Consider the following 65,197-nt stretch of genomic DNA (forward strand, 5'->3'; position numbering starts at 1 on the left):
TAATATTGTGTTGGGAGCTGTCCAGAGTGGCTGGGACAACCTAGTCAGATGGGCGTTGTATAAATAAAATTATTATTATTATTATTATTATTATTATTATTATTATTATTAAAGGCTTTCTTTTTTAAACAACAACCCTCTCAAGTAAACTTTGCATAAAACTTGCCCTCGAGAACGACTGGATGCTTTTTTAAAATATTGTTTTATTAAATAAAGAATAAGAAAACACCTCTGTTTTATAGAAGATAATTTCAAAATTTCTACCTAGAATCGCTTGTCTCTGCCAGTCTATTGTTCATTATAGCTAGAGCGCCTACTCCTCCCGAGAAGCCATTTTGCCTCGTGTTTATGCAGACGTTCCGAGGGTAGCCATTGGCCGTCTCGGACAGCTGCTTTTGCAGGAGGGCCAGTGAGACTTTGTTGGAGGCGGTGAGATCCCTCATGGAGATCATCTCACCCGAAAGCCGCCTCCCCTCTGTGTCGCTGTCGTACTGTCCGTCCGTCTCCATAGAGATGTTGTGCCGGCGGAAACGGGACCCCGGCGTGATGGCATTGCGGCGCCCGAGGCGAGCGGTCGGTTTATGGCAATCCGGACAGCACCGGCACCGGAACTTTCTGAGCATCCAATTTAAAACCTGCTTGATTACAATCGAGATGACGTTAAAAAGGGAGTAGATACAGCAGACCCCCATCAATATAAACATGAAGTTCCCAAATCTGTATAATCCCTGATTTCGGTACACGGCGTTCTGGCTGCTCACCAGGTCGCCAAACCCAATGGTGCTGAAGGTGACGAAACAGTAGTACAATGAGTCGATGTAATTCCACCCTTCCACGGCGGTGTACATGGCCGAGGCACAGCAAGCGATAGTAATGGCAAGGATTCCCAGGATCAGCATCACGTGGTAGACTGATGGCTTCCACCCAATCAGGCTGTCGACGTCGGACATGGATGAGCCCCTTCGGCAGGTTGGAGGTAGAAGGCCGCTCCTCCTCAGCTGCCTCTCGTGGCAAGCCTTCATCACCAAAGCCAGCAGGGAGATGATGCGCTCCAGGAAGAGATTGAAGAAGAGGATTGTTGCGGCACACCCAAAGAGACCATAAACGATGAGGAAGGCTTTGCCAGCGACCGTTGCCGGTGTGGACATCCCGAAACCTGCAGCAGCAAAGAGAGAATGAAGTGTTTATATAAAAAGATACAGCCCGATATTGTTTTGGTGCTAGAGGCTGGAAATTTCCTCTCTTCTCCTCTGGTGGTAAGATTAGAAGAATTAACAAAATAACTGGCACCTGGTGGAGTGTTGTTGGTTTTTTTAAATGGTAACTCAAAATGTCGCATGTGAGGCAGGCCAAAGGCAAAAAAAAAAAAAAAAAAAAAGGAAACCACCAAAAGGAATTTGAAGCAGAAGCTAAAAGCAACGGAGGGAGACTAAATAGATGTTTACTAATCCAATGTGTTTTGGAACCTACTGGGAAAGCTAAAACCAATTTGCAAAAAATATTGCCTTGTGGGAAGTTGGCTCAAGTTATAAGAACATAAGAAAGCCTTTTAGATCAGGTCAGTGGCCTGTCAGATCCAGAACCCTGTTTTCACCCTGGTGAACCAGATGCTGGTGGGAAACCAGAAAGCACTCTGTCCACTTGCAATTCCCAATAAGCAAAAGTGGCTCAAAATACGGTGTATACACAAACAAAATACCTGATACCAAGCCTGAGACAAAAATATCATGAGTGGATAAAATAGTTGGCGACAATGCCGTGCCATATGTTCTCTAGACTTGCGTTTTTCCTTGAAAGTAGCAGTGGCAGGTTGAATCCAACTGCAACCAAATAAAGAAAAGAAAAAGAAGAGGGGGAGGTCTATAATCTCTGCTTTCCTCTGTTTCTTACTGTTGTTCTTTGCTGCTGTTACTCCAGGGGCCATTTATTTTGCTGGTTCATTATTCTGCCTTAAGTGATGCCAGCCAATCAGGAATCATGTACCAGTCGTGATGATGTCATGATGATTAACATGTAGTTGATTAGATTTAGTTATGTACTGACATCATTAAAGGCAAAGCACATCCATCAGAGGGATAGCAATGCTTCTTGTGTGACTGGCAGTCCTAACCAATCAGGGATCACACCAGGAATCAAGCAGCCCATTTGTCCGAAGGACCCTTCGTTCAAATTTGCATGAAGCTGATCATGAAAGTGCCGCACCCATTTACGCTCTGCACCAGTTAGTAGCCCCATGTCTAGTTCATTGGCTGGTTCCATCTAGCTTGCTCAAGAGACAGAACTTCCAAGCCCAAAACTATGTGTGATGTAACCACATCGGAAGTAGTTCATAGAGCCTCAGAGGTTTAAGCAGCAGAATGCAGAGACATTCCAGAAGTAATTGCTTCATCCAAGTCTCCAAAGAGTTATCAGCTATTCTCCATTTGGGGAGATGTCATTTACAGTGAAGAATACTCCTTCATTCCCAAACTCTATGGTGCCACTTAAAACTGCATGGAACAGACAACCCAGTTCTGCAGCATCTCTTTGAACTAAGGAATATGTGTATCTGGCAACTCTGCACGTACTTTATTCAGTGACAATCCAAGGGTTTAATTTGAGGGCTTGTTTGCTAGTGTGTGGTTGTTGTGAGGAGGAGCGGGAAGTCTTTAATAACACACTGGTGATAGATGCATCAAAACGTACAGCAAACCCCCCATACTGAGGAGGGTATGATAACACACTACCAGGGTCTCAGACAGCTGTAGAGATTCAGAGCTCTTGCAGAGGGAAAAATTACACCCTTGTGTGACCTCCACACCAATCAACTTCTTTTTTTGTGGTGTCTAAACAACTCAAGGACATTTCAGAAAATAGGACGTTGCCAATTATGTTCTCAGTTCCTTTACTAGTAAATTGTAGAGCGAGTCTTCAAAAGCAGCCTAATACACAAAGCTGGAACTCAAGGAATTGAAACATAAAACTGCAAACTACACAGGAGTAATAATTGGGTAGTCAATGACCATGTCTTACTCCTCATATCAGGTACTTGTTAATCTGGGGGTGTGATGACAGCAGCAACATGGTTGTACCATTACAAATTATTGCATCCTTCGACACCACATGATAGGCATTTAGTGACTGCTATATATTTCCAGACACCCAGGTCATATGTTAGCTTAGTGGCAAAGGAACAATTTCAATATGGTTTGGTCCCATCATGGTCCTGTAATATATGAAGAGAAACACAGAGGTGGAAGGTATTTCATAGGCCACCTAGTCCAACCCTTGGCTGATGCAGGAAATCCACGGCTATAGGATCCCTCAAAGATTGTCATCTAGCTTCTGCTTTAAAATCTCTAATGAGGGAGAGCCCACCACCTTTTGAGACAGCCTGCCCTGCCCTCAAGAAACTTGGACGCCAAGCTACTGATGTTTAGTTGAAATCACATTTTGTACTTCAAATTGATTGGGTTGGGTCCAAAACAAGGTTAACCAATATGGTGGCCTCCAGATGCTGTTGGACTACAATTCACATCAGTCCCAGCAAACATGACCAATGGCCAGGGATGCAGGGAGCTGGTAGACACCATAGAACCTGGTAGACACCATAGAATCATAGAATTGTAGAGTTGGAAGGGACCCTGACGATCATCACATCCAACCCCCTGCAACGCAGGAATATGCAGCTGTCCCATACAGGGATCGGACATGCAACCTTGGCATTATTAGCACCACATTCTAACCAACTGAGCTATCCAGGCATGTTGGCTACCTTTTCTCTAGAGCATCAGAAAACAAGCCACACCACATTTCACATATTTGAAGATGTCTATCGTATTATCTTCTACTTCTCCCTTCTCCAGACCAACTCTTGGGGTGGATGTAATAACAGGGTTTCCCCCCACAACTTTATTGCCTGGCCCCAAATATACACAGTGCTGATATGGACTGACCAACTAGTTAAGTAGTCATAGAAACCTATGAGAGAAACGAAGGACTCTCTTGAGATGTAATGCTGGGATTCTCCTCCACCTAGGCTCAGGTTATGTGTAAATAAACCATATATCATAAAGACACCACAGTCTCTACTGTGCCTTGGTGCCCAAAGGAAAAACAGGCCCTGGTAAGCACGCTTAGTAGCTCTTGGATCTCATATAGCTTGGAGATAGGAGTGGCATCTAACAATATATTTCTTTACTGTCCCAATGGGGTTTCCAAGTTATTTTTAGCACCCTGAAAACATGTCCCCACCCACAGCAGTGTGAAGGTACCATCACAGGCCTCTGGGAGTAATGATCAACCTGACCCAACGTAGAATTAGGCAGGAGTCATTGATTGATTTTAGAAACAGCAACTTTGTTGTGGCAACACAAGCGATTCATAATCACGGACCTGTTGGCAATCCCATTGTTAAAAGAATAGCACAGTAGATTAACAATAATTGGTATGCAGCCTCAAGGAATCAGAGAAATAATGAGAGAATTTGGAGGCATAGAGCAAACTAATTGGAGCTAGAGGAGGAGCATGTTGTAATCATTTGCAAATAAGATAGCGGGAACCTGTAGCAACAGGGGAAGGCTGCTTGGGGACAGATTTGAAGTGAAGACTTTGCGGGTGGCCAAGCACTCTCCCCTATCCCAAATCTCAATTTCATCCACCTCAAACAGCTTTTCTTTGTTGTAATTAAATAGTTAATCACAGGGGTGGTGTCATGGACTGGCTGGACACAGAGGAATGGTGGGAGGCATCAGCTGGGGAACCCCCAAGGGATGAAGGCTCAGAGCCTGGGGGTTGGTGGTGGGACAGTGATGAGTGGTCAGAGGGAGAAAAGGGAGAAGCCTGGGGGAGAGTAAGTGTTGGTAGCTGAAGAGGTAACAGGGTTTAGTGACCAGGGATAGAAGGTTGGAAGCAGAAGCAGAAGCAGGAGCTGGAGAGGAGGGAGCCCAAGAGGCAGATATGAGCCAGGCTGATGAAGAAGCCAGGGTGTCTCCCCATCCTGCTGCAACCAGCTCCTCTCCCCGCTGATCCCCAGGACTGGGAGAAGTATGAAGCGGGAGGAGCAAAGACAGGTGTGCTGGCATATTCTCAAATTGCTGGGGAAAGACCCGGCAGAGGCAGAGATTTAGGCAGCTGTGGGTAGGCCCTTCAGCCTCCTCAATTGCCTCATAGGGGCAAGACCTATTGAGAAGAGTTGCTGTGCTCATTACGGCCTGGGTCCCCTGAGCTGAGCTGGTTTCTGCTAATAAAGAGTTAACTTCACATACTCTGTGTGATTTATTGCTGGCTGACTCTCTAACATGTGGAGAATCTCAGGTCTGGGAGTCAAATGTGCCCGTCTTGGCCTCTCTGCCCAGCCATTAGGACTCTCTCTAGACCACACCTTCTCTTCATAAGTCCCTGTTCTTACTGGGCTCTGCTTTGCACCTGATCTCACTCACCTTTTATCTAAACTAAAAAGTCCCAAACTCTGCAACCTTTCCTCACAGAGAAATTACTCCATCCCTGGGATCATCACATGCTAGGCAGCTAAAAATGGTACCTACCTCCCCAACTTTGTTGATAAAATGTTGAGATTTTGTTTGGGTGCAGGGCATTTTCCCCATGGCTGCAGATGCAACATAATTCTTTCTTTCTTTCTTTCTTTCTTTCTTTCTTTCTTTCTTTCTTTCTTTCTTTCTTGTTAGCAGAGCTGATGTTGGGGCTTGTATGCTGAGCTCCAGGGATTTTCCAAAGAAGTGTGTCCTTGCCGAAGCTTCCTAACTGAATCATTATCTCCCCTTCTTGGCAGGGGGACTGAAGAGAAGCAGAAAATGGGCAAAAGTGGGGCATGATTTTGCCCGGTCCACTGTCAGCTGGGAAGATTTGTGCTCCATAAAACTGGCAGCAGAATTACAGGGAGATACTGCAGCTGAAAGCCCCCTCCTTAAGATTATGCAGAAATGCATAGCATGCAAATCCATGTGGATTGTGCAAGTGATCAATAAGCCCCTTCGATGCAACAACTCACTAGCAAAGTTTATGGATCGGGTTGTTTAAAGCAAGAGGGCAACTAGGAATCTGAATATTTGTTAAAAGGTTCGCAGCCATAAATGGCATTTATGGACAAAATATCTCTGTGATCAGGCAATCACACCACGCGGGTAGGATCTTTTAGAAAGAAATATTGGGCTGACGTTGTGTAAACTCCTCCAATTATTAAATTACAACTGCCCCCAGTTAACAGATGGATCTCAACAGTAAATATGCTGTTTGCCTTCGATTTCCATCTGCAGGACTTCACCCAGTGTCTAGTTCCCGATTTATCGAGAAACAAGTGTTCTCTTTTCAATGCTCTTTCCACAATAACAGCGGAGTAAACATAATATCTCCATAACAACCAAACACACCAACATTGCCTCTTTGGAGATTAGACCAGCACTACTCGAATGGCCTGCCTTATAACAACTCTGAGAGAGCGGAGCCACTTCTCCCTTCATTTCCTTTCGTTCTGATTGGTTTTTCTCACTTTCCCAAACAACGTTACTGACTCTCGGGGGATGCGAGGGAAGGTTTGCAGTACTGCAAGATCAAAGCAGAAGGGAATCGCACTCGGAAAGCAGAAATGGTAGCGAATGAGACAAATAGCCCATGAAAACCCAAGAGAAAAAACAAAAACAAAACAGTGGCCAAGCTACAGTTAACACATAAATAAATGCAGCAGGCCTGGCCCTTCTGTGGCTCACTAAACTGAACAGCTTGGACTTAGAGGGGATTAGACAAATAAATGGAGGATGGCTTTCAAGAACTATTAGCCATGAGAGCTGAATGGAACCTCCATGAGCAGAGGCACTGTACCCCTGAATACCACATCTTGCGGTGGTCAACAGTTGGAGAGGGCTATTGCCTTCATGTCCTGTCGGGCAGCTTCCTGGATGTATCTGGCTTCCCCCATCTGTGAAACAGTGTGTTGGGTTTGATGGGTGCTTGATCTACTTGGTAAATCACCAATGGAGTGCATTGGAAACTGACACATTCCAGGAATAATCCGTCCTTGGTGGCTTCACTATCTCAGCATCACCTGAGCCTCTACATGGCTTAGAACTTCAGTATCTAAAGGAACTTCCAATGCCTCATGGTCACCAACTGAAGGTCTTCCATGAATGCTCCTTCCATCTGAAGTGTGAGAAACAAGAGAGAGGGCCTTCTTGGTGGTAGGCCCTGGGCTCTTCCTAAAGAACCTTCCTAGAAAGACCAGCATAGTGCCTGAAGTGATATATTTTGGGCAGCAAGGAAATATCTTTTTGTTCACCCAGGCCTTTTAACAGATTGTAATGTTAAGTTTCCCCTTCATGGATCACTGCCTTGCCGTGACGAAGGGGCTTGAATAACTCAGAGAAGCTATGAACTACGCCGAGCAGGGCACCCAAGATGGACAGGTCATAGTGGAGAGCATCTTAAACCTAACCTAGACAGCATCTTAAAAAGTAGAGACATCACCTTGCCAACAAAGGTCTGTATAGTTAAAGCTATGGTTTTCCCAGTAGTGATGTATGGAAGTGAGAGCTGGACCATAAAGAAGGCTGATCGCTGAAGAATTGATGCTTTTGAATTATGGTGCTGGAGGAGACTCTTGAGAGTCCCATGGACGGCAAGAAGATCAAACCTATCCATTCTGAAGGAAATCAGCCCTGAGTGCTTACTGGAAGGACAGATCCTGAAGCTGAGGCTCCAATACTTTGGCCACCTCATGAGAAGAGAAGACTCCCTGGAAAAGACCCTGATGTTGGGAAAGATGGAGGGCATAAGGAGAAGGGGACGACGGAGGACGAGATGGTTGAACAGTGTTCTCGAAGCTACCAGCATGAGTTTGACCAAACTGTGGGAGGCAGTGGAAGACAGGAGTGCCTGGCGTGCTCTGGTCCATGGGGTCACGAAGAGTCGGACACAACTAAACGACTAAACAACAACAACAACAATGTTAACTTTTATTTTTAGGCTGGTACTATTAACTTAGTTCTCTTCTGATAGCATTTGAGTCCGTTATTTTTCACTCCATGTGATAATTGTAGCCCTTTTTGATGTATTTGTATTTTGGGTGCTGATATATTTCCTGTTTTCTTATATCATTTGTGTTGTAATGTTTTGATTAAGTTGATGTACATCACCTAGAGCAGGCATGGCCAAACTTGGCCCTCCAGCTGTTTTGAGACTACAATTCCCATCATCCCTGACCACTGGTCCTGTTAGCTAGGGATGATGGAAGTTGTAGTCCCAAAACAGCTGGCGGGCCAAGTTTGGCCATGCCTGACCTAGAGGACTAGATGAATGGGTGACTAATGAATGTTGACCACCCAAGGTTCTGCTACACAAAAAACTATAGGCATTATTTAAAAAAATGGGTAAGAGCTGGAATATCTACATTCTAACCAACTGAGCTATCCAGGTTCATCTGGCTATGAGATGTTCTCTCATAGGACACCCAATTGCTGAGGAAAATTCAAAGAAACAACTTGGGAATATTTCAACAAATTTGTTCCAAATATGACAAATTTGTTTTTTTGCTCATTCACTTATAAAAATAAAGAGCTTTGATCCCTAACAATGTTTGAAGCTTTAGGAATTAATACAGAGCTTAAAGGTGAAGCTTATCTATTTTATAAAACACTATTGGACCTAACAATGAGCAAAGGGCAGAATCTTAGAGAGGTGTTAGAAGCAGACTTAGACCAACAAATCGATGAACACAAATTGAACTCTATGTGGTCTAAACACCCGTTGCATACCGTCTTGGCTAAACTACAGGAAGCCTCTTTAAAGGTCATTTATAAGATGGCACTGGACACCATCTAGATTGAAGTATACATTGTGGATTTGAGCTATATGTGTAATGTAAATTATTTTCGAGGGTTTTTTATGCCATGTAGATGGCTGTATACAAGAGTCAACATCTATATATTTATTTGTCTTGGAAGACAACATTTTGTGTTTGGTAATTGTTTTTTAATTTTTCAATAAAGTTTGCCAAAAAAAGCGCAAATAAATATATTTCCACAGTTTAGAGTCAGGCCATTGGTTGCTAAACCAATATTAAGTGACTTCCTAAAATAAAGGATGGTGATGTCCTATCTCCCACACAAAACCAGTGACAGGGGCTCTTATTTGCAAGTAAAGATGAAGCAGGACCACATGGGTGAATTTTACCTTTATGCTTTTCATATAATCAGTTATCCATATATCCATATATAACCATATATCTTTATGATGATTTTATTTAATCCGTGTTTGAATCATGAAGGCTTCTGCAAAGCTTAAAGCAAAGTGCTTCAATTTGAAAAATCCAAAATGAACTCTGCCCCAGTTCTCTTCCCTTGTTCTTCTTATGTCCTCGGTGTCTCGCTAACGTAAGGGGGGAAGCAATAAATCTGATGTGCTGGCACTTTCCTCCTGTCCAGACAGGGTCCTTAGTAGCTAAAAACAGGAAAATGCTAAGCGCAAAGTGTCCCTGTGTGGCAGATGTTGAGCGTAACAGCCGAATAAGTTCCTTTTGCCTTAAGTTTCCTTTCTCCTTCTTACCATAAATTGAGGGAAAGGTTACACTGATGTTTAGACTGGAGAAAGCAGAAGTTGGGAGGGAACTCTTTACATGATCAGGGGGGCGAGGCTTGAATGCGCTCATTAGCTTTATTTTTGCTGCTGTGTGCGATTGTATTCGATTATGTCATGATCTATGATGTATGTACTCAGGTATAAAGCCCCAGGGCGCTAGAGCTGGGGTGCCCAGTCTCTGGAAACGATTCCACTGGGTCAATTATTGCTCAGCAATAAATATCACTTTCTTTTTTTTCACTGCTGCGCCTGTCAATTCTTGGACACCATTTGAGTGGGTCACAGGTACTCTAAAAATCCGTGCAACAAAGATCTAAAAAAAGTGAACCTTTTATTATAGCAGTCTAATGGTACAAGCTCAGTAGCAAGGAGAAAAGCAGAATGTGGTCCAGGTGATGTTACAAGGCAAAGGAGTAGCTACAATTAATTTGGGCCCAGGAGCAAAGACCAAGGATCAGGAGTCTGAAATTAGTAACAAGAGTGTACAGGAGCTACACCCAATGAGTTTACTACCTACCCACCAAGCTTTTAATTCAAGGCAGAAAATGCCCAGCAATTTGCAAGAATCCCAGTCCATGTAGAGTTCCTGACCTGCAGACAGGTGCTCTGCTCACAGAGTTAAGCCTTCCCTTTCTTCTTGATATGCCACCTCTTCTTGGGAGACAGTGGCAAACACATCTTCCCCTCTGAAGCCTCTCGCTTTGTCAGAGCAGGCAACACCTCTAAGCCCGCTTTATCCTCCACAGGTGGGGAAAAAGCAGATTCTGGGTCTCCCACTTCATCAATAGATCTGGGCACATCTGTCAAGAGGGCTCTGTTCTGTAGTTTCATCTTGTCCTCCCACTCCTGTTCTGAATTGGAGTATGCAGAGGGGAGCATGACAGGTGAGGTCAGAGAACAATAAAAGCCATCCTGTATCTCCATTTCTCATTAATTTTCTCCAAAGCTGAAAAAGGGTGACACAGGTGTGAGACCCATTCTATAAGTGGACTTAAAATGCTATGCCACATATATCTTTTTTTCCCTTATAACTGTTTGGCTACTGAATGGATCTTCACAAATGCATCATTGCAAATCTGAGCACTAAATCTATTCTCCAGGGTGAAAATTACAATCCTTAGTAATATGAGGAGCTACCTGTGGATTTAATTTCAGGCATGGAGTGGAGAAGCAGACAGGCAGTGGAAAATTTATCTTGTGCCAATGTGCACCTTATTAGCATATCATGTTTGAATTTCATATTATACTGCTATTAGCATTCCAGATCCCCGTCCTATTTTGTAACTACTGGAGAAGATAACTGCTTGGTTAATAATCTCAAGGATTTCAGGGCTTCCAGGCCCAAATGAAAACTAATTAAGGAGGATGGGGCCAGAACTAACATTCATCTAGAAGCAGAAACTGAAGTTGCTAATGATCCTGAGTTTTCTTGTGAACAAGACACCTTTTGCTGATTAATCTAAAGCCTTTTCCACTGCATGCAAAGACAGGTTCCAGCAGATTGTGCAAATGAGACCAATAATGGGTCCAACTATCAGGAAAGCAGCTTCTACACATGATGTAGAGGGAAATGAGGAGTAGATGGAGCTCCTCAACCTGGGAAGGTAGTCCATCTAGGAGAAGGAAACCTCTGATCTAAACGTCCTGCTTCCTTGCACCCATTCTCATTGAGGAAAAGGTTTCGGGAGTAAATCCCGAGGAAAAACCCATTCCTGTTGACTTGCGGGACATCTTCAGGAGGCTAAGGAGTAAACCCTACACAAATGGAGTCCCTAAGGTGGTTGGATGGTGTCTTTTACACCTCCTTCCAGCAAGGAGCAAAGTGCAAGATTTCTTGATTTTTAAAAAAATGCCTTGTGCATCCACCTCTAATCTTGCCCCTTTCTAAAAATTATTTATTGGTGTGTGCTTGCAGATTCTGCCACCACCAGCAGTAGCATTGGCATTACAGTCCTATGTTGACCTCACAAACACCAGCTAGGAATGCCACAGTCAGGCCAGTAAAATACTGGTTGGTTGGAAACTTTCAATTAATGCTCTTTGGTGGCAGGTTATTCTGTTTGTTGGTGGGTGTCTTGCTTGAATCTTTATAGGATAAGGCCTAGCTCTCTGTTGTGGCTCGTCGTAGGCCAAACCTGACCTAGCCCGATGGCTGGAGATTTGTTTGAGTGCCAGAACAGGTCCTGAGGAGGCTTTAATGCTGATGCTTGACAAAATTCTGCTAAGTAAAATGGATGCTTGCAGCTTAGTGTGAGAAACGGGAGGACCCTGTGGGCGATGCTAAGGACAGGAGAGCCACCTCGCAGGAAGAAACAGAGACATGCTGTGAAATTTATAGAGGCCTTCATGAGGGAGTGAGGAAATAGGAAGAAAGATTCATAGCAGCGTTTGCAGCGGACACAAGCAGAACGTGAAGATTTATGGGCACATTTTCAGAGGGCTCCGCATACCAGGTGTACAACACTTCAATTCTGAGCTGTCCCCATTGATAAGAAATGGGTGAGGGAGCAAATAGGTTTTAGGTACAGTATGCCCTAAATCAGAGTTTACTCTAATCTGCAACTGGGCATGGGAGCTTGATAAGGAAGGAGGTTGTTTCTTTAAAAAAAAAAGAGGTAAGGGGAGGGGAGAGGGAAATAAATAGGAATCCTCAGGACAATATGCTTTTTGAGCACTTATATCATACCCTTCAACATTTCTCTGATGAAAATAGGGGAAATAATAATAATAATAATAATAATAATAATAATAATAATAATAATTATACCCCATACATCTGAATGGGTTGCCCCAGCCACTCTGGGCAGCTTCCAACATATGTAAAACATAATTAAACATTATATATGAAACAAAACTTCCTTATACAGAGCTGCCTTCAGGTGTCTTCTAAAGGCTGTATGCCCTTGGCTCAGGGGTTGCACAACTCCATACCTTCCAACATTTCTCTGATGAAAATAAGGAAATCCTAAGAAAAAGCAAGACATCCCAGGATCAAATTTGAAACTGGAATGGCTTCTGAAAATAGGGCTACTTGGAGGGTCTGTCATACCGATTTGCTTTCACAAATCTTGTGCGGAGGTTAGACTAGGTCTAGTTTTTATTTAAACAATCTATATATCTCTAAGCATTATATAAGAAATACATTACAGACAAGGTAAAATTGGTTTAAAAGTAAAAACAAACAAAGCAGACTTCAATTAAAATGCCTGCTGGAAGGGGGGGGAGTGGACATTGCAGGGAGGAGGCCTGTCTGGGGGCGTTTCCTAAAATTGGGCTTGTGCAATACCGAACACATGGCTTCTGGTAGTTTACAAGCCATCTAAGTCAAGGGGAACCACTAACAGTGACTCAGCCTACGAATCCCAGTGATCAGGCAAGGCTATAAGGGATTAGGTGGTCTATGAAATATCTTGGACCCAAGTTGTTGTAAAGTCATGCAAGACTCTTGAACCTGGCACACTGGTGAATGGGCAGCCAGCACAGGCTTTTGAGGACTTGGGTTATGTGCTGGTGATAGTCTGTCTCCATCAACAGTCTGACATCAGTACTTTGCACCAGCTGGGGCTTGCTAACCAGGCTCAAGGTTAGTCCAACATATAGTGCATTGCAATAAACAAATCTTATGGTCACCAATCCTATGGCCAGACTATTGGGTATTCATTCTGATTTGCTTACTGGGCAGTTACACTTGCATTCATCCTGATCTGCTTGCAGGGTGTTTAAGCACCTTCTCGTTAATCACTAGTTTGTTTCATACTTTTCAGTACATTTCCCAGTCATTTCCTAACTGCAAAAAACAAACAAACAGTTTTTAAAAATGTGGGTTTGTTGTGACAGAGAGCATTGATTCACTTTAATTGTGTAAAGCTAACTTTCCCAGCACGTGAATCCCTTCCACAAAACAGTGACGGTCTGGAGGCGCCCATAGAAGATGATAATGAGCAGGAAAACCTCATTGTTCTTCATTGTCAACCTTCTTTCTCCGCTGTCTTCCTCTTTCTATCTGTTCATCTTCATTCCCCCCCCCATCCCTGTACATTTCATTATTAGCAGGGGGTGGGGGTGGCGGGAGACCATATGGAAATGGTTATTGAAATATTTGGAGTTGGGAGAGACTGACAAACTGGCTGAAGTTTGCAGAAGAAATGACTGTTTACAGAACGCTAAGTTTGCAGAGAGAAGGACATGTTTGGTGAATGACTGGAATGTAAATGATAGAAATGCAAGACCTGAGAAACGTAATGAATTATTGTGTTTTCACTTTGTATCTTGCATTAAAAAAAAAAAAAATATTGTCACATGGCACTCCTGATCTCCACAGCCGTGTGAGATTCCAGGAAGTTCCAGGTGCTTACCCAGGATTTGTGTATCCTTTGGAAATGAGGCACAGTGCAGACTGGGCTGCCTTTATGATATATGGTTTGCTTACACATATATACAACCTGAGCATGCAATGCAGGGGCTCCCCACTTTACACTCCAAATTGTCTTGCCTCTCCCATAGTCACAGTTCTGGGTCCAAGCAGACATCCTGGCTGTTGCCCTGCAGCTTGCCTTGTTTCTTCCACTCACATAGCTAGGCGGCTGCAAAGTTATGTCACAGCTTACCCCACTGAAAAACCTTTCCCCCTAGAGCACACCAGGGCAAACTGCAAATCCTGAAACTCTGCTCCTGGCCTTTTGAAATATACTCAGAGTTGAGTGTGAATTTCATGCTCTTTATTCAGCTCATAGTAGCAATGAATGAAACTTTCCCCAAAACGTCTAGGTATATATACATTATTTACACAATGGGTCCCGTGTGATTGGCTAATTTTGGGCTGTCCTGTAGGCCAATCAGGTTGTGGATTCACCTCCTCCAGAAGCCTGACTGGCTGCTCCTGCAGGCCAATCAGGTCACTGATTCACTTCTACCTGGAGCTGGATGGGTGGCTCCTGCGGACCAATGAGACTGCTGCATTCTGGATCCTATTGTTCTAGGATTCAGCTCAGTACACAACTCCTTTGTTCTTCGACCCAACTCTGAACTCAGGGAGAGGCTTCACCTATTTGTCGGCTGGCATAGAACCTCTGCTTTGTTGACCACCCACCTCTCTGACCCTTTTGTTTGCTTAACAACCCGGCCATTTGCAGGCCGGACTGGACACAGGAAGCTGAGCCCTGCTATTAGGAGGCTGACTTGCTGACAAAGATCCTGCCACCATAAATGGGGTAGATTACATATGCGATTTCAAGCATTTTTGTAATAATAATAATAATCGCCATGCTCTTCTTTGTCATAAATTATCCCAGGGCAGTTCATGCCAAAACTATGAAACAGAAGCAGGTGGTGTGGTAGGAAATGGGCGGCACTTTCATGACCTCCTGGCAGTGTGTTCCTAACTTCCTGACCTTCTGACAGGTGGCTGCTTACTGGGAGGGGAAAAGGTGGCACGGGGCAAAATTATTTATTAATTTACTAAATGTCTATACTGCCCGTCATCCAAGGATCACACAAATATAGACCATCTGAGTCTGAGTAGAACCCAGTTAAAAACAAAAGAGGAATGTAAATGGGTAAAAGTGATGGTAACTGCAGCCAGACAGGTTATAGTGAGTAACTGGAAAAATGTAGAAGAGCTAGGGGTGAACCAATGGAGGAAAACCCCAAATAATATTATAATTTTAGAATATCTGTGAAGCTACACAGAATGAAAGGGTTTAAGGTCAGTGAGAAAGAGGAGGATTGGTTTGAGAAGATATTGAATTATCTGAGTAGGTTTGAACAATTTGGGGCAAATAAAATGTTAACAGTTAAATAAACCTTGTAGATGGTGGAGCATTAATGTATATAAAATTGTACATATGGTTGATTTGAATATGTCATTATTGATTATGTATACCCAACGTATCAGCTGCCTGGGGGGTTTCACTGTTTGTGTTTGGTTGCTGATAAATAATTTTTAAAAAAAAACACAAAACACAAATATAGACCATTGTCACAAATAAAAACACCCTCCATACAATTTAAAAAGCCATAGATTGCTTAACTAGCCCAGTGTACCAGCCAAAGCAGTTCATGTGCCATTCTCCCTGCTGCCTCACTCCTCTATCTCCATCTCCTGCTAAGCAGCAGCAACAACTCACCTGTTGACAGGTCAGGTGAGTGCTTCCACCCTGCCATGCCATCTGCTACTGCTATAAAATGTGGTACAATAGATTATATTGATTTGCATCACGTCATGTTTGTTTGTCCCTGGCCGGAAAACCATTAGCTCCGAATGTTTGTATTAATTAATACAAACGGCGCTTTCTCAAAGGAGCCGGGCAGGTGTATTCCAGCCTGTCTCCATGGAGGGAAAAGATGAAACTTTCCTGCAGTTAGAATTTGCCATCGCAGGAGAGAGAGAGAAAAAATATCACATCTCCCAGTCTCTCTTCTCAACAGGAGCGCACTAAGCAAAACATAAAATTTCATAAGGGGGAGAAAAAAAATCGAGCGCTTCAAATGTCAAGAGTACTTTTTAAATATCACATCAACATTTTTCCTGCCATTGAGCTGTTCTAATGTCTTTTGCGATGAGTGAGCTCTTGTCTTGTTTGAGACTGTCATTTCCTGCAGGACGTGGGACCATTCCAAACACAGAGATGTCTGGGAGAAGATGGGCGAAGCAAACCCACCCCAGTCTGCAGCTTCCCTGGCAATGCCTTGCAAATTGCTTTAAAAAAAAATAAAATCAACCAAGAACACCACCCTCCCACATTTAAAAAACGTATATCTAATACAGCAGAGGATAGGTCGGTGTTTGGAAATGAGAGGAAGATTGTGTGGGCTTTATAGAGCACTAAAATTGACAATAATAGGGGATCTTTAGGGTTGTTTTTTTTGGGTGGGTGTCGTTTTGTTATTTTGTGGATTAAAGGGAATTGCAGGAGAGGAAATGCTTCTCCTTTGGAGGTTTTTAAGCAGAGGTTGGGTGGCCACCTGCCATGGGTGATTGAGTTGAGATTCTTGCATTGCAAGGGGTTAGACTAGATGGCCCTTGAACCCCTCCCAACTTTGATTCTATGATTCTTGCTAGGAAGGATGTGGCTCCTTAAGATATGAGGAGGACTGCCATCTTGCCTCTTAAACTGGACTGGCTTTTTGGGGTGTATGTGTGTCTCTGGATCACCCCTTCCCCTCCTCAAGGCCAAATTCACCCCTCTTTCAATAAGGAGAAAGTCTCCTGTACAGATTACCTGCTCCTGCTACCTCTATGCAAGGCTGGATCCTGGCTAGGCAGCCTGAAAGCATTACTGTGAAAATCATCTTAGTGACAACTTTTGTTCCTTGGCAAAGCAGCCTTGCGCTCCCCCCATGTCTCTGCCTCCTCCAAAACGTGTTAGCAAACTTTTAATTCCTAATGATGCTTAATATAGATTCTAAGCAGGGTATAACATCCCTATGCTATGAGTATGTATTTGTAGCATGCAAAAGTGATTAATGGATAATCCATAGTTAAGATAGTTTGAGTAACAGGATTGCAGCCAGTTTGTTCCCATTACAGTATAGTTCTAAGTCCTTAGCTGGTGGTGAAAAGGACCCATTGCAAGCAGTCCATTTAGCAAGGAAATGACGGTGACCCATTGAATGCCAGTCCCCAAGGGAAGAGGGGCTGCATCAGGAGAACAAGGATACAACAAAATAAACGTATATGATTTCTCGATGCCCTTCTCCTCCCATGTCCTCCTGCTAAGTTTTACTATTTGACTTGGACTGAAGAACAATCTCTTTTTGAACCATGGGGCTATAATTCTTTCATCAAATTCTGATAACAAGACAAACTGTTCCCCATCATCCTTCATGATGGATTTATAATCCTGTAATTCATAACTTCCTAACACTTGTTCGATGTCATCCGTTTCCTCCACAGAGTATTGTTGGGAAGAAGGGAGACGCCTGCCAGATCTTTATTGCTGCATTTATTTTAGCAATGGTGGTTGGAATAAGTTCACTGGTCGAAAACCTAATGGACCACCAGCCTCCTCTTAGAGTACCTATTTCATTTAGGAGCACAAGAAGCAGCCTTATTCCAAGTAAGGCTTTATAGTTACCTCCTTCAACCCACAGTTTACCGGCTTCCTCGCGAGAATATCATGGAGGACTTCGTCAAAAGCCTTACTAAAATCAAGATACACTATGTCCACTGCATTTCCTGCATTTAGCATTAGAAGTGGAAGACCAGGCGGGGAATGGGTAGCTCCAGCCTTTATGTCAGTAAGAATATGTGTAGGCGGGGAGGTGACTGTCCTAGAACGCAGAGCCACGGAAAACGTAACAGCTTCTCAGAATTAATCGCTGGAAGGATGCTGTCAAGCTCTCATAATGAGCTAAGGAGACCTCGCTCAGATTTTCTTTTAATTGAATGAAGGCATGTTTGCAGTCATTTCAGTGGGAGTGCCTTTCACTTACAACAAGAAGGGTTTCAGGCTTTGAAAGCGATGCAAAGGTTTTATTAGGGTTGGCAGAGCTCATTCCAAGGGGCCAAATCAGACATGATGGAAGAGTCACGTGGATTTTGCTGCAATGCGCTATTCGTGGGGCTTGGCTTGTGCTCGAAGCTGTCAGTGAAGAATAAAAAGGTAAAGGTAAAGGTACCCCTGCCCGTACGGGCCAGTCTTGACAGACTCTGGGGTTGTGCGCCCATCTCACTTAAGAGGCCAGGGGCCAGCGCTGTCCAGAGACACTTCCGGGTCACGTGGCCAGCGTGACAAAGCTGCATCTGGCGAGCCAGAGCCGCACACGGAAACGCCGTTTACCTTCCCGCTGGTAAGTGGTCCCTATTTATCTACTTGCACCCGGAGGTGCTTTCGAACTGCTAGGTTGGCAGGCGCTGGGACCGAGCAGCGGGAGCGCACCCCGCCGCAGGGATTCGAACCGCCGACCTTTCGATTGGCAGGTCCTAGGCGCTGAGGCTTTAACCCACAGCGCCACCTGCGTCCCTGTCAGTGAAGAATACTGCAGCACAATTGCTGACCCTGTTGGTATATAACACCTGTGCCCATTGTTGATTTTCTGCCAGGCCAAATTCAAGCTGTTACTATGAGTATATAAAGCCTGCGAAGTTGCCACGTCCCACTTGACCACGTCAGTCTTTGGAACTGGCATGGTTACAAGTTCCACATACTACACCTTTGCAAGCAAATTGATATTTTAGTATGGCAGCTGTCAAACTTCAGAACTCCCTGCCTACTGATTCAGTTGCTTTAAACTGGTTTTACTATTAATTTCATTGTTTTATTCTTTTTCTACACCACTTTTAGGGTTGTTGCTATTGTTTTTCAAACCATCAAGTGGTATACACATTTTATGAAATAAAGCAAATATTTCATGTGGATGCCCAACTCATATACGGGGCAGGAGGTAGGGGAGTATTTATTATTATTATTATTATTATTATTATTATTATTATTATTATTTACATGAAATGGAGCATCCAGGTGAAGGAAGCTAAACTTAGCCTCTTCACTTGCTTCGTGGTGCTCCATTGCTTCATCATCACATTATTATTATTATTATTATTATTATTATTATTATTATTATTATTAGAGACATCACCTTGCCGACAAAGGTCTGTATAGTTAAAGCTATGGTTTCCCCAGTAGTGATGTATGGAAGTGAGAGCTGGACCATAAAGAAGGCTGATCGCCGAAGAATTGATGCTTTTGAATTCTGGTGCTGGAGGAGACTCTTGAGAGTCCCATGGACTGCAAAGAAGATCAAACCTATCCATTCTGAAGGAAATCAGCCCTGAGTGCTCACTGAAAGGACAGATCCTGAAGCTGAGGTTCCAATACTTTGGCCACCTCTTGAGAAGAGAAGACTCTCTGCAAAAGACCCTGATGTTGGGAAAGATGGAGGGCACAAGGAGAAGGGGACAACAGAGGACGAGATGGTTCTCAATGCTACGAACATAAGTTTGACCAAACTGTGGTAAGCAGTGGAAGACAGGAGTGCCTGGCTTGCTGTGGTCCATGGGGACACGAAGAGTCGTACACGACTAAATGGCTAAACAACAACAACAACAATCCACCCTTCCCCAGAAGATTACAGATAAAGCAGCATATAAAAACACAATTTAAACACTAAAAACAAGCCCACCCAGAACCCTCCAAACCATAATCCAAACCATAATCCATACAATCCCTGCAGACTCTGTGTTATAAAGATGTCTCCAGATATGACATGAAGACTGGCACCATCAACTCTGCCATGCCTTGAAGACAAGCACAGTGCCGGGACACAGGCAGTTAAGTTGTGTATCCATAGCAGTGACCAGAGGAGAAATGACTGCTGGGAACAACGCAGAAAGAAGAAACGCCATGGGGCATCTGCAGTGGCACAACTGGATGCCTTCATCTGCCCCAGCTGCAACAAAACATGTCTCTCCCATATCACTCTCTACAGCAGCAGCAGGTGCTTGCAACTGTCCAACAGCCTGACCTCACCTGCCCAAGGCGCACTCCTCCATTGTCTCCCGAGACAGATGGATGCCAACAAAATCCATGCAATACATTACAGGGAGGACACCCAAATCCATTTTCAAAGGCCAGGGCAAAGAGCTGCATTTTCAGTAACCAAGCAAGCAGGTACACCCTGGCAGAAATGGTTCAGCTTATTTGGTTCGACTCCTAATTTGAAGTATGAGGAGAAATTTGATTCAGTTAAAAGCAAATTTACCTAATCTGCACCTCCTGAAAATGTATGCAAAACCAAACAAAATTCACACTTCTCTGAAATTTGCAATGCAGATCTCTATCCAAGTAATGCATACAAAAATACATATACTAGGATAAAGTGCGCATATAAATACATTTATTAGTGAAGATAACATACAAAAGTGCATTATATTAGGGGAAATGGCTTTTCAAGAAATGTGTGTATTAGAGAAAATTGCATATGAAAAGGAGAAAATTCACACAAAAATGCTGACCAATTTTCAGGAGAGCTTTTTTTAAAAAAACTACAGAAGTGAATTTGAGATGGGGAAAAGTGCCAAACCGAGAGAAGGTGACACATTCGCCAATCCCTACGCTTGAGAGAAATACAGTAGCCCATCCCACCCCCAAGCTTTATAGGTGAACAGTGTAGGCATTTGATTACTTGTGGCTGTCCCAGTACATCTTGCTTGGCCTCAAGGCCAGGGGAGAATTGGAGATTGCTGTCCTGATACTGTCACCTTTTCCTGGCTCTGAAAGTGAGGAACACGAACTATGGACCTGTAAACTTGAGTAATAGCTGCGTCTGACTTTGAAACTAACCTAGTGGCTTTCACAACCCATTTATCATCCTGCCCTGCAATTTTTATTTTCTCTAAAATCAAGCTGACAACGGTGATGTAGCCTAGCTACCAGTGAATGCTGTGGATTGATGGCAACCCTGTTTTTCTTAGAGCTGCCTTCCGCATTCAGCTGCAGCCAAGGATAGATATGCTGGAAGATTTCGTTCAGTCGACCCATAAGCAACATCTCCATCATCACTTTCATCCAGCTACAGCAGAGCTTCCCAAACTTTTCATGTTGCTGACACACTTTTTAGAGGTGCCTCATTTCACAACACAGCAAATGTCAGGGGCTGGACTGAGGAGAAGAGTTTGGATCTGGATTTGATATCCCGCTTTATCACTACCCGAAGGAGTCTCAAAGCGGCTAACATTCTCTTTTCCCTTCCTCCCCCACAAAAAACACTGTGGGAGGTGAGTGGGGCTGAGAGACTCCATAGAAATGTGTCTGGCCCAAGGTCACCCAGCAGCTGCGTGTGGAGGAGCGGAGATGCGAACCCGGCTCACCAGATTACGAGTCCACCGCTCTTAACCACTACACCACACTGGCGGGTGTAGGAGGGATAATGGGAACCCCCCCCCCGTTCCTGCACCTTCCAGAGAATAAGAGGACAGTATAGAGTTAGAACAGTGGTTTGCAGGAGGTCATAGTTCAGAGGCTGCAGAGGGGAGGAGCTGGTAAATATTGGGAGAGCAGCAGGAAGAAGAAGCACAGTGGAGAGACAGCTAACAGACTCAGTGCCTCTTGAAAGCATTCCTGCCCCCCCCCAGAACAAGGTGTGCCTTGAGAGTAATAGAACAGAAAACTCAGAGGCAGAAAGCACAGATCAGCCGGCGCAGGGGTGATGTAGAATAGGAGGGACTGAGGGGGTGGGACTTTACTTGGAGCAACGCCATTAACTAAGAGACGCTGCATTCCTTCATCTCTCTCTCTGTGTGTGAATATTGAATAAACTACCTGGGACGCGGATGGCGCTGTGGGTTAAACCACAGAGCCTAGGACTTGCTGATCAGAAGGTCGGTGGTTTGAATCCCTGTGACGGGGTGAGCTCCTGTTGCTCGGTTCCTGCTCCTGCCAACCTAGCAGTTCGAAAGCACATCAAAGTGCAAGTAGATAAATAGGTACCGCTCCGCCGGGAAGGTAAACGGCTTTTCCGTGCGCTGCTCTGGTTCGCTAGAAGTGGCTTAGTCATGCTGGCCACATGACCCGGAAGCTGTACGCCGGCTCCCTCAGCTAATAAAGTGAGATGAGCGCCGCAATCCCAGAGTCGGCCACGACTGGACCTAATGGTCAGGGGTTCCTTTACCTTTACCTGATAAGAACACTTCTTGTTTTTCTGCTTCTTGGCATCCCACTGTGAGAGGGATAGGATTCCCTGAAGCCTTGACAGTAATTGAGTTTTATTAGCAAACCGGAGGTTAAACTCACCCCTTCTTTCCAGCCCTAGGAGGAGCACAGGAAACGTTCACACAACACACCTGCACACTGCAGCCGACACACTAACGTGTTGCGACACACAGCTTGGAAAGCTCTGAGCTAGAGTAATGTTATTTGGATTACTATATTTTGCAATGAATTGGCAGGAGGCTGTGGTTGTAATGAAGCCTCGAGAGCATCTGCTTTGAATGCAGAAGGTCCCAGTTTCAATCCACAGCATCTCTAGGTAGGGTTGAAATGTCCCCATTGTCTGAAACACTAGAGAGCTGCTGCCAGCCAGTGCAGACAAAACTGAGCTAAATGGACTATTTTTGTGTTAGAGCCACTTAGGGCACATTTGTATGGGAAAGTGGCATACAGATGAAAGCAGCCATCTTCATAGTACAGGATCAGGCATCTGCATGGCTAACCTACCTGAATCTAATAATAATATTGTGCAGGCCCCATTGCACTTCCTAGATGTGTCTTTTGGATGTGGATGGGTTGCAAAGTTGCATTTCCATTCTGGGCTCCCAGTTACTCGCTGCTGGCACCAAACCATGTCCATATTTACCGCACCAGCAGAATTTAAACTCCTCCTTTGTTTTGACACCTTCCCCCTGCCCCCCCACAAAGTAGCCATGACTAATAGCATCCAGCAGACCGATCCTTTGATCACAGAATGACAAGAATAGTAGCCGGCATGCCAAGAACCTCGTATGGATGAACAGCAAACAAAATTGAATTTTGGTTTGGTTATTGCTCTTTTTGGTCTGTATCTGATTTCCGTCAGAGCCCTTGTGAACATATACCATGATGTGAGGGCAAATGAATGGCTTCTTCTCATCCTGCTACTGCTGTAAATAATTGTCAAGAATGCTCAACAGCACCTGCTTGTCCAAGATCCCTGTCACTCTGCAGAGGTGGATTTAGGAGAGTGTGACTGGTCCTGCCCCCCACATGTGGAGGGGGCACCTTACCGCCTCTTTCCCAAAGCCTAGTTTCCCAATGCCTAGTTAGTGCAGGCATAGGCAACTTTGGCCCTCCAGATGTTTTTGGACTACAACTCCCATCATCCCTGACCGCTGGTCCCGATAGCTAGGGATGATGGGAGTTGTGGTCCCAAAACATCTGGAGGGCCAAGTTTGCCTATGCCTGAGTTAGCTCTTGTCCAGCTTTGGGAAGGAAACAGGAGGGCTCTAGGATCCTGCCTGAGCCCATTGTCCTCTTTCCCAAAGCCCATCATTTTGAACTCCAAGGCCAAACTTGCCAGTTGTTCCTTTTATCTCTTGACTCCCTACTTTAGCATTCCAATCCCCTATAATGAGAAGAACATCCTTCTTTGGTGTCATTTCTATAAGGTGTTGTAAGTCTTCATAGAATTGGTCAGTTTCAGTTTCTTCAGCACCAGTGGTTGGTGCATAAACTTGGATTACTGTGATGTTAAAAGGTCTGCCTTGGATTCGTATCGAGATCATTCTATCATTTTTGAGATTGCATCCCAGTACAGCTTTCGCCACTCTTTTGTTGACTATGAAGGCCACGCCATTTCTTTTACGGGATTCTTGCCCACAGTAGTAGATATGATGGTCATCCGAACTGAATTCGCCCATTCCCGTCCATTTTAGTTCACTGATGCCCAGGATGTCAATATTTATTCTTGCCATCTCATTTTTGACCACATCCAACTTACCAAGGTTCATAGGTCTTACATTCTAGGTTCCTATGGAATATTTTTGTTTACAGCATTGGACTTTCCTTTCGCTTCCAGGCATATCCGCAACTGAGCGTCCTTTCGGCTTTGGCCCAGCCGCTTCATCAGCTCTGAATCTACTTGTACTTGTCCTCCGCTCTTCCCCAGTAGCATGTTGGATGCCTTCCGACCTGAGGGGCTAATCTTCCAGCGTCATAACTTTTATATGCCTGTTGCCTTTGTCCATGGAGTTTTCTTGGCAGGGATACTGGAGTGGCTTGCCGGTTCCTGCTCCAGGTGGATCACGTTTGGTCCAAACTCTCCACTATGACCTGTCCATCTTGGGTGGCCCTGCATGGCATAGCTCATAGCTTCTCTGAGTTATTCAAGCCCCTTCGCCATGGCAAGGCAGTGATCCATCAAGGGGGATGCCATATTACCAAGGTCCATTCCTGCACTCTGTTCTTTCGGCAAGGAAGTGGCATAACAGTGGAGCCTCCCGTCACTTAATCATTATGAAGGACTTCCAGTAATGATTTTGTAGCACCACACAATACATATTCAGGACTATTTCCTTTCGGAGGTAACTACATGACGAGCTGCAATTCAGAAGGCCAAAGAGCAGCCTTGAATGTTGCAACTGCATACTCACATTTTCAGCATTGCAAATAAAAACTTAAGTTGACTGCAAATAAATCAGTTTACTTAGGCTGCAGTGTTACACACACTCACTAGTGAGTAAACCCCATGGGACTCAGCAGGGCTCCTTTCTGAGGAGACAATCATAAGATTGTGCTGTTCGTTTGCAACTCGGGACACAGTTCCATGAGACTTACTGCCTGGTAAATGGGGATAGGATTGCAGCCTTCGTTCTATGTTTGAACTGTGATTATAGTCCGTACCTGAACTGTCCCTTCCAGGTTCTGGTGACATGGGGGTAGGGGAGGCAGAGTGGGTGCCAGCAGATAGGAATGGGGGGGGGGGTCTGTCAATTTCATTTGTCTTAGTTTCTCATTTTTCCAAACTTAAATTCAGGCTATTATTACACATAATGAGAACACCTTCTGAGGAGTGAATTTGCATCTTGGTACACAGGGTTACAGGTATGCTGGATTTTCCAATTTAAAAAGAAAGAGGAAGGGAGGAATCCTATATTAGGGATGGAAGGATCTGTCAATTTCAGTTTTCTCACTCTTTCCAGCCTTCAATTCAGCTCTCTGAATTTTGTAGAAAGCTGATTTACAAGGAAAAAAGCCTTGTGAAAAATTTTCTGCATTTTTGTGCAATCTTAAAAATCACATATTTGTCCATACCTTTTTTGCAATCCGTTTCTCCTAATATAATGCATATTTGTGTGTTAATGTGATTTTTTTCTGAGTAGGAATGCACATGATTGTTCTTGTAATTGAAACAACTGAAGGCTGGCCAACACTCCAAGAGTCTCCTGCCTGGCAAATACACAAACAGTTGCACACACTTACATGACGGTGTCTGAAGCCAGTGAGGATAACTCCCTTTCTGCCTCACTCTGCACTGTACAAATATATGAAATATATGTGAAAAATAACAAGTCGATAGAATTGAGCAACACTGGGGAGAGCAGCTGCTATTGCTGTCAGAACCACAAAGCACCTGTGAGAGGGGCAAAAATGAGGGGCCTTTAATGAAACATTCACTCTCCCAAGTTCTTTCTCTTTAAAACTGAAAATGTTTGATGTAGAACATTCAGCTCAGCTCAGCCTCCCGAAAATACCAAACCATTAAGGTTTGTAGTCTTAGCTGAAGGCTAAGACAGTCACGGACCTATAACTATTACCACTGCACAGAGATATTGAAATGCTACAACTAGATATTAGTGATGTATGGAAGTGAGAGCTAGACCATAGAGAAGGCTGATCGCTGAAGAATTGATGCTTTTGAATTATGGTGCTGGAGGAGACTCTTGAGAGTCCCATGGACCGCAAAAAGATCAAACGTATCCATTCTTCAGGAAATCAGCCCTGAGTGCTCACTGGAAGGACAGATCCTGAAGCTGAGGCTCCAATACTTTGGCCACCTCATGAGAAGAGAAGACTCCCTGGAAAAGATCCTGATGTTGGGAAAGATGGAGGGCACAAGGAGAAGAAGACGACAGAGGACGCAATGGTTGGATAGTGTTCTCAAAGCTACCAGCATGAGTTTGACCAAACTGCGGGAGGCAGTGGAAGACAGGAGTGCCTGGCGTGCTCTGGTCCATGGGGTCACAAAGAGTTGGACATGACTAAATGACTAAACAACAACAACAAGAAGAAGAAGATATAAGAATCAGCAGTAGAATCCAAATATTGCCTTAATTCCCCCCATTCTGTTATGCTTTGTCTTATCTACACTAAGCAAGGCAGCTCATTGAGTAACTTCCCTCTTTTTCACCCTTAGCTAAAGTTTTTGATTAAGTCGACTCGTAAACGATTTTAGTGCAAGCAAAACCTTCTACGATCATCCTATAGAGCAGATGTGGGGAACATTTGGCCCTTCAGATGTTCCCGAAGTACAGCACCAAAAGAAAGTAGGAAGAGCTATTGACCTGAGATAGCTCAGTTGGTAGAGCATGAGACTCTTAATCTCAGGGTTGTGGGTTCAAGCCCCATGTTGGGCAAAAGATTCCTGCATCACAGGCAGTTGGACTAGACAGCCCATGTGGTCCCTTCCAACTCTACAATTCTATGAATCTATGATTCGAAGAGAGAGCGCCTGCTGCATCAAGCCCGTGGCCCATGTAGTCCAGGATCCTGTTCTCACAGTGGCCAACCAGAGGCCTGTGGGAAACCCCCATATGGAAGCTGAACACAAGAGCACTCTCCTCTCCTGGCCAACAGTTAGGGATGATGGGAGTTGTAGTTCAGCAACATTTAAGCACTATGCATGATATAGAGCATGGGTAGGGAACCTGTGACCCTGGAGCATGGATCAAGGAGAAATCCAGCCCTTGAACCAATTAAAAACAATTAGCTACCCAGTGTCCAAAGTAAATACAGTGCTACTTTGTCCTTGCAAGTGCACCGTCAAGCACTAAGCTCCCCTGCATGCCGCTTTTTCATCAGTTCGAGGTGGGAGAGTGGGGGGGATATTTGGTGCAAAACTGGCTGCGACTGCTGCCGCAGTGTTGGCAACCGAACTGGGTTCATGCCCTAGTGCTGGCATGTCGAGCCCTGTCATTGTGATCCTTTACTTTAGCCGTGACAAGGCTGCCAGGGTGTAATCTGCACTATAAATGTGTCTAGCTTGAAGCGCAAATAAATTATTCAGTGTTTAAAAATATGGCAATATTAATCAACACAGTTATATTCATCATTTTCTTTTGCTCCCTGGTGATTAACTGCGTGATTGATTAAAAACACTTCCAGAAGCCCTCATGTGCAGCAGAAAGCTATCATTTATTATTATTTTGTTTTTCATTGAATTTGTCAAAACACGATCTTGAGACTCTGCGTCATGAGCTGAATTGGATAACAATGCTTCTAGCTGAAGACAATCTGGTGGGATTCCATAAAGAGCGTTCCAATTACTTAATTGCAACTCTTCTCTTTGGACATGCTGAACTTCCTTACCGGAAGAGACCACTTAATGGGCCTTGACAGCAGGTGGCTACTCTGTACGGAAGGATTAAAAGTGAGTTCCCAATTCCCTCTCTATTAATTTGCTCCAGAAAGCATTTGGGTAGTGACCAAAGAACAGGAGCCACGCCAAAAGGAATGAAATAAAATACAGCGGTACCTCGGGTTAAGAACTTAATTCGTTCCAGAGGTCTGTTCTTAACCTGAAACTGTTCTTAACCTGAAGCACCACTTTAGCTAATGGGGCCTACCGCTGCCACCGCTGCGCGATTTCTGTTCTCATCCTGAAGCAAAGTTCTTAACCCGAGGTAATATTTCTGGGTAAGCGGAGTCTGTAACCTGAAGCGTCTGTAACCTGAAGTGTCTGTAACCCGAGGTACCACTGTACTTGTTAAGATAGCAGGCAAATGGTGAAAACGTATAAATATTCATTAAAAACAATGAAGGTGTGATACAAAATAAACGATGCATTGCATTAAAACAAAATTAAAGAAGCAATTATAATATGGAGATGGCAAATGAAATGTATCTAATAACAACAACTCTCCATGCAGTATCTCTTTTAATACTACCCCTGCAGTCCAGCTATCCTAGGATCAAAAATATTCCACTGTATTATGAAGGAATAAATGCCACAAAGCAGAACAATGCAGGGAAAGTTGCTAAGATCTTAAGAGAGTAAATGAGAGATTATGAAGGGGAAGGGAATAGCAAGAACAAAACAACAGCCACAGGAACCAAACTAAACTCCTCATCATATCTACCAAATTTACTGCAGTGAGATTTACTCTTTTCAGCTGGGAAAATCCCTGAACAAAAGTAATGACCTGCACAGATTAAGAAAGCCAAAACTAAAATTTAGTGAAGTTAACCTCAATCAGCCCTTGGCTTTGCAGGAATATAAGCCTCCTCTTGGTAAAACCAGGAAAAAAAAAAATTATCTTCAAAGTGGCTTAAGGAAGAATCTATAAGTAAATTACAAAACCTCCTCCTTAGCTCCCAAGAAAACCAGGCCAGTATGCTTTCAAGATCCAAGAATGATGCTAGGAGTGGTAGATGGAACTGCGGACGAAAACCAGCAGAAGCTCAAAGCTGAAAATGAGACCAAGAAAAATCAAGGGAGCCAATGTCCTTGGAGTCTTTCCCTAATATTAAACTCCTCTCATTTCAAATCTCCTGCCACAGCCTAACTGGTTCTCTCTTGTTTTATCCCCTGAATACTTAGGTAAAGGTAAAGGGACCCCTGACCATTAGGTCCAGTTGTGGCCGACTCTGGGGTTGCGGTACTCATCTCGCTTTATTGGCCGAGGGAGCCGGAGTACAGCTTCCGGGTCATGTGGCCAACATGACTAAGCCACTTCTGGCGAACCAGAGCAGCGCACGGAAACGCCGTTTATCTTCCTGCCAGAGTGGTACCTATTTATCTACTTGAACTTTGACCTGCTTTCAAACTGCTAGGTTGGCAGGAGCTGGGACCGAGCAACAGGAGCTCACCCTGTCGCGGGGATTTGAGCCGCCGACCTTCTGATTGGCAAGTCTTAGGCTCTGTGGTTTAACCCACAGTGCCACCCGCGTCCCCCTGAATACTTAGTCCTTCGTTAATATATGGCTTACACCAGGAATGGAGAACTTCCAGCTCATTTCCCCCCAAGCCATACCCACCACCCATACCTGACACCCAGAAGTGGTTCACCAAATGGGGTGGATCCACAACACTAGCTTCCTGGCAGGTGGATCACTGTTGATTACCAGGAAGGGGGGGGGGAAGAAGGTTGGTGTGGTGCGAATGCACTGGCAGGACTGCCAAATTGGTCCCTGTATCAGGACATTTCCCCCTGTTTTCTTGTAATGTCCTAAATTCAAATACGTGAATTGATACCATGAAAAAGCTGAGTGATACTACAGTTTTTGATTCCTGCTTGTTAAAATCTCTGCTGGCTCATCACAGGAGCCTCCTCTCTGCTGATATGTATATAAACAGGGTGATGTAGAAATTTCTAGAGGAGGAGGAAGGCTTCTATTTTAAAGATATTCATAGGTTCCTTTGGCACAGAAGGAAAATTGAGTTTTTGTCCTCTTCGTATTTGCTGCTGCTGTTTGAATTTAATGTCTTCTTATTTGTAATTGTTTTTATACTTTTGTGGGAGATGCCACAGGGTCCCCACCCACACTGTGTGGTACAGAAATGTGGGATATAACATTTTAATGAATACATAAATGCACATAAGTTGCCACTAGGGGTGGACAGCTTAGTCTGTAACCACTTCATGTCAATTTCGCATTATCGCTTTAAAAACCATACCAATAATTAAATAAGTATCTTAACTCCACTTAGAAATTTTGGGACTTTTTATGAGACAAGACTTGTACTATAAAATTAGGAGAGGTGCAAAAATCCAAAGGATAATTACATTCCAATCTGCAATTAGTCTGTGAAATTTGTTCTGGACAAATTCATTTTGGATTGAAACTGAGTTCTTCGACATCCCTGATGCTGTGTTTATGAAGTGATGAACATATCTGAACCATCCTCCAGTAACTTTCCTGTAAAAAAGTGGGGATCTGAACAAGGTGCAGACATTTGTTCTCAGGCTGGACTTCAGTGATACACATTTGTGCTTTTAAAGCAGCATTATACCACTTTAAACAGTCATGGCTTCCCCCAAAGAATCATGGGAACTATAGTTTGCTATGGGTGCTGAGTGTTATTAGGAGAACCATGTTCCCTTTGCAGAACTACAGTTCCCAGAATTCCCCGGGAAGAGGGATTTATTGCTAAACCACTCTGGGAATTGTAGCTCTGTGAGGGGAATAGGCGTCTAAGCACCCTTCAAAAACTACACTTCCCAGAATTATTTGGGGGGGTAGAAGCAATGACTGTTTAAACTGGAATAATACTGCTATGTATACATAATTTGGCTATGGCCACAGTTTGTATGCCTTACTCAAAAGGCAATCAGAATAATAACAACAACATGTAATTATTTTATAAGTAAATCACCGAGCAGTGCTAGACTGAAGGCACCAAAGGATATGATTGAAACATACAGTCAGAGGAAGAAGATGCTTTTTTTGTTCTTAATGGGCATGTTTTCTTTGCACCCTCACAATTTTAAAAAGGAAAATAAGAGACACAAAATGAATTTCAACCACCTCTTCAGCTTTCAATGCCATTTGTGGCTTTCCCATAGGAATACATCACCCGGAAAATGCCCCAATAAAGCTAAAAAGCATTTTCGAAACTACCAAATGAGGTGTTCACTCAACGCGGCATTGATTGTGCGTTAACTGAAATTTGCTGTTTGTAACAGCAGTTCAAACAGAGCAGCAATTTCAGCCGGGGGGGGGGGGAGGTATATTGCAGAACTGCGCCACTTACGGAAAAAGACAGAACTTTCAAGGGAGATAGATCACTGGCGTAGTGTTTCATTCCATTTTTATGCTGGTTTGCCTTCCCTGTCAGACATTAAGAGTGCAAAAACTGCCTTACTGGGTGAGGATGAGATTCCATCTCCTTCACAGCAATGGCTAGACACAAGCAGGACACAATGCCAGAGGCTCCTTCCAGTGTTCTCAGTACCTTGTTTTCAACAGTTCAGGCACTGGTGGCTTCAAAATTACGTTACTGCACTGCACTCTTTGTGGGGCTTCCTTTGCACCAGATCCAGAAACAGCAAATCGTGCAGAATGCTGCAGAGCCGAGATCCGCATGGGTTTCTGATTTGCTACTGAGCCAAGTTCAAGGTGTCACTATGGGCATATAAAACACGATGGGGGCCAGTTTGCTTGTGGGATCAACTCACCCCATATACACCCACTCGACCCCTTCAGCCTGCGGAAGTGGCACAAGCGCCACAAAATAATTGTTCTGCACTTCCAAAATTGTTCTTTCAGTGTGGCAGCACCTACCGTATTTTTTGATCTATAAGACTCACTTTTCCCCTCCTAAAAAGTAAGGGGAAATGTGTGTGTGTCTTATGGAGTGAATGCAGGCTGCGCAGCTATCCCAGAAGCCAGAACAGCAAGAGGGATTGCTGCTTTCACTGCACAGTGATCCCTCTTGCTGTTCTGGCTTCTGAGATTCAGAATTTTTTTTTTATTGTTTTCCTCCTCCAAAAACTAGGTGCGTCTTGTGGTCTGGTGCATCTTATAGAGCGAAAAATACGGTACATTTTGGAACTCTCCATCTGTTGACATCAGGTGGGTGCCTGTACTGTATTCTTCCTGGTGCCTCCTTGCAGGGGGCTGGACTGGATGACCCCCAGGGTCCCTGCAATCTATGGTTCTATTCAGGCATGTGGGTGTGTTTTAACCTCTTTCATGGTTAATTTTAATTAATTTTAATTGTTTTTCACTGTTTATTGATCATCTTAATATTTCTTGCAAACCGCTTGGATCAAAACAGAAGGTCGAGTGGGCACAATTACTGAAAGTAAGTATTTATTATGATTGGGGCTGTCATCGGTTTAAATAGTTTTTAATTGGTGGATTACCCACCTTTTGACTGGTTAAGTGCATAAATAGTCAAATTGCTTCCAGGTGCATATGAGAAAAAGCCCCAGTGTTGGACGCTGCCTTTCTGAGATACTGCAAGAAGTATGAGATTACTCACAGTCAAAGTACTAGTTGCTGTGAGTGGCAAAAAAGCCACCTTTACTTCTCCTCTTTTTATTCCCTGCTTCAATAACACAACGGGAGTCTTGCTGTCAAAGGAGTTCCAGGGGCATGTAGTCTGCTTTCACCTCACATCCATATCCATCCTTATTCATTAAATTCGCCCCGAGCCCTTAAAATGAAATTAAACCAATAAATTCCAACATCCTTACTTATAAGTGCAGCGTTACAGAATGTGCTTTGAACCCTGCACTTTATCCAGGTTGCTCTGAGCAATGCAAGCCATTGCTTTTCAAATGCTGAGGACCCATGAACTGCCCTTGCCACTGACATGAGATGGCTTGCAGCAGTGGCACCAAACAGGGTGAGCCACGGGAAAAGTAGAAAAACTGAGCTGGGGAAGAGAGAACATGGGAGAGTATAAGGGTGGGTCTACACCACATATCAATACTGATGTTGTTCTGGTTTAACTTGCATGGATTCTACCCTCTGGGATCCTGGGTCTTGTATCTCAGTGCAAGGGTGCTAACCACACTCTGCTATAGATTTCTGCCTGCCTACCCAAAACTGCAGTTCCCATTGTTCCCCCCAAGAGAAAAGAAACAAAAAAGAAACAGAATCAATAGTTCTTTGAAAAAATCACAAAAGCATTTTCTGTCCCATAAAAAAAAAAAACTGGTCAGAATAAAAAGGCCTTTAGCAGCTGGTGAAAAACAGTGAGGGAGAGGGTCTGGCTGCACATGAGGAGGCGAGGTGCTTCATAATTTGGGTGCAGCCACTGAGAAGGCCCTGTCTCTTGTCCCAGTCTGCCCGCCTTCCATCCTAGACACAGCGAAGGGCCTCTCTTTCCATTCTTAAGGAAAAGATAACATGGTGTGTGTAGGAAGCAATCCATAAAGTATTCTGGACTGAAGCCGTGTAGGGCTTTAAAGGTAACCATCCAAACTTTGAAGAAGATTCCACCTAAACATTAGGAAGAACTTCCTGACAGTAAGAGCTGTTTGACAGTGGAATTTGCTGCCAAGGAGTGTGGTGGAGTCTCCTTCTTTGGAGGTCTTTAAGCAGAGGCTTGACAACCATATGTCAGGAGGGCTCTGATGGTGTTTCCTGCTTGGCAGGGGGTTGGACTCGATGGCCCTTGTGGTCTCTTCCAACTCTAGGATTCTAGGATTCTATGAATTGTGTCCAGAGTTGAATTGGTGACTAGTGCAGCCATCTGCAGGACCAATGTACTGCGATCCCATGAGCGAGCATCCACCAGCATCTTTGCAGCTGCTGTTAGTTATACACCTACTAGGAAGCAGGAGCTAGACTTAAATCAGCAGAGGAAAGGAAGGTCAGCCTTTCTTGAGCATACTGTTGAGACAGATGGTATCTCTCAGCAGGCCTAACCTAGTGCTTCATAGCCCTTCCTTGAGGACATCTCAGGAAGACAACCTTTTATGGATCCTGTTTGCTTATGAGGGGAATAAAGGTAAAGGACCCCTGACAGTTAAGTCCAGTTGCAAAGGACTCTGGGGTTGCGGCACTCATCTCGCTTTACTGGCCGAGGGAGCCAGTGTACAGCTTCCAGGTCATGTGGCCAGCATGACTAAGCCACTTCTGGCAAAACCAGAGCCGCGCACAGAAATGCCGTTTACCTTCCTGCCGGAGTGGTACCTATTTATCTACTTGCACTTTTGGGTGTGCTTTCGAACTGCTAGGTCGGCAACAGCAGGGACCGAGCAATGGGAGCTCACCCCGTCGCGGGGATTCAAACCGCCGACCTTCTGATTGGCAAGTCCTAGGCTCAGTGGTTTAGACCACAGTGTCACCCACGTCCTGTATGAGGGGAATATACTGGTCATATATATATAGAGAGAGGGGGGGGGGAATGAATCAGATGTCAATGGAGATAGTACTAGTTTTTAAAGCAGTATCAGTTTATCTCAGAAGCAAATATCATGTTCTTGGAGCTCCCGAACTAGCAGCAAAACACACACACTTGCACACACAAACCCTCACACATCTGCTTCATAGGCTGCAATTGAACCATTGCAACTTGTTCTCTCCAGGCGGGACATTGCCGACAGACATTAGCCACCAGCCATCAAAATGCCATTCATCAAACACCTTCACCCTCGACTGACCTGCAGGGCCCATTAATGGAACGTTTTTAGTCATTCCCTATCCAGGGGGTTGTGGGTAGGAACCATTTTTGTTGTAGTAGTAGAAACATAGGAATCTGCCTTAACTCAGACTATGGGTCCATCTAGCCCAGTGTCAACACTGACTCTGCAAGGTTTTCCGATGGGAGTCCTTTGCAGATTTACGTGGAGATGTTGGGGCTTTCTGTGTGCAAGGCAGAAGCTCTCTGGAGCTATGGCCATGTTCCCTTGGAGGGTTGGATACACAGAGAATGCATGCCCAAAGTGGGTGGAATTAGGGCTGGGGTGAGCATGGCTGGGGTTGAAACTGGGTGCGCACCCATCTTTCTCTCCCTGCAATCCCACCCTCCGCCATTTTCTCCCCTTGCCACCTGTCTGCCCCTCTTCTGCACAGAAGCATAGACACAGTTAAATGTATCTTCAGGTGGCATGCCATAAAAGCATGCCTGTGTCACACCAGCAAAGCCCAGGGCGAACGCTGAGCAAATGTGATGTGCACAGACCCTAAATCTGATTTCGTCTCTGCAACCCAATTGATCTATGGATCAATTTTCCACGCGTTTTCTTGCACAAAATTTTTGAACTCTTACACACGTCCACCCACCAGAGAGAGAAACGGTTGTCCTCAGGCTAAAAATCACAAGCAAACAAAGATTCTCGCAAAAATAGTCCGAATCCTATTTTTATCAGATGTTATTTACTCTCTTCTTGCTTTGAAGTATGCATTTTTAATTCCATTTCACGCCGAGGCAATCATAAGATAAATTATGCTGATCAGTGTAAGGGAAGGGAGGGGAATATCTCATGGCTGTGGAGAAATCCAGAATTTCTCTTTGCCTAGAGTTCTGCGGATATAGAGTTTCAGGACAATTCAATCTGGTTTCAACTTAGGCATGGGGAAAATAAAGTAATAATTTAGCAGCACTGATAGAGTAGACCTGTGCATATCTACTCAGAAGTAAGCCCCACTGCAGAAAGGCTTACTCACAAATTGATTAAATTACACTGCAACTCCAGACCTATGGAATCCCATGGGCCTAGGTCTGCAGCCTGGGTGGATATGAGGACTGAGGCTGGGAGCAGGAATTTGACCATTTGTCCCCAGTCTGCCCCTTGCATTAACTCCACATCCAGTATATAGACAACTACTTACACAGCAGGGAGATGGCAGGTGGTGGCGGTGGTGGTGGTGTGTGTGTGTGTGTGTGTGTGTCTAACAGAGGCATCCTGACTTTCCAAACACTTTCCAAACTCCAGTTGCTATAGCAACTTAGTAAAGCTTTCTAGAAAGAGAAACACACATCACTTCTGAACTTCACCTCATCTACTTCATTAAAGTGTGTCGCAGCTGTTTGTGTTGTTTGGATTTCTGAAAGGGGCACACACGTGTGCATTGCTCAACCCACATTCTTCCATTTTTGGGCGGGGGGAAATGAAGTCAACAACAAAACAATACCATATCCATGATCTTTGCAAATGTCGTCCACTCCTAGTCCTTAACTCCCTCCCATGCCCTCCTCCTCCCTGCAGATCAGTTTCAGAAGTGACACTACAAAGTGCAGTTGAACCTCTTGTACAATATTTGCACTTCCTGGCAATGCAGGTAGGACTACAGGAGAGAAAAAAAACTCCAACCCAAAATGTGCACTCTAGTTAATTGGCATTTTCTATTCACATTAAAGACCAGCTGATTTACATTCAAACAGATCCAAAGCTCACACCTGAAAACGTATCAAAAGGATGGTTATATAATCATATGAAAATTGTGATCTGAATGCAAACTTATGTTGCACAGAATGCAGTTTAGATTTAAATTGGGTCTCCCATCTTTATAATGGCAAGCACACGAAAGCTTCATGTGATCTTACATAGTGTGAAAACACCATTAGCGTAGATTCTTCAAATTTCACATTGGACTTCAACCTAAATGAGAAGGGGGGGAACGTTGATGAAATAGGAAGGGTGGAGAGAATGAATGAGAGTTCTACACAGACAAAAAGGGATAGATCCAGGGGGGAGGAAAGAGAAAGGAATTGGGATACCAAAATGGGGGGGCGGGGCGGGAAAAATAAGTGGCAGGCGAGTGGAGAAAGGAAGATGAGAATGCAAACATATTGAGAGAGAAAGGTGTACAACATTTGGAATTATTCTTTTGGGCTTATGGGTAGGGTTATCAGTGTTTGTTGTAGTTCAAATAATATTATGTTTATATATGCTGCAAGCCACCCTGAGACCTTCTGGTGAAAGGCAGGTAAGAAAGAGAATAAATAAATAATTTGAAAATAACTTATTCAGCACTGTACAAAATGAAATCAGCTTGCAAGCTACTCAGACCACTAGGCTTCTCTGTTTTGGAACAATGTTACTTCACACATACACACATTTCTAAATAGGAAGCATTTTAGTTTTTGTGTTTAGATGAATGAATCTATGAATGATGTGGTGAACAACATTGTTGCCCTTTTACATCTTAAGAATGTGGTGTAGACTCTAGACATTTGACAGAGAGAGAGAAAGAGAGAGACTTACCTATAGTTGACACCACTGTGCCCACAAAATAGAAAGCTCCTGTGAAATCCCATCTTGGTCGGAGGGCATCTGCCCTGATGCCGGCAGCCATGGCTGCCTCATAACTTCTTAAAAAGGCCCGTAGCTCAGGGAGGCTAATGTTGAAGATCTGGCTGAAGTTCTGAAGGGTCCAGTTCCAACGCTGCAAAGCTTCTGCTTCAGATGGGCTCTCGATGGCTGAGAAGATGGTGGCTCCAGCTGTCAGGTATGCTATGATGAGCACCGCTAAGAGGACAAACCTACCATTGTCCTCGTTGAAATGCGACACGCAGCAGCAGCCCTGAGATCTCCTGATAGACATCATCCAAATTTCAGCACCATAGAGGTGATGGACAGCGACCAACACCTCATTGGAGACAGCGGCATGGAGCTACCACCCAGTTAAAGAGTCCAAGAGGAAAACTTGGGCCCTTCTTTGGAAGGCTTTCTTTTCTGAATCTTGGCTTGTCATGTTCAATGTCAACAAAGAATTCCACCTATCTGTATCCCACAGGGCTACCCCACATCACCCTAGGCACACAGATTTTTTTAGAGCCATGCTGGGGGTTCTGTCATTCTTGCAGTTCAACGTTGAGCTCTTGACTTCACTGGCCATTGAGGTGTAAGAAATGGCTTTACTTTTCCAACCCAGATAGCTCCACTTGGCCACATTCTTTGTATTCCAGCTGTTATCTGAACCAAAGGCTAGCAATAAGAAAATGCATTCAATCCATTTCAGTAATAGTGAGGTATGGTAGGCAAGGCCGGCAGAATCTGGTGTCGTCTTCTTCCTGAAGGATTCCCAATGGAGTAAGTGATCTCTTTACAAACGGCCATCCTCCCCCATCCCACTCCTTGCTAACCCCTGCTCCCTTTTAGTTGAGGGGGCCTGAAGATGAAACTCATTCAATAACACATGACCAACATAGATAGTTCTTCTCTGTTGGGTCTCCTAGATTCTTTGTGGAAGTTGCCTTCTTGTGTGCCAGATGTATTTGGAAATCTACTTGAAGCAAGGGCAGGAAAACAGAGGCCAGCTGCCTTCAACACAATCTTGGAGGCTGCAAGAGTGTACATTCAGACAGCATTTACTGATATACCACCAATCTGTATTTAAGTCACTTTGATCCATCCAACCAGCCTCTCCCTTTCTCACTTGCTTCAACTTTGAGGGCATCTCCCATGGGTTGGAAAGACCTATATTAATGAGATATCAGCAGAGCTTTATTTAGGTCTCAGCTCACTAACCCGTTGTCCCCGAGAGGGGGCAATGACAATAAAGATATTATTATTATTATTATTATTATTATTATTATTATTATTATTCCTCTTTGCAGATCTTTATGCTCAAAATGGATTTCTTTTCAGCAAAATGCTTGGCATATGCAACAGAGCATTCGCCTGTGGGGTGGTGTGACTTTTGTTTTTGTTAGCATGCTGGTATCACTCCAAGAACCTGACTTGCTCCTTACACACAGAGAGACAGAGTTATAGATTTCACCCTCCCAAACCAAGCAACTATTGGACATGCACTTCAAAACGAAGACATTTAAAGAAGAAAACAGACTAAAACTAAAGGGGATAAAAAAGGACCAGGAGGTCATCCAGCTGGACCCCTTCCTTAACGCATGACCCACCTGCCCTCTATACAACCCTTCCAGATTAACCCACACTTAATTCACAACACGGTGTGCCAAAAGCAAATGGTACTTTACCAAGCTTACTCCCCCCCCCCCTTTACCTTTCTGTTTATTCAGACAGAACTACCCCTGGGTACTTCTCTTTCCGCTTCCACTTCAGAAGCTTTAGTTTGGCCATTCATCTTCTCTCCCTACCCCACCCCCAGTCCCCGGAGCCCGCAATCGCAGCCTCCAGCCCAGCGCTTCCTTTAACCTAGACGTGAGCAAACACGCACCATCTTCTTTTTCAAAGTACTTCTGATTCCCCGGAACGTGCAGGTTCTTTTTTTAAGCCCCCAAAACGTTCCTGAAGTGGCTTCTGGTAAACCTGGCGGTGCTGATGGGTCGCCTTCACCTCTGCTCCTTGATCCGAATTGCCAGCGCTGGCGGTGGGGAGAAAAGCTGGGAAATGCAGTGCGGCTGTTCAGCACCACGGATAGCGCACTGCAGCTCCGCGTGCGCCCGCGACTCTAGTCTCGCTCCCTCTCTCAGTCCCCGCCTGTAGTTGAGCTCAGAGGGCTGGCAGAGCGGGGGGCGGGGGGGAGGCTGTTCCAGCTCCAGCTTGCGAGTCGATCCACGATCGTTGCCTCCCTTCCTCGTTTCTCTCGCGACGGATCTGGGTCTTGCAAAGCGCGCCGGCTCGCCCAATGCGAAGCAAACGGGGCTGGCCAGAAGCTGGCGGTTGTGCCCGCCTTCGCCACCAGCCGGGAGAGCTCTTTCTTTTTATTATTTCTATCTTTCCTTGTTGGACCTGCTGTTTGTGCTAGAGGGGCGTTTCTGATGCTGATGCACGAGGTTGTCATTTATTTATTTTTCGGGAGGGAGGCTGGTCCAGGGCAGGAATTATTTCCAGAAGCAACAACAAAAGGATGTGCCACAGAAAACAACAACAACAACAACCCCAAAACAGAACAGAACAAAAACCGCTTGGTTCTAGAAGAGGGTTGGTGTCTTCACGTCCTGCAGATCGGGCAGAGGAGCATCACTTTTCTCTGCGTCGAAAGTCCAGGACAGTTATTGAAATCTTTCTCGATGACTTGGCGTCTGTGCCTTATGTCCGGTCACTATACCAAAATACCTGTCATATAGGTTTGCATATAAGCATACATCAATATGATGGAACAGGTGTGCATAAATTGATGCACAGCGGTTCAATTAAGCCTACATCTATCTATCTATATCTGTATCTATCTATCTATCTATCCATCTATCATCTAGCGCAGCTTTGCAGAGAAATACAAAAACTGATTTAGTCACCCCTTATTCACCCAACCAATACCAGCCCGTCTATCTCCAAATAGCACTGGTTACAGACAGACTCATTGGGGCAGGAGTGGGGGAAGGAAAGGATACAAATTCTATTATTATTATTATTATTATTATTATTATTATTATTATTATTTCACAGACCTCAAGAAGGCAGCACCGCTGTCTTCTCTGTGCAAGAGGTTTTGCATTTCTGAAACAAAAAAATCAACTGCAGACCTCTTCAACCAGTGACAATAATGGGAGAAAATAAATACAGGGGTACACCAAAGGCATTCAGCCAATGCCTCTCTATTATACACCCCTCAGCTCTTCAAACTTCTTGTGTCCCTCCAGCCTATGTGTCAAGGGGGGGGGAGGACTGAGACATCCTTCTTGCTTTCAAGGAACTGTTGCTCTGCCATGTCTCAGTAGATGCAGGTTGGTGGAAAGATCTAGTTGTATCTATTCTATATATATAAAGGTAAAGGGACCCCTGACCATTGGGTCCAGTTGCGACTCTCATCTCGCTTGATTGGCCGAGGGAGCCGGCGTACAGCTTCTGGGTCATGTAGCCAGCATGACTAAGCCGCTTCTGGCAAACCAGAGCAGCTCACGGAAACGCTGTTTACCTTCCCGCCGGAGTGGTACCTATTTATCTACTTGCACTTTGAGGTGCTTTCGAACTGCTAAGTTGGCAGGAGCAGGGACTGAGCAACGGGAGCTCACCCCGTTGTGGGGATTCGAACCGCCGACCTTCTGATCGGCAAGCCCAAGAGGCTCAGTGGTTTAACCCATAGCGCCACCTGCGTCCCTATTCTATATATATATAAGCAGGCACAATTTTATGAATATTCTAGTGGGAACTAGTTTTATTCAGCGGTCTGATCTGCACCCCCTGCAAAATGCCTATGTATTCTTGCTGCTGCAACAAAGCAGACTCTTGAGTCTTTGGGGCATTCTTGTGTGAGAGCCAGTCGTAAAAATGGACTCGTTTGGCACAGAGCAGTGTCATAAGATTTAGTGGTGACATTTATCTATTTATTTGTTCGTTTCATTTATACCCCACCTTTCCTCTAAGGAGCTCCAGGTGGCATGCCCCCCCCCCCATTTCACCCTTACAACAACCCTGTGAGGCAGGTTAGGCTGGGAGATAGTGGCTGACCTAAGATCACCCAGTGAGGGTCATGACTGAATGAGGATTTAAACCTGGATTACTTCAGTCCTGCTCTGATACTCTAACGCAGGGGTCAGCAAACCTTCTCAGCAGGAGGCTGGTCCACTGCCCCTCAGACCTTGTGGGGGGCCGGACTATATTTTGAAAAAAAGTGAACAAATTCCTGTGCCCCACAAATAACCCAGAGATGCATTTTAAATAAAAGGCCACATTCTAGTCATGTACAAACACACTGATTCCCAGACCATCTGTGGGCCAGATTTAGAAGGTGATTGGGCCAGATCTGGCCGCCAGACCTTAGTTTGCCTACCAATGCTCTAACCACTACACCTGCTTGTGCTTGAGTAGTGCCACTATATGCTAGATAACTTTAAAAGTTGCAGCATCTCTCTTTTTTTTTAAAAAAACTGTGTTTTCAGGCTGGGACAATACAGTGAAGAGCCAGCTGTGTTCCCACTGGACAGAGCAAACATGCTTCCAGAAAGCAACTGGGAGAAAAGGTGTGTGTGTGTGTGTGTGTGTGTGTGTGTGAGAGAGAGAGAGAGAGTAGTTGCAAGGAAAAAGAAGGGAGGGTAAAGCACCTTCTCAACCACTTGTTGCTTTTCTACTTCAAACTGTACTTCTTACCATCTTACATCACTTTGGTAGAGACTGGGCATTCCAGGGAGGTAAACATAAATCCATGGAAGTGAGAGTCGGACCATAAAGAAGGCTGATCACTGAAGAATTGATGCTTTTGAATTATGGTGCTGGAGGAGACTCTTGAGAGTCCCATGGACTGCAAGAAGATCAGACCTCTCCATTCTGAAGGAAATCAGCCCTGAGTGCTCACTGGAAGGACAGATCAAGAAGCTGAGGCTCCAATGCTTTGGCCACCGCATGAGAAGACTAGACTCCCTGGAAAAGACCCTGATGTTGGGAAAGATGGAGGGCACAAGGAGAAGAGGACGACAGAGGACGAGATGGTTGGACAGTGTTCTCGAAGCTACCAGCATGAGTTTGGCCAAACTGCGGGAGGCAGTGGAAGACAGGAGTGCCTGGCGTGGTCTGGTCCATGGGGTCACGAAGAGTCGGACATGACTAAATGACTAAACAACAACAAACATAAATCCAGATCAGTGCTTAAATGCCTTGAAAGGTATTTCTGTCTTTCAGCAATGTCATGGCAGAGATGCACTTTCTCTTGTCATCATGCGGCAATGACGGGAGAAGCTGTAATTTGCAAAATCTCCTGCCCGCCTGCGCAGCTGTTAGGAGTGAAAGCTGTCATACCAGAGTCAAGGAATTGCTAGTCTCTTAACATGATTAGGAGGTTCCACAGCAGGGCTTCGAAATGATGTTAACGGTCCCTGGGCGCCGGTAGCTGCAGAGAATAGATCGGCAAGAAGGGATGATGCTATTGGGCCTTGATGAGAGTTGGCAAGGTTTCCATCACATTGTGGATGAAGGTGGACGCCAGGGAGACGATGGATGGCGCAGGACAGCGCACTGCTGCCTCTGCCCCTCTCAGGGCAGCTGGTTTGCACATGCAACAGAAGGAAGTGGGAGAATAGCTGTGGAATAACCTCTTCTGGCTGCATGCTTCACACAAGAACAAGATGGCTGGCCTGGCCTGATCCAGCAGGGCTCCTTATATATTCTCTGCAATATTAAAACAAAACCACCACTATGACTGCAAAGGAGCATGTCTGCTTGTTTGCTTGTTGCCTTGTCTCTCCCTACTGCGCTAGTTTTCTGCTTGCAGGGAGGTTTCTCCATGTTGTTTTTTAGTTGTTTAGTCATGTCCGTCTCTTCGTGACCCCATGGACCAGACCACGCCAGGCACTCCTGTCTTCCACTGCCTCCCACAGTTTGGCCAAACTCATGCTGGTAGCTTCAAGAACACTGTCCAACCATCTCGTCCTCTGTCGTCCCCTTCTCCTTGTGCCCTCAATCTTTCCCAACATTAGGGTCTTTTCCAGGGAGTCTTCTCTTCTCATGAGGTGGCCAAAGTATTGGAGCCTCAGCTTCAGAATATGTCCTTCCAGTGAGCGCTCAGGGCTGATTTCCTTCAGAATGGATAGGTTTGATCTTCTTGCAGTCCATGGGACTCTCAAGAGTCTCCTCCAACACTATAATTCAAAAGCATCAATTCTTTGGTGATCAGCCTTCTTTATGGTCCAGCTCTCACTTCCATACATCACTAGGTTTCTCCATAGAGGAGGGTTTTTATTTTTTTAAGGGAGCCTACGCCTGAACTCTGAAATTATGCACTCCAATCTTTCGTTCTGTTTCCATGCATAAACTAGGCCTCATTCGTGGATTTAAGAGGTTGACTGGACATGTGCAACTTATCTTAGGGCAAATGGCTGTGCAAGTATACATTGTTTTGTTGGTTTCTGCTTGGATAAATGAGGCTATAGCGTTCAGTCCAGCAATAATGTGAAATTAACTAGGACATATTTGTTGCCAATCAGGTTGCATCTCAGTTCTGCAGTAGAGATTCCCTCCTCCCCCTCTCTTGCATCGTTAATAAGTTATCTTATTATTATTTAAACATGTATTAAACAAAGACCAAATGAAATTCTGACAGAAACCCAATTTCCTGAGTTTATGTACACAGGGTCATTTTATTTTATTTTCTCTCTTTTTTTAAAGGAGGCCTGGGCTGATGAAGGCAATTTTTAATAGAATAATAAATGGTATTAGCGTGGTTGTTTGGGGCAACATGTATGCAAAAGAAAGGAAATGGGCCCAGGAGATATTTAATTAAGCCACCCGTCTGAAAACAGGTCAGAACATCATGTACTGCTAAAGAAACGCAAATTTGGTGTTGTGATTTTAACTCGTGCTTTAACTATTCCCTGGTTGAAAGACTTTGCAGGTGCCTTGTCTGACTGTTCCTTGGACTGTGATAATTCACCTTGCTTGTTTCCATGGGGGATGGAAAATGTGTGTGCGCACGTAGAAACCTTTGGCTTTATATGGCTGGAATGTAGCCTACTGTACAAAGATAAGAGTGACATCTATTGCCCCGCCCATTTTATCTCTGGCCCCACCCACCACCAGCATACGGCCCTTGGAAAGTTGCGTGTGAGGGAATGTGGCCCTTGGAATGAAAAAGGGTCCCCACCCTTGGACTCTCCAGCCATCCAGTTGTGTTTGATTCCTGTCACTTGGCAGCTAAAATGCTTATTGCAGAGATGGCTGACTTCCAACTGTTCTTGGACTCCAACTCCCATCAGCCCCAGCCAGCATGGCCAATAGTCATGGGTGATGGGAACTGGAGTCCTGCAACATCTGGAGGTCCACAGGCTTGCCATTCCTGACTTACAGGAAATGTTCTGGCCGCCCAGGACAGGAATCCTATACCCATTTTTCTGGGAATAAGCCCCACTGAACTCAATCAGACTTTCTCTGTATAGACCGGTTTAGGAGTGCACTGTGTATAACCATTCTACATCCCAGGTCCCAGCCCTGAAACTGCACCTCAGTGAGCATCTATATTTTGGTGAATGCCTCCATCCACATGTAAGCATCTGTAAACTCAGATGAATTTGTGAAGGCTTCCAAATATGTATTCCCATTTTTGGACATACCCAAGGGAATGCTGACAATCACTTTCAGGCAACCATCAACATTCGCCAGTATATCTTTTGAGCGTTCAGGTATTCTTGACATTTGCCTGGAATGTCTGCTAGTGAATGTCTAACATCTGCCAGTGAATGTCCAACATTTACTGAATTTCAAACCTTCACCATAACATTACAGGAGATTGAAATGATCTCTTCTGGTTACATCAAGGGAGGTGGATTCTCCAAATGTGGAGGATTCCCATTATCCCTGACCTTTGGCCCTGCCGACTGGGGCTGAGAGGAGCCCACCAACCTCTGCAGGACCACCATTTCCCTATCGCTGGGCACCATCAAATGTGAGCTGCCGAATGTGACACTGCTCGCAATTGAAGTAGATTGAGTGGATTGTAATTAAAATGTGTTTGTGCCTGCTGTCTTAAAGCGAGGAACTCCAACAGTGCAGATTTAAACATGCCTACGGGCAGCTTGCGGCTCATTGAGAAGGCAGTAGGAGGTGTTCCCCTGCCATATGACACTCACTGGGAGCACCAAAATGGGACATGCTCTCGCACATCGCAATAAATTATAAAATGCTCCGGAACCCAACTTTGCTCCTAGATTCTGGCCAGGAGGATTTCTCCACCCCCAGCATAGGGCAGGGCCCCAAATGCACCCATTACTGGAAAAGCTTGTGATGCTCAGCACAGTTGGATTACTGCAACATGCTGTCCATGGGGCTGCCTTCGAAAAGCACTAAAAACTTCACTTGGTGCAAAATGCAGTAGCTATAGTGCTGCCTTGAGCTATGTTAGCATGTGTCGCCTTTTTTATAGTGGCTTCCCTGGCTTCCAGGCTGTGGCTGGGTCTAATTCAAAGACCTGGTAATTACTGTAAAGTGCCTCTGCAGAAGATGTTGGCAGTCGGGCTCGTTTTCATAAGGGAGAATAATTAATAATAATAATAATAATAATAATAATAATAATAATAATAATTTATATCCCGCCCTCCCCAGCCAAGGCCGGGCTCAGGGCGGCTAACAACCAATAATAAAAACAAGTTGAATGAATACAACTTAAAAACAAGATTGAAATACAACATTGAAATATTAAAATGCAGCCTCATCACAGGAGGAGAAAGGAAAAAAGAAAGAGGGGGAGGGAATCAAATTGACTCCAAGCCAAAGGCCAGGTGGAACAACTCTGTCTTACAGGCCCTGCGGAAAGAAATCAGATCCTGCAGGGCCCTGGTCTCATGAGGCAGAGCGTTCCACCAGGCCGGAGCCAGTGTTGAAAAAGCCCTGGCTTTGGTTGAGGCTATGAGAATGTGGTCACAAGCATAAGCCATTATGAACAAGACTGGAGAAGGTTGGGAAGCTGAGAAAATCTGCTGCAGCTGTCTGACTTTGGAGGCTCTTCTGTCTGCAGGTCTCTAAGTGGGTTGGGTTGCTTGAAGAGACAAGAGCCAGAGGTCTATTTTGAGCAGCAGTAACATAGGATAAGGGATGCGGGTAGTGCTGTGGGTTAACCACAGAGCCTAGGACTTGCAGATCAGAAGGTCGGCGGTTTGAATCCCCACAACGGGTGAGCTCCCGTTGCTCAGTCCCTGCTCCAGCCAACCTAGCAGTTTGAAAGCACGTCAAAGTGCAAGTAGATAAATAGGTACCGCTCCAGCGGGAAGGTAAATGGCATTTCCGTGCGCTGCTCTGGTTCACCAGAAGCAGCTTAGTCATGCTGGCCACATGACCCGGAAGCTGTACGCCGGCTCCCTCGTCCAATAAAGTGAGATGAGCACCGCAACCCCAGAGTTGGCCACGACTGGACCTAATGGGTCCCTTTACCTTTAACATAGGATACCATCTAAAGGATTAAAACAAAATAAAAAAATTCCTTCCAGTAGCACCTTAAAGACCAACTGAGTTAGTTCTAGGTATGAGCTTTCGTGTGCATGCACACTTCTTCAGATACCAGATACGTGCATGCACACGAAAGCTCATACCTAGAACTAACTCAGTTGGTCTTTAAGGTGCTACTGGAAGGAATTTTTTTATTTTGTTTTGACCATGGCAGACCAACACGGCTACCTATCTGCATCTAAAGGATTGTTTGCCTCTGATTATAGACCATGCAGGAGAGCGTCAATGGGCCTTCGATGGAGTCCTTCCCCTTTGGACAATGACTCTGAGAGTGGCTATTTTCACCCATGCCTTCCATGGCTCGGTTAGTGAGAGTGAGCACTGGCACGGGGACATCAACAATGGAGAGCGAACTACAAAGGCACCACACATTTTCCCCATTCCTCTGTATTGCCACTGCAATTAGGAGTGGAAGGCAAGGAGGCCAACAGTAGGTGGCCCCAGAACCAATGGCAGGCAGAACCAACTAATTCTAGTTTTGTCCCCCATCATCCTCCCTGCTTAGTCGAAACACCTCCCTAAACTGAAAAAAAAGTTTCTGTTTCTAGTTCTTGCAGCTATCAACCATTAATTAAAGAAGCTTTCGCCACTTCCTTTACATCAGTTACTTTGAAACAGCCCTTCAGAATTACAGGGAGATCCACAGCTACTCTTTAGGCCTTTCATGCTGGAGATAATCTGAGTAATTTGAGTAATGATACAGACGTACCATTTCCTGGCATTACAATTCCAATTTTCTTCTAATGGAGCAACTCTCAAAAGAGTTACAGGCTGACAACACACTCAGTTTTTTTGGGGGGGGGGGCGCTGGGTGTCTTTCCCCATGTTATAAAATTCAGATTTTGCTTTAAGACAAGGTTGTGGTCCACATGACCATAGAGCAGAGGTGGGTTTTCCTGTGGTCCTCCTGATGCTTGTGGACTCCAACTGCTGGCCAGTAAGACCAATGGCTAGGGATGATGGCGGTTGTCATCGGGGCAGGGGGCAGCAGAGGTTCCCCATCCCTGTTGGAGAAGGAAATGTAAAAATGTGCGCTATTCTTTGAGAACAGAGCAGCTACAGCAGTGATTTCATGGCATCCTCCCCTCTTTGCAAGCCACATACTGAGCAATGTGCTGTGTTGCAGGGAGGTACATTTCATCTCAAACACTGATGGTTTTTCCAATTCTCCGCCCTTGTCTCCTTCATGCAACTCAAAGCTGTTGCCTCCTAGCATCACCATGCAAGGAGAGCGGCTGCGTCTTCAGCAAGACACTCCATCCAGCAGAGAAGGCTGCTGCTCCACCGGCGGTTTGAGCCAGGCTCTGCACGGAAGCTGTCAGCTGAAGGAATGGCAGAACAAGAGGCACAGCAAACCAGCTGACATTTTAAGAGATTGCAGATTAATTGCCTCTCTTGCAGCTTTCTCACGAATTGTTGCTTTTGATAGCATTCTGTAAACTTGTGCTAGTATGAATGGGATCTATCACAGACTATATGCTGTGAAAGAGGGAGGACCATAGCTCGGAGGTTGACCAGAGGCTTTGCACAGACAGTGACGAAGGTTCGATCCCCAGTAAGGAAAAGACTCCTGTTTGAATCATCATACTGAGCTAGATAGACCAGCGGTCTGACTCTGTGACATAACACCTAACCATGGTTTATTAACCTATGGTTTATTAAAACCACAGCTGGGTGTGATATGTGAACCCAGCTGAGCAGCTTAACTACAGTTTGTTTGCTGCCAACAAACAAGCATCTGATCTGTTTGTTTTCATTATGGCTTGGTGTTATGTGGGAACTCGACGCCCTTACTTAACCATGGTTTGTTCAACCGCTTCACTCCAGACACTCAGCAGACCATAAAGACATGAGGCAAGAGCAGCTGGAAAACAAACACTGGAGAAACACGCATGACTTTTTCTGATCTTCTGCAGGGCCATCCATAGTTAACTCATAGCTTGTTAAACAATATCCAAAACAGAATGTTGGATTAGATAGGCTTTGATTTGATCTCACAGGCTCTCCTTCCATTTTTAAGGAGTTCTCAGGGTTTGAACCAATATCACCTCTCTGGGAATTCGCCATCACTGCCAGCAACCCTTTTATTAAATTATTATTATTATCAAGAGGATCTCTACCCTGCATTTCAGCTGTACAACACTCAGTACAGCTCACAATTAGGGGGACGTGGGTGGCGCTGTGGTCTAAACCACTGAGCCTAGGGCTTGCCAATCAGAAGGTCGGCGGTTCGAATCCCCGCAGCGGGGTGAGCTCCTGTTGCTTGGTCCCACCTCCTGCCAACCTAGCAGTTTGAAAGCATGCCAGTGCAAGTAGATAAATAGGTACAGCTGCAGTGGGAAGGTAAACGGTGTTTCTGTGCACTGCTCTGGTTTTGCCAGAAGTGGCTTAGTCATGCTGGTCACGTAACCCGGAAAAACTGTTTGCGGACAAACGTCGGCTCCCTTGGCCAGTAAAGTGAGAAGAGCGCCACAACCCCAGAGTTGTTCGTGGCTGGACTTAACTGTCAGGGATCCTTTATCTTTACCTTTACAGCTCACAAGGGCATACAATGCATCAGAAAGTTAACAATCTGGGAATTAAATGGAAACAGAGGTGGCACAAAACGACCCAACCACACAGAAAATGATCAGCTGGCCAAGTTGGACGCCTGCTTAAATCCAAATCTCTTCAAAAACTAAAGGAAATGTAACACAGAGGGGAGCATAAGATCTCCTGGGGCAGGGTCTTCCACAACCTTGGTGCCACCACAGAGGAGTCCCTGTCTCTCACATTCCCAGCAGACTTAGCTCAGATAAAGGGAGTGGAACATACCGAAGGGATCTCAATAACTAGGCAGGCTCACAAGGGTGGCAGTGATGGAAGTAATTATTTAGGTATTCTGGTCCCGTGCCATTCAGGGCTTTAAACTGAACTGTGCCTAGACCTCCACATGGATAATCTATGCAAATAGTACAGATTATCCAGCAGTTCTACCTGCAACAGTCTACATTAGCTGAAGTTTCCAAATGTCTCCAAAGGCAGCCCCACATATAAAGCAATGCACTAATCCCATATTGGTCTCTGCAGCCACTCTCCAATGGTTTGACTTTACCCCTGAAGGTGCAATCTTCCATTGTCTCCTGAGGCAGACGGATGCCAACAACAGCAAAAAAAAAAGAAATCCAGCCAAGAGGTAACCAGCACATGAATGACCTTGAAATATGTGTGCAGATCTCATTCGCCAATGCATATCTTTCCTCTTTTTTAATTTGCAGAATTTCTCAGGCAGAGGGCCTTCTTGGTAGTGGCACCCACCCTGTAGAACACCCTCCCATCAGATGTCAAGATGTAAACTTTAAAAGGCATCTGAAGGCAGCCCTGTATAGGGAAGCTTTTTAATGTTTAATGTTTTATTATATTTGTATATATGTTGGAAGCCACCCAGAATGGCTGGGACAACCCAGAAAGATAGGAGGGGAACAAATAATAATAATAATAATAATAATAATAATAATATTTCTCCTCCATCTAATGCCCATTTATACACACAACACCCCTGCCCAAGAATCCTGGGAACTGTAGTATGTTAAGGGTGCCAGGATATGTGACTCTGTGAGGGCGAAACTACAATTTTCTGGATTCTTTGGGTAGAAGTCAAGTCCATTTAAATGGATGGTGTGGCTCTGCCAAAATCAGCTTGTTATGCAAACATTTGAAGGTGGTAACACTTATATTCATTTGATGCAAAACAAGTTGCTGCCAAAGTCCCCACAGCAGAACAGGGTCCTTTTTGGAGGGGGGGCAGGAGAGTCAGTCACTAAGCCAAGGGATGATACTGAAAGAACAGCGTATTTTATCTGTGTGGTCTTTTTATATTAAAAAAACTCCAGCCTTCTCTGCTTGCTGAAATTGAGGTCAAGCAGGCAGGCATCACCTTTGGATCTGTCACTTAAAAAAAGACTGTTCCAGCTGTGTTAGCATCTTGGAAGGAAGAGAGGGCACATTTTGAGCTATCAGGTCTTTTGATACTGAAACATTTTGGCATGATAAGAGCCTATAAAGAGGAATGGAGAGTCTGCCCCAGACAAAGATTCCCCCCCTCCCGCCCCTGGGCAAGCCTTTTGCAGCCCTGTAAATACGCTGTGGGTTAAACCACAGAGCCTAGGACTTGCTGATCAGAAGGTTGGCAGTTCGAATCCCCACGATGGGGTGAGCTCCCGTTGTTCAGTCCCTGCTCCTGCCAACCTAGCAGTTCGAAAGTACGTCAAAGTGCAAGTAGATAAATGGGTAAAGCTCCGGCGGGAAGGTAAATGGCGTTTCCATGCGCTGCTCTGGTTTGCCAGAAGCGGCTTAGTCCTGCTGGCCACATGACCCGGAAGCTGTACACCGGCTCCCTCGGCCAATAAAGCAAGATGAGCGCCGCAACCTCAGAGTCAGCCACGACTGGACTTAATGGTCAGGGGTCCCTTTACCTTTACTAAATACGTTTTATGCATGAAGCAACATATGCAACACAACTGCTGTTCCATTAAGCTTGCGGAAATGTGAAAGCAGAGGCGCATAGAACTTCATGCAGCAGTTTGGTGTTCTTCCAAATGAACGAGGAGCTAAACAGCAGAAGACAATTTCAGGGCAGAACAGCTGCCAAGCAGTGATAAGGAGACCAGATACGGCCCCTGCGAGGCCCTCAGGACTCTCCTTTCCCATGTCGCCTCCCTCCCCTGCTCAGTACTCTCCTTGGGTACTTTTGCCTGGCCAGGATGTGACCTTGGACTGCACTTGCCTCAGTGGAGGATGGTGGCAGGAAGGAGTAGGGGCCTCTCATTTCTGATTGGCTGGAATGGAGCCTATGGCACAAATGTCACATCTGTTGCTCCACCCACTTTTCTCTGTCCCCGCCCACCCTGGCATGTGCCCTTCCCCAGGAGGCAGCACACAATGGAACGGGATCTGTAGCCACCTTTGCAACGCGAAGCATGGTGCATTAAGCATGGTAGAGCAGGCAGTTTACCTGGGCAGGCATTGCTAGTTGAAGGCAGGTTCAGTTTCCCAAAATATAACACCGTTCCCTTGCAGCCATCTCACTTTGCTTCTTGTCAGTTGACTCCCAGCAATGCAATTCTCTTTGGCCAGCTACACTTAAAGCGACAACATGTTTTCCCAGGAATATTGGAAACAGGAACATGGGGAAATGCCTTATGCTGAGCCAGACCACTGGCCTATCTTGCTAAGTGTTATACATTGATTGGCAGCAGTTCTCCAGGGTTTCAGGAAGGAGTCTCAGCCAGTGGTGCAAAGTGGGTGGGTGAACAGGGGCAGCTGCCCCGGGTGCAAATTTATTAGGTAAAGGTAAAGGGACCCCTGACCATTAGGTCCAGTCATGACCGACTCTGGGGTTGCGGCGCTCATCTCGCTCTATTGGCTGAAGGAGCCAGCATACAGCTTCCGGGTCATGTGGCCAGCATGACTAAGCCGCTTCTGGTGAACCAGAGCAGTGCACAAAAATGCTGTTTACCTTCCCGCCAGAGCGGTACCTATTTATCTACTCACCCCGTCGCAGGGATTCGAACCGCCGACCTTCTGATCGGCAAATCCTAGGCTCTGTGGTTTAGACCACAGCGCCACCCGTGTCCAATGCAAAATTATTAGGGGGTACAGAATTTCAGCACCCAGTGCTGTCTCAGTACAGCTGCCTGCTTCCATCACTGGGCTCCATTGAAAACAGCTTTTCCATACAAACCAGGAAGTGACTTCTTCAGACAATGGAATGACTCTTTTTTTCTTATCTCTGTGGCTGTGATCTTCTAGGTGACATGGACACTATTAGGCAGTTGACTGCACATGCATACTCCATCCATTTCCCTCCCTCCCACCCACCGACCCTCCCCTTGGCCCTGAGTGCTGGCAACCCAAGCTAAGACACTGCTCCCAGCCCTTCCTGGAAAGACTGGGGACTGTCTGCATGCTCTACCACTAAGCTACAGCCTTTCCCCACTTCCCTACCAGTAGACAGGCTGCATTTATTAGCTAATATCCACCAGACACCAGCATTCATTTAAGCTAGCAATAACCATTACAGAAACCTGTGTGTATCTGAAGAAGTGTGAATGCACATGAAAGCTCATGCCAATAACTAACTTAGTTGGTCTCTAAGGTGCTACTGGAAGGATTTATTATTATTATTATTATTATTATTATTATTATTATTATTATTAATTTTATTTATTTTGTTTCAACTACAGCAGACCAACATAGCTACCTACCTGTAACTAGAAACCTATTTGTAATACAAACTCCTACAGAAAGCTGGTATGTGGCCCTCGGCAGGTTAACCCTGACAGAATGTGGCCCTCAACAGGGAAACAGTTTTCTCCTCCTTTGCTACAGTGGACCTGCCTGGAATGAATGTTTAATCAAGGCCCTGAAAAGATTTAGGTCTAAAGAGGTGACCAGAATCTTTGGGTGAAATTCAGCATTGAGCTTTTCCAATTGTTCCATCTATATAAGCATTGCAGCTTGCCAGGTGGAAAAAAATCACAGTTCTCCTCGCCTTGCACACTGTTCTGGGGGTTTTCCTGAGTCCACAGAGACAATTTCCAGACTGCAGGGGGCACAGGGAGAAGTGTGTGTGTGTGTGGAAGCCCCACTGCACAAGCCTAAGTCTTGACACAGGGCTTCCATTGATGAATTAGGCCCTATGAATAGCCCTGTGCTCTGATTTGATATGAGAACATTCAGCCTATTCAGATTCTAACAAAGAAAAGAGAAGTGGCCAAACTATTTAATGAAAATGTCCCACCGTAGCACAATCAGTACCCGGGGAGATTAACTTCATTCGAAAATGAATGAGCAAATGGAAATTGCATGAGTGATTTGTGTGCTTTGTTGAAGGTGCTAAATTAATATTTGATCCATCATTTTGTCTGCTTCAGATTTGGCTTTATGGTGAAAAATGAGCCTTTGCCTCTAGCAGCAGCGGGATTTAAAAACTTCCAGTTTGACAATTGGCAGGGCTGTGCTGTTCCCTCGGTCTGAGGCCAGCATCCTTGCTCTCCCGGGTATCCTTCGCTGATGTCGCTTTGTGCTTTTACGGTCGGAGTTCTAGCACTCCCATCCCCTGAATTTCCAAAGCACCAAGCAGGGATTTGAGCTGCGTGACTCCCATTAACAGGAAAGCAGGCTGCCACGTCACATGCTGCTTGCAAGATGTGCTTTGCAGGCTCGTAATAACCTAGAGTTCCTTTCCCCGGAGCATCCCCAGAGGAAGAGCGGGAGCACATTTTGTTATTGCCTTCCAAAGAACCAAGCACTTTTGCATCTCAAAAGAACCCGGCATTACTATGACAAATGCATTTCCATTTGTAAGTAAACTTGTGGCAGCACTAGAGAGTGAGCCAACATCTGAACACCTGCCTTCCAGCGTCTAATCAAGGGAATCTCTCCTTGCAAACCAGCCCCAACCTGGGAGCAGAGATAAAGCAGAGAAACATGATTAATAATAATAATAATTTATTTATATCCCTCCCATCCGGCTGCGTTCCCCAGCCACTCCGGGCGGCTCCCAACAGATTAACGACAGAATAAGACATCAAACATTAAAATCTTCCCTAAAAAGGACTGCCTACAGATGCCTTCTAAATGTCAGCTAGTTGTTTATTTCCTTGACATCTGATGGGAGGGCTTCCCACAGGGCGGGTGCCACCACTGAGAAGGCCCTTTGCCTGGTTCCCTCTAACCTCACTTCTCACAGTGAGGGAACTGCCAGAAGGGCCTCAGAGCTGGACCTCACTGCTGTGTCACTGCTGTGTCACCTCGCCCTCCTGTCCTTGCAGGGAGGTGCTCCAGGCAATGAACTGTCAGGAGTTCAGCCTGCACTCGAGTAGGACCCTGGCAGAGACACATGCCCGACTGGCATGTTCCCTCCCTCCTGGTCGAACGTTCGGGAACTTCATAAGCTTTCTTCAGCCCGAACATCTCAGCGACCGATGCCAACCGACACCGGCACACTTAGGGATCCACAGAGTTTGCGCATCATGCGCGTGACAGACATCAGCAACTCAGCATTTTGGCTAATCTACTTTAGTTACATATGCAACATGGCTCCCTCTCTCTCTAGCATCAGACAGCAAAAAGAAAAAGAACAAAGGACAATGACCGCTCCCCACTTAAAACGGGGGGCGCCTTTTGCGTGGACGCGTGCAGCCCTGGATCTGGAGTGGCCCCATCAGCATAGGCTTTGCCTTCCCTCAGGTGGGATACCTGGAGGTCCCCGCCTACGCCAGCGAGTTGTCCAATCCCACCTGGGGGAAGTGTTGCCAGGGAAACCAGGCCAGGTAAGGGGAGGGATTACCTGCCCACACAATAGAGGGTGGATCTTAATTGTTAATCCTCACTTGGCTCCAGAGCTTCTCCTGGAAGGACGTCGCTGGACTTCCTTGCTCCAAAAGGTAAGCCTCGGGCCTTTGGCCTCCCCCCCCCCCCGCGATTGGGTTCCAAGGGCTAGCGGGGGGGGGGGTAATGGATTCCAGGATCCCCCTTTTTAAAAGGGGATCCTTTTCCCTAGGCGGGCCCTGATGCCCTGGGGTGCTGGGCGATGGCATGGGGGCCCCTCTGGCTGCCCCCCCATGCCTGTGGGGGCGTGTGGGCCGCGGGGGGGGGGGCAACGCCACACGCGGCCCCTTCCCCTTTCCCTGCCAGGCCTGGCGCCCCTGGGGTGCGGTGGGTGGTGGCGGAGGGGTCCCCGGCCACCCCCCAGGGCCTTTGTGGCCTCCAGGCGGCCTTTTTTAGGCCGCAGGGAGGCCTGCCGCGTTTTGGGGGCCTTACTAGGCCTCGGGGGGGGGGCTCCGCGGGCTAATCGGGCCTTGGGCGGCCCCGGAGCCTCCCCTGGGCGGCGGGGGCCTTCCCGCCGCCCCCGCGATTGCCGGGGGGGGCGCAGGCCGCGCCGTGTGGCCTCCCCCCGGCTCCGGGGGCCTAGCTGGGCCTCAGAGAGGCCTGGCTGGGCCTCGGGAGGCTCCGAGGCCTAATCGGGCCTTGGGCGGCCCCGGAGCCTCCCCCGGGCATTGGGGGCCTTCCTGCCGCCCCCCGATCCTGCCTCCCCCGGCTGCAGAGGCCGCTGGCAACTCTGAACCTCCCCTGGGCAGCAGGGGGGATCTCTTCATAAGCTTTCTTCAGGGGGGAACTTCATAAGCTTTCTTCAGCCCGAACATCTCAGCGACCGATGCCAACCGACACCGGCACACTTAGGGATCCACAGAGTTTGCGCATCATGCGCGTGACAGACATCAGCAACTCAGCATTTTGGCTAATCTACTTTAGTTACATATGCAACATGGCTCCCTCTCTCTCTAGCATCAGACAGCAAAAAGAAAAAGAACAAAGGACAATAGTCCCACTTCACGGAACACAGTAGCACAAACATCCCGTCTCTGTCACTTCCCACTCTGTGGAGTCAAAACATACACCGTCATGTGATAGACAAAAATCCCATGACTGCAATCACAGAGCAGGAATTCTAATGTGGTGCTGGCAGTGCTTTCCTGCCTTCCTCTTCCTTCCTCCTTCCTCAGTGGGCAGTGCTGGCAGCACTACCACCCTTCCTGGCCCAGGGGTGGGGAGCACACAGGTGTCCCTTTGCCAGCCACAAGGAGAAGGAGGTACTGCTGGCACCCCAACCCTGAAGGCCCGGGCCGGGCATGGCTTGCCTCCCCGCAGCTCCGGAGTTGATGATGGAGCCTGTTGCAGAGGCCACCAATTGCACCCTCTCGGAAATTTGTGCCGAGGGAAATGATATGTAATGAATTGAAAAGGATGTTCAGAATAACCCAGAAGCTTTTCTTTTGGGCATTATAGGGACAGAACTACCTAAATTGTACAGAAATTTATTTATGTGTGCCTCTACAGCAGCAAGAGTGCTACTCGCCCCAAAATGGAAAGAAGCAGAAGTCACAGCAAAGGAGGAATGGATACAAAAACTTGTGGAATATGCAGAAATGGCAAAACTTACAGGAAGAATAAGAAATCAAGATAACAAACTTTTTATATATAAAAGAATGGAAATGGTTTATTGAATATTTACAGATAAATGGCAAACAGATTAACACATTGGCAGGATTATTGTAATAACCTGCAGTTTCATAAGAGTATATCTTTAAAGTAGATAATTAAATGAGCAAATTAAATGAATTTGGATATGCAGAAGATATTTAAAAATAAATTTAAGGAACCGCAGAAAGTGGGGGGGGGAGTCAAACTTTGAAATGTTAAAATGATTGTAAAATTAATGAAATGTATAAATTTGAAAAGTATAAATAAAAACTTTTTTTTAAAAAAAGCAAGGTTTGGGAAGGCAATGACTGCATAAGCTGGTGGTGGGCGATTAATTTGTGTCCAGGGCCATGGCCCCACTGCCCCCCACGTTACGCCCCTGCAGGGCAGGTTACAAGAACCGAACCACAATATTAAAAACAGTTTAAAAGATCCTACAATTGTAGAAATTAGTTGGGTCCTAAAAATATACCCCTCAAGTGCCTAAAGCCAAGGTAAAGAGTGACGTCTTCAGCATTTTCTAGAAGCTGTATAATGAAGGGGCCAAATCCACCTCTCTGGGGAGGGAGTTCCACAACTTAGGGGCTGCCACAGAGAATGCCATTCTCCCAGGCCACCCCCCCCCCCAAAAAAAAAGTTTCTGAGGGCAGTGGAACAACCAAGAGGGCCCCATCTGCCAATCTTAACACCTAAGAGGTTTTGCAAGGAAAGAAGCCTTCTTTCCGGTATTTGGGGCTTGAATTATTTAGGGTTTTAAACGCTAATGTGAGCACCCTGAACTGAGTCTGGGAATTAACTGGCAACCAGTGCAGCTGTTTTAGTTTTCAACAATAATGTTTATTAGTTTTCAATTACAATAATCCAGCAATAGCCTCATTATAACAATGCCAAATTATAATACAATTACTAATACCAATCATTCAGATGCCAAATTATGTAATTTAGGTGACCTCCTGTGTGCTAGACTTGATGATTTGATTATTTACTTTATTTCTGCATTCCAAAATCTTATTAATTTCAGTTACACTCCAGTCAAAATAGCAATCCCGTATACAACAGCTGCAATATTAATGACTTCCATTCGTATTGACACATTAAATGATTTATAAATCTACAGGTGAAGCATTGAAACTATATCCTTGTTCTTCCTGTGTGTGGCAATTATTCTGTCTGTGATGTTTCTTTCTGTCCTTGTAAAATATTATGTCTATCTTTTTCCAGTTGTTGCTGTTCTCCTTCATGCCTTGGGCGGAGCTAATATCCCATTGTTTGAGTGCAGCTGTTTTAAAACAGGGGTTAAGCAAGATCTAAATGGAAGCCCAGCCACTCATCTGCCTGATGCATTTTGGACCCGTCAGAGTTCTTGCATCCTCTTCAAAGGCAGCCCCATGTAGAAAACAGATGCTGCTGGACTCCAAATCCCATCATTTGCAATCACTGGTTATCCAGTCTTATGAGAACTGGAGTACAACAACATCTGGAGGGCCACAGGTTCGATTTCTGGGAATGGAGTTGAGAGATGACCTAACCTGGGGAGAAAACAGCAAAGACCTGATGAAGAGAGCACAGCAGAGGTTATATTTTCTGAGAACCCTCCGGAAAAACAATCTCTCAAAGGACCTGTTGATGGCATTCTACCATTGTACTGTTGAGAGTGTATTAACTTATGGTCTGTGTGTGTGATTTGGGAGCTGCACGGCCAGGGGAAAAACAATGCAGTCCAGAGTTGTAAAGACTGCGGAGAGAATAATTGGGTGCACTCTTCCCACCTTAGATCAAATCTATGCTGCCAGGTGCCATAAGAAAGTGGCAGAGATAGCGCAGGATAGTACACACCCCGGAAATGATCTCTTTCAGCTTCTGCCTTCTGGAAGAAGACATAGGGTTATTAAGGCCAGGACTAGCCGCCTGTGAAACAGTTTCTACGCAAATGCAATTCTGGTTCTAAATGCAGCATAAGGGGTCTCTATAGTATAAAGGTAAAGGGACCCCAGACCATTAGGTCCAGTCGTGGTCAACTTTGGGGTTGCGGCACTCATTTCGCTTTATTGGCCAACGGAGCTGGCGTACAGCTTCCAGGTCATGTAGCCAGCATGATTAAGCCGCTTCTGGCAAACCAGAGCAGCGCACGGAAATGCCATTTACCTTCCCGCCGGAGCAGTACCTATTTATCTACTTGCACTTTGATGTGCTTTCGAACTGCTAGGTTGGCAGGAGCAGGGACAGAGCAACGGGAGCTCACCCCTTCGCAGGGATTCGAACTGCCGACCTTCTGATCAGCAAGCCCTAGGCTCTGTGGTTTAACCCACAGCGCCACCTGCGCTCCATCTATAGTATAGTGTATTTTAAAATGGGGTTTCAGAGTTTTTAGGGGGGTTTGAATGTTTTATGTAGTTTTTCAATTTCATTGTTCTGCATGGGACAATGACAATAAAGATATTGTATATCATATACCCCTGGTCTACGGGAACAGGGCCTGCAACTTGTGGTCCTGGCCTGCCCTTTGATCTGGTGCCACTCAGTTTGGGGTGGACGTAGGTTGTCATGTACCGCTCTGCCTCAGGCGGCAAAATGTCTTAGGCCAGCTGTGATCAACAGTGCCTGAAATTGGACAGGTTCAGAATATTGTGCAACATTGTGGACACACTGCGGGGCACATTTATTAGTGCTCCTCCTTCTTTGTGGTGCTGTCATCCCTTGCAAAGTCCACAATTCCCCCCCCCAGCACCCCATTCTCCATGTCTGCAGCAACAAGCTGTGCTGAATTAGCATCATCTCACCCTGTGCCAATCATGCTCTAACTTTCCACAATGATTCCTGGGAACTGAGGTTCATTTTAGAATGCTGAGAAGACTTAAATTTCCAGGTGGGCATTAAACATAATTTCCAGGTGGGCATTAAAACCTTGGGACATAAAACCACTGTATGTGTTTAGTACAGATACGCCAGAAGGGTTAACTCATCACATAGCTTAGAAAGCGGACTGAAGGTTTAGTCAACGGATTCTCATCCTTTCTTCTTCTTTTTTTGCCCTTCGCTCAGAGGGTTCCTTGCCAGTGTTTCAGAAGGTTTCCTTAGAAGACTGAGGTTTCACTGTTCTTGCCAACCCACAGGGAGCAGTTTTGATATTTGCTTCGGCACTTTAAAAAAATAAAATAGAAAATGTGTAACTCAAAAGAAATAAAATAAAACACACACACTTCTGCGGCTAAAAGGTCTGGAGCAAAAAAGACATAAAGGTTTTGTGCATAAATAATTTATCAAATAAACCGCAGGAGGCAGATGTAAATATTAAAGTTCTGCTTTGACTGCTGGAAAAAAAACCACCTAATGCTAACATAATGGTTGTCAGTTCCCATCCACAGCTGCATCTGGCTTCTCTTTGACGAGGAGATATGAGAGCCAGCCTAGCAGAGCACAATTCTGGACTGGGCTGAAGAGGGCTAGGTTCAAATCCCTATGCAACCATGAACCACCTGTAGCGATCCCACAAAGTTTCCCAAACTTGGGTCTCCAGGTGTTTTTTCAGACTACAACTCCCATCATCCCTAGCTAGCAGGACCAGTTGCCAGGGGATGATGGGAGTTGTAGTCCAACAGCAGCTGGAGCCCCAAGTTTGGGAAGCCTGACCTGGAACATAAATGTAGTGGCGATTTTCCAAGTGCAGGAACTCATCATGACGGTCTCCAAAGCTATAACCGCAAGACCTGTTGAAAAATGACTGTGTTCTGCCTCCCTTGTTGGAGGCAGTATTTCTTGGAATGCCAGCTACTGTGATGGCCTGGGATTCGGACTCGGATGCTGAACCTGAGGGATCCCAGCCTGCACAGGATTCCCCACCTCCAGAACCAGCTGAGCCGGGGCTGGGGCATGAGCCTGAAGGGTCCTCACCTGTGCTGGATCCTCAGGTGCAGGCATCAGCTGAGTCTGCTCTGGTCCCTGAGGTGATGGAGGACCCATTGCCTGCAGGTGCTCCACTCTCAGCCCCTCAGAGAAAGCTGAGGTTGCCTCTGGGTCCGGCAACCCTCCAGCCTCTCCTGAGCTGCAGAGGCTCAGGGCAGAGAGGCGGAAGGAACTAAGTTCCCGCAGGAGGAGTGCTCGCCTCCAGGCCAGGAGAGGCGAGTCACCAGAGGATCGGGGCCTCCCTATGCCTCGGAGCAGATTAAAGCCGGCCAGCCCCAGTCCCAAGTTGCAGGAGCAACATTGCTGGTTCCTGCCTGAACTCTGCCCTGCTTTCCTGCCTGAGCTCCTGACCCGCCCTGGCTCCCTGCTTGCAAGCCTGTTCCTGACTCCACCTGGCTCCCTGCCCTGCACCCAGCTTCAGCTACTACGGACTGCCTCCCCATTGCACCTTCAACCACGGACCAGACTTGGACCTCGCCTCTCGGGTAACCCATGGGACCAGCACAGCTACTTGGAATGAGAAGTGGAGAAAATGCTCCTGCTGTTAGGTCCTGCCTTTGGAGTTCCCATGGGCATCTATCTGGCTGCCCACTGTGAGATCAGGATGCTGAGATAGATGGACCATTGGTTTGGTCCAGCAGCCTCTTCCTTTGCTCTTAGTACCCATCTCACAGTTTCCTGGGTTCCATCAAAAGCAGCAGGACTTGCTTCTGAGTAGATATGCATAAGATTCCAGTGTCAGAGATATTAATACTACCATATTTACTCGAGTCTAACTCACCACCAAATCTAATGTGTACCTCAATTTTCAGAACCTTGAAACCCCAAAAGTATTTGCTGGCAAATGTAAATGTGCCGTCGAATCTAATGAGCACCTTAATTTCCACAGTGTAATTTGGCCAAAAAATGGTTAAGTGTTAGATTTGAGTAAATACTGTATTTTGTCAAATTCCAGAATAGTGCCCGGCCAGGCACTGCTTTCTGGAAAACCCACAGTGACAATCCCACTCACAGTTAATCAGTCAGCAAGCCCACGACAATATGCTTTTCTGGTTGCGGATTTCAAGATTCTCTTTGCATGGGAAAATTAGGGCAAGATGACAATTAGGAGAAACAGAAAAGAGAGAGAGAGAGAGAGTTGTTGGTTTGCTTGTTTTAAAATTGTTCACAGACAAAAAACCATAACTTATAAATCACATTGAAACCATAGTATATTTTCATGACCAAATATTTATTTTTTTATTCACCACCTTTCCTCTCCAAGGAGATCAAAGTGGTCCACACAGGGGGCTCCCTACATTTTATCTCCACAACAACGCTGTGAGGTAGAATAGGAGAGGCATTGGCTGCCCAAGATCGCTCAGTGAACTTCTTCACGGCTGAGTGCACATTTGAACCCAGGTCTCCTAGATTCCAGTCCAATACTCTAGGTATGTCTGTTAGCAATTCTAAGTTAGCAAAGCAATAAACCACAGGCATAATCCTTCCAAAAATCCTTTCAAAAAGATTCTTCATCCTGTTCTAAGGCTGAAATCTAAGACATACTTTTCTGGGAGTAAGTCCCATTGAACTTAATGGGCCTTCCTTTTGCATAAGTGTCTATAGGCTAAGTGTCTATAGGCTGGCACTGTTGTTGCAGATTCCCTCAGTTTAAGAAATAACACATTTTCCTCCCATTTAGTGCTACTTTTTGTAACTTCTTAAGCCAGGTTCCCCCTTCTCTTAGGTACCATTTTCATTCATAACTTTGTCATGTTTATCTTTGATGCTCCAGAAGATGTGAAACAAAATCCTGGAGGCGAAAACTGATTTTTCTTTATGGCTAGGCCATCCTCATCCTGTGTGCACTACCCCGCCTGCTGCATGAACACCTTTTGGATTGGGGCCACAGAATACAGTATATAACAATGTGCTGCACAAATCTATATAAAGTACAGAGATAAATCATACAGGCCTACATGACAAGGATGTTCTACAAATTACCAGGATAATATCTAGGAAGCATTGTGGTCCTTAGGGAAAGGGCTGCAGTCTAGTACATACCTTAATTAGTTCCTTGGATCTTTTATGTGTGTTTAATATTGATGAAAGAGGCACATTTTATTATTAAGAGTCCATGCTTAAATGGAGCAGGGGAAATTGGAAGTCCGCAAAGGAACCGAAGAACATTCTGCATCTGCACAGACAGCATCCTTGCAAAGCTTAGCTAATAAAGTAATCAGTGCATTGTTGTCTGAGCCATGCTCCCTGCATTGTTATGTGAAGTTTCCCTAGACTTGGTGTGGTTTGGTCCTTCATGGTGAGCACATCCGTATTTTTCGCTCTATAAGACGCACTTTCCCCCTCCTAAAAAGTAAGGGGAAATGTGTGTGCGTCTTATGGAGCGAATGCAGGCTGTGCGGCTATCCCAGAAGCCAGAACAGTGAGAGGGATCGCTGTGCAGCGATCTCTCTTGCTGTTCTAGCTTCTGGCTTAGCCATGCGAAGCCTCTTCAGGGCAGGGGGAGCCTTCATCCGGCTGCCCTCAAGAGGCTTCACGCGGTTATCCCAGAAGCCAGAACAGCAAAAGGGATCGCTGCGCAGTGATCCCTCTTGCTGTTCTGGCTCCTGGGATTCAGAATATTTTTATTCTTGTTTTCCTCCTCCAAAAACTAGGTGTGTCTTACGGTCTGGTGCGTCTTATAGAGCAAAAAATGAAAAAACCGGTATTTAAAGCATTCTTGTTTCAGTTGAAGAGTCAGGCTTCTCTCAAAGAATCTTGGGAACTGCAGTTTGTTACAGGCTTCCTAACAACTCTTACCTCACAGAATCGCAGGATTGTAGAGTTGAAAGGGACCAGGAGGATTCTCTGTTCCAACCCCCTGCAATATAGGAATCTTCTGCCCAATGTGGGGTTCAAACTCAGGACCCTAAGATTAAAAGTCTCATGCTCTACCAGCTGAGCTATCCATCATGCCTCTTTCTCTTTAGTGTGAGGCTAGATCTACACAGCTATAAAAAAAAGCTCTGAATACGCTCCGCAAAAACCCGTTGTAAAGCTCACAATTGAAAATATCATTGAGTTGTGAATTCAGCTCTACAGCGGCCTCTGGTGTCGCCATGTTATAATGCATTTATAACGCTGCATTTTGACTAATGTAGCTAAATCCTCAGTCTCCATTAACAAGCTACATTTCCCAGGAGTCTTTGAGGGAAGCCATGGCTCATAAAGTGGATTTGTTGTTGTAGTTGTTTAGTCTTTTAGTCGTGTTCGACTCTTCGTGACCCCATGGACCAGAGCATGCCAGGCACTTCTGTCTTCCACTGCCTCCTGCAGTTTGGTCAAACTCATGCTCCTTGTACCCTCCATCTTTCCCAACATCAGGGTCTTTTCCAGGGAGTCTTCTCTTCTCATGAGGTGGCCAAAGTATTGGAGCCTCAGCTTCAGGATCTGTCCTTCCAGTGAGCACTCAGGGCTGATTTCCTTAAGAGTGGATAGGTTTGATCTTCTTGCAGTCCATGGGACTCTCAAGAGTCTCCTCCAGCACCATAATTCAAAAGCATCAATTCTTCGGCGTTCAGCCTTCTTTATGGTCCAGCTCTCACTTCCATACATCACTACTGGGAAAACCATAGCTTAAACTATACGGACCTTAAGTATACGGACCTTTGTTGGATAAGAGTGCTTTAAATGTACGATCGTTTCATACGCTTGTCAGATGTGACACATTTGACAGACTTTTCCCAGACTTTACTTAACGCAAAATACTCTCGTCTTGGGGGAGTGGGGATGCATTTCTTGTGCAAGAGAGCCAGATCATCCTTGTGTAACCCGAACTTGCTGTTATCTCACTCGGAAAGAATGACAAGTCTAGAAACACCCTCTGCCTTTTCTTCCCTTGTGGGAATTACAGCTTGCGCATAGGATCCAGGCAGTTAAGCGAAAGAGCGGCGCTGTGCAAAATACAAATCAGCACAGGAAGGAATCCCTCAAGGAAAGAGAAGCAGCACAGAGCTTCCCTCGAACACAGAGGGAACAAAAGCAATTTTAGAACAGAGGGAAGCCAGGAAGAGAATGTTATGCAACAGCACCTCCAGAACAGACAGGAATACAAAACGGGTAATCGTCGCAGGGAGCTTTGCGAAAGACTCTAATGGGCTTGGCTCCCAATCCTTATCACATTGCACTAAATGCATTATTAATACCTAAAGTGGGGAGGCCAGTGGCTACTTGGGGCTGAGAGGCTGTGCAGCAGCTATATAAACAGGGAATTTATGCAAGGACTACATTATGTGCTCTCTCTTCACCTCTGGGAGTTGCAGCAGAGGCACGCAGGCTTTCCCTGAGGGGTGATCCAGCTACACTGATGTATTAAGTAGATCTACTGATCTGTGACATACTTTGTACTTGTTTAAGGAATTCAGTTTTATTTTTATTTTATGCCGTTCACTGCCACAGTGTCCCCCCCCCCCATAACCTTGGCAAAATAGACATTCTAATCCAATCAATACAGTAAATAAATAAAACAGAGAATCTAAGTTATTTCTCTTTTGCTTACTTGGCACACCATGGTATATGATAGCTGTCTTCAGATATCTCAAGGGCTGTCACGTGGAAGAGCGAGCAAGCTTATTTTCTCCTGCTCTGGAGGGCAGGATTCGAACCAATGGCTTCAAGTTACAAGAAAAGAGATTCTGACTCAACTCAGGAAGACCTTTCTGACAATAAGAGCTGTTTGACTGCGGAACGGTCTCCCTTGGGAGGTGGTGGACTTTCCTTCATGGAGGTTGGATGGTCATCTGTCATGAATGCTTTGACTGAAATTACTGCATTGAATTCCAC

At 45.4% G+C, this 65,197-nt stretch overlaps 1 protein-coding gene across 2 annotated transcripts; it reads right to left on the reverse strand.

The window, feature by feature from the left end:
• Positions 1 to 235: 235 nt before the first annotated feature.
• On the reverse strand, positions 236 to 39,096 carry KCNK12 (potassium two pore domain channel subfamily K member 12). Of its 2 annotated transcripts, XM_081854885.1 has the most exons (3): positions 38,796 to 39,096; positions 36,863 to 38,077; positions 236 to 1,156 (listed from the first exon to the last, which is right to left on the reverse strand). In XM_081854885.1, exons 2-3 carry the CDS (start codon positions 37,203 to 37,205, stop codon positions 261 to 263), a joined length of 1,239 nt encoding a protein of 412 aa, XP_081711011.1. In that variant the 5' UTR covers positions 37,206 to 38,077; positions 38,796 to 39,096; the 3' UTR covers positions 236 to 260. The 2 variants fall into 2 exon arrangements, with proteins under 2 accessions (XP_081711011.1, XP_081711012.1); XM_081854886.1 differs by lacking the exon at positions 38,796 to 39,096 and having other exon boundaries at positions 36,863 to 38,125.
• Between the last annotated feature and the right edge of the window lie 26,101 nt (positions 39,097 to 65,197).

The sequence above is a fragment of the Podarcis erhardii genome (assembly GCF_964252035.2).
Source record: "Podarcis erhardii genome assembly, chromosome: 3".
Taxonomy (NCBI): domain Eukaryota; kingdom Metazoa; phylum Chordata; class Lepidosauria; order Squamata; family Lacertidae; genus Podarcis; species Podarcis erhardii.

Bases quoted from the DNA above. Each gene is read 5' to 3' on its own strand.
- KCNK12 (XM_081854885.1), bottom strand. From the start codon at position 37,205: ATGATGTCTATCAGGAGATCTCAGGGCTGCTGCTGCGTGTCGCATTTC. The intron at 1,157-36,862 runs GTAAGTCTCTCT...TTGCTGCTGCAG, and splicing joins CACAGTGGTGTCAACTATAG to GTTTCGGGATGTCCACACCG.